The 72,089-nt window shown below is 42.1% G+C and overlaps 2 protein-coding genes across 2 annotated transcripts; one reads left to right on the forward strand and one right to left on the reverse strand.

Annotated features, from left to right (window-relative positions):
- The first annotated feature begins 23,967 nt into the window (after positions 1-23,967).
- PATE1 (prostate and testis expressed 1) lies at positions 23,968-26,615 on the forward strand. Its single transcript, XM_062197650.1, has 3 exons — positions 23,968-24,019; positions 25,254-25,376; positions 26,482-26,615. Exons 1-3 carry the CDS (start codon positions 23,968-23,970, stop codon positions 26,613-26,615), a joined length of 309 nt encoding a protein of 102 aa, XP_062053634.1.
- A 35,629-nt stretch (positions 26,616-62,244) lies between these two features.
- On the reverse strand, positions 62,245-64,309 carry PATE2 (prostate and testis expressed 2). Its single transcript, XM_062197651.1, has 5 exons — positions 64,277-64,309; positions 63,457-63,577; positions 63,289-63,312; positions 62,728-62,856; positions 62,245-62,381 (listed from the first exon to the last, which is right to left on the reverse strand). The coding sequence occupies exons 1-5, from the start codon at positions 64,307-64,309 to the stop codon at positions 62,245-62,247; spliced, it is 444 nt and encodes a 147-aa protein (XP_062053635.1).
- Between the last annotated feature and the right edge of the window lie 7,780 nt (positions 64,310-72,089).

A 72,089-nucleotide genomic window follows, 5' to 3' on the forward strand; every position in this document is an offset into this window, starting at 1 on the left:
TTAAAAAAAAAAGGACTGTGGTCTTCATCTGGGCAAGGAGATCTCTATCTAATAAAGGGATCTGGACTCTCTGGTATGATCAAAAAGGAGTGAGTAAATATTAGATCATTCCAGGCACAGCACAAAGGTTTGGTGAAATATCTAACTTGGGGGGTGGTTCCTGAGACACCCTTACCATAGCTATATTAAAGGGGAGGGGGGCAAAACTAGAGCAAAGAACAGAAAAAGTTGATCTTCTGTGTCCAGTATGAGAGCAGTCTTGGACTCCTGGGTGCTGATCTGATGTGTCATTGGAACCTGTAAGGAGACCCCCAGGCACTGTCATTCCCATATGGGAGGTCTACTGGAAATGCCAGACCCTGGAGCTCTTGACCTTCAGCAGCAGTAAAATCTCCAATGATCTCTGCACGTAGAACATGGCCCTGGGGGTCCTTTTTAACAATCCTTGGCGAAGTGTCCCCTGCCTTTGCAGTGAAAGCACTTGGGAGATCCCTGGGGGTCTTGCTGTACCTGAGATGTCACCATGAGTTCACCCCCCTCTTATCCTTTCTCTCCTGCTGTTGGGTCCTCTCCTGATCTCTGTTATAAACAAAGACCATAGTAGCCACTTTTAAGAGGTTGTCTAGAGTGTTTTCTTGTTCCATTGCCAGTTTCTGGAGTTTTCTCCTAATATCCAGGGCTGACTGTGTTAAGAGTCTGTCTTAAAGCTGTTTGCCCTCCTACAGAGTCAAGATCTAATGGAGCATATTTCTTTAAAGTCTCCCTCAAACATTCTAAGGAGGCAGACTTTCTCATGGCCCCTGATCCATCAGGGATAGTTTAGCACAGAGAAAGCCTGGACATAAGAGACAAGCCACTTAGACTAACTTTCTCCATCCTCTACCTTGTAATCAGACAGGTGGTGGGGCAGAAAAAGATTAGCCACTTTTTCTTTAAGCTCTGAGAGTCGAAGGAATCCCAATGTCTAAGGATGCATCCCAAGAGAAAACCTGCTGCGATGGTTTGCTTCCCATCTGGAATAAGAGGATGAAGACAGAAGCTTCCTTCGGTTCGTATCTCTCCTGAGTTTGAGATGTCTCTCAAAACTCTGTCTCTGCCTGTGGCATCCAGATGTGTGCACTGAAGCCCAAAGGGAAGGCAGGAAGGTGCAGCTGGGCGTAACATTTATGACTCACACTGGCTCGGCCTTCCATGCCTGCAACCGAGGGTATATATTTGTCAGAACAACATTTGCAGGGAGTGATCAGTTCCCTTTACCAGCAGCATGCCAGAACTGGGCCTCTGCCTGGTTACTTTGTTTTCCTACAGGAAGAGAAATAGTTTTACACCTCAACCTTGAAAGCTACCATGTGGGCCTGATTTCAACAATAAGCCCTCATGACAAGAGGCTTAACAAGGGTGTGTTGAGCTACAGTTTGGAGGGAGGGTACCAGTCCTAGCCATCACTTGTGTTGGTTGACTAATCAGGCTAAAGGATAAAGGGATATAGTGGGGAAATAAAAATTCACCCCCAATGTGCTACCTCGGAGGTATGGGCTACATAGGAAGGACCTGACAGGGGTGGACCCAAAAGAGGAAGAGACCAGAGAAGGAAGGAAGAGGAAACCAGAGAACACGCTGGGGTCCTGTCTCCACACGTTCAGGCCACGAGGGGATCTATGCCTAATAGGAGTCTGGATGTAAAAGGCCACTCTTCTACAAAAGGAATACCTAAATTCTGACCCAAAACTAACCAGATGTCTAGGGAAATACTGACTATTGAGACCAGGAATTTAAATATGGAAAAATTGAGAATATTTAGTAGGGCAAAGAGAGCATCTAAATGAGTATGGCAAGCAGAAGAGATGAGATATTTGCCAAGGTCTGGGGTAAAGAAAAGATTCTTGGGGCTTTGGAGCATGGAATCCATGGCTTTGCTCCAAGCCACATCCAGTCTTGCATGGAAAGAACAGAATGCAGTTTTAAGCTTGACACCCTAATGGGCTGCTGGAACCTATTTTCAGTCAGGAAGCTTTTGAAAAACACCAGAGTGTTGCCCTGGCCTAAATTTCACAGTTACTGCAAGACCTTCTCGCAGTCTCATTCAACAGTTTGATCCATGTGAAAGGAAACTAAACCAGACAGAATCAACATTCCCAGAGCTGAGATGAAAAGTGCAAAGTGTGGAGCCTCTAATTTTGTGAAGACTCCGAAAGAGTAGGCAATGGGCACTCAAGTCTGGGTTAACGTGTGAAGTCATTGGGGCATTTGGGTATGGAGCCCATGACCTCACTCTTAACCATGCACAGTGTCAATAGTACTGTTCCCCGCAGGAAGTACACTTCACAGCCAAACACCCACATGGGCTTGTCTGGGACAGGAGTCTAACCAAGAGATTTTTGGAAAACACCAGGGTATGTGCCCTGGTCAGAATTCCTCAGTCATCTCAGAGCCTTTTCCCAGTTCCTTAAGAAGGGCCCACCCACAGGAGAGGGAGGTTAGAACAGAGTCAGCTCCCAGGGGGTTGCTCCAACCTACCCAGCAAGCCTGACCCGCGTCCTAAGACCAGCAGCTACATTAACCACTTTTAACTGGCTGACAGGGACCGGGTGTTTTAGAGAGAGTGAGATAGTCACTGTGAAGGAGAATGAGACCCTCCAAAAAACAAGCAAGAGCAGTCTGCATGCTCACCTACCCAGCAAGGTGCTCCAGTGCTGGCTGGAGTCAAATTTGAACTGGATCCAAGTCACATTTGAGTTATATCCAAGTCATAGCACCAAGCTGTTATGAAGTTAGTTATATCCAAGTCATAGCACCAATGGCAATGAAGGAGGCAACATTGGTTCTTGTCCCACATAGAAGAATTTCCACATGGATAGGACAGTGAGTAAAGCAAGATTTATTGAAGTCAGAAACCTTCCGCCACAGTGTCAGGAGGGGGCTCCAAGAGAGGAAGACCCCAGCAGAGAGCTTTTATGGTAGTTTCTTATGAAGGCAAATCATCATATAAAAAAGCTTTGCCACCTAACACCTCCCAGTACAAATAATGGGGGGAGAGGGGCGGAGGAGAGGTGGTCTTAGAGAGGAATTGGTCAGCAGAACACTGAGAAGAGTAGATGGAAGAAAATATCTCAGTGAAGAGCTAACTCCCCAACAGAACGCAGAGACTTGGAAATTTGTCAACTGGGGGATACCTTGAACAGTCCCCTTTTGTTGAATGACATATGCATCTTATAGCTGGCATTTCTGGAATCTTTTATTGATTTATTTCTACTTTTAGTCCTACAGCAAGATTTAGGGACTTATGTCTATCCTAACCCTAGCTTGCTTTGTTAAAATAATGATGTTTGAGTGACTTCAAAGAGATTTTTCACAACAACATTGAACCAAAAAAATTCCAGAATGCTGTGTGAGACAAGCTGGAAGCCACTCTTTTTCCTCAGCTCTTCTGGCACATTCTAACCTGACCACTCATATGAGAAGCACTAACAGACTGTACCGGAACACTTGCCCACACCTAATATCAAAAAATAATTCCTTTTGTGTAACTTATTTCATTTAATTGTTGGTTAACATATTAAACTTGTACATCTTAATGGGGCACAGGGTTTAAGTTCGGCATAGACATACAGTATAAACCAATCAAAGCAGGCAATTAGCATAATCAATGTTTTTATTTCCTGATTCTTTCCCCATTTCTGGAGCCATACAGTGTATAGTACATCATTGTGAACTATGGTTACTCCACTCAGCCGTGGAACTCTAGAACAATTTATTTCTGGTTTCAATAATCATTACCCAGCTCCCTTTATTCCCCCTCTTCCACCATTCTCAGCCTTCACCGATCACTAAACTAAGTTCAAATTGATTCTTAAAAAAATTTCTGCATATAAGAGAGAACATGCTGTATTTGTCTTTCTGTGTCTGGCTATTTCACCTAATATAATGACCTCCATTCATTTGGTTGAAAATGACAGGTTATCTGTTGAAGTGAAATGGACACTATAAGAAACAATGACCTGATCAGCTCTTGTCCTGACTCTAGATGTACAATGTAATACTTTATCCTTTTTAGTATTTGTTGTTGTTGTTGTTGTTGTTGTTGTTCTAGTACTAGTGGTTGAACTCTGTAATTAACACACAATTATTCTTAGGTGTTTAAATCTTAACTGAAAGGTGATCCCTGTTAAATTTAAGAGTGGAAAAAGAGAGGGAGGAGATGCACAATTTGGGACATGCACAATCAGTCTTGCCCCAAATGATGGAGTTAGAAATGTGCCAGGGGATTCCAATACAATCCCATCAAGGTGGCATGTACCAATGCCATCTCACTAGTCCAAGTGATCAATTTCAGCTCACAATTGATGGCTCTGATAGGTCTAAGAGTCAAAGGGATCACACAAACTAGAGAAGTATCTGCTAATACTAACTGATAGAATCAAAAAGGGAGAGAAAGATCCCACATGGGAAGTGGGATACACAACAGACTCATAGAATGGCAGACGTCCTAAACGACACTCTGGCCTCAGAATCAGCCCTTAAGGCATTCAGATCTGGCTGAAGAGCCCATGAGAGTATTGTAGGCATGGAAAGCCAAGATACCATGGAAAAGAATAAAAGAAGAAGACCTAAATGAAAGATCTCTGTGAGTGAGATCCCAGTGGAAAGAACAGGTCATCCAAGAAGGAGGTACCTTTCTCTGAAGGGAGGAGAGATCTTCCAGTTTGACTATGACCCTATCGGTATAAGATCAAAGTCAGCGAACTCTAAAGGCTTCCATAGCCCTGGCAACTCATGACTAGAGCCTAGGGAGATTACTGACGCCATGAACAGGAGTGTCAAATTGTTAAGTCAGCAACAGAAGTCACTGTGTACTTACATCCCATGTGGGAACTGTCTAATGTGCAGTGATGCTATAACTAGTACTGAAACAGTATTTTTACACTTTGTGTTTCTGCGTGGGTACAAACTGATGTGATCTTTACTAATTATATACTGAATTGATCTTCTGTATATAAAGATAATTGGAAATGAAAAAAAAACCTGGTGTTAAATTGGAAATGGCATAGAAAATTAATTAATTTTTTAAAAAAATATTATGTAGGATCTCTGTCTTTAATGTGCTGTACACTCTTATTTAATGCTATAACTAGTACTCCAACAGTATTTTTTTTTTTCACTTTGTGTTGCTATATGGCGGCAAACTGTTGAAATCGTTACCTAATATATACTAAACTCATCTTCTGTATATAAAGAGAATTGAAAATGAATCATGGTGTGATTGGAAGGGGAGAGGGAGCGGGAAAGGGAAGGGTTGTGGGTGGGAGGGAAGTTTTGGGAGGGGGAAGCCATTGTAACCCATGGGCTGTGCTTTGGAAATTTATATTCATTAAGTAAAAGTTTAATTTAAAAAAAAAGAAAATGACAGGTTATCATCATTTTTATGGCTGAAAAATATTTTGCTGGTGTGCACACCACATTTTCCCTTATCCACTCAGCTGTCAAAGAACAGCTAAGTTTATTCTACTTCTCACCTGTTGTGAATAATGCAGCAATAAACATAGGAGTGCAGGTGTCTCTACAAGTTGATTTCATTTCCTTTAGATATATCCAGAAGTGGGATAGTGTGATAGTTTTTTAAGGAGCATCCATACTGTCCTTCATGAAGGTTGCACTAATTTACATCAGCATTTGATATTTTTGTATGTTGATAATAACCACTCTAACTGGTTGTGGTTTACTCTTGCATTTCCCTGATAACTAATGATATTAAGATTTTTTTTCATATATTTGGAGACCATTTGTATTTTTTCTTTTTTTTTTACATATGAACTGCATGTTTCTGGCAGAAGAAATCAGATGTCTGATGAGGATTTTTGTTTTATTCCTTTCTTTTGATGTTTTATGTTTTCCATTTGTTGTCATCATTTTTATTACTTCAGGATATATTGAGGTCTGAAGAGTATACTACAATTAGTCAGTTTATATGGACTGTGAGTTTTTCTTTTTTCTTTTTTCTTTTTTTTTTTTTTTTTTTTTGACAGGCAGAGTGGATAGTGAAAGAGAGAGACAGAGAGAAAGGTCTTCCTTTTTGCCATTGGTTCACCCTCCAGTGGCCGCTGCGGCCAGCTCATCGCGCTGATCTGAAGCCAGGAGCCAGGTGCTTCTCCTGGTCTCCCATGCGGGTGCAGGGCCCAAGCACTTGGGCCATCCTCCACTGCACTCCCGGACCATAGCAGAGAGCTGGCCTGGAAGAGGGGCAACCGGGACTAGAACCCGGTGTGCCGGCGCCGCAAGGCGGAGGATTAGCCTGTTAAGCCACGGCGCTGGCTGTATTTTTCTTTTGAAAGATGTCTATTTTATCCTTTTCCCATTGTTAACCACACTGTTTTGTTATTTGTTGCTGAAATTTTTTAGTTATTTATATGTACTGGATATAAATCCTTTGTCGGATGAATAGTTGAAAGTATTTTCTCCTATTCTGTCTTGTTTCTTCTCTCTGTTTCCTTTGCTGTGTAGAAGCTTTCTACTTTGATCTAATTCTGTTGGTCTACTTTTACTTTTGTCTGTGCTTTTGGGTTCATTTCCAAAAAATTATTACCTTAATTGGTATCTTTTTCCCTATAATGTTTCCCTATGTATTCCTCTAGCAATTTCATAGTTTCAGGACTTAAACTCTGTTTTGGATCCATTTTATTTTATTTTGGGGGAGGGACGTTCAAAAATCAGCCTTCTGCAGTTGGATAGTCAGTTCCCTCAGCACCATTTGTTGATGAGATTGTCCTTTCTCTAGTGTATATTTTTGTGATTTTGTCCAAGACTGTATTGTGTGGATTCATTTCTGGGATTTCGAATTTGTTCTTTTGGTCTACATGTCTATTTTCATTCTAGTATCATGCTGTTTGGGTTGCAGTCTGTAGTATGTCTTGAAACCTGGTATCATGATGCTCCCAGGTTTCATCATCTTCAAGATTGCTTTGGCCGTTCATTCTGTGTTTTCATATGAATTTTAGGATTAGTTTCCTAGTTGAGTAAGGAATTTCACTACCAGGGCTGCTACAGTGAAACCCATTACCAGACAGGCCCCAAAGCCCCTCCCCCAAGCAGTCTCTGTAGACTGACAGTGACCAAGGAACCACTTCCACCACTCTTACCTCTGGCAGACAGCTTGAGCGACACTCCAGCCACTGGCAACTAGGGTAGGAAATTGAGCTTAGGACTTTGCCTTGAAGCTCAGTGCTGGTCCTGCTGCAGTGAGGTGAAGCACTAGGTAAAGTCTAAAGGCCTATATTTCTAGACCAGTACTTTCAAATGGAGCCTCTAGATTGGCCATGGTCAAAGACCTGCTCCCTGAATGATGGACTCATTTCAGCCTGTATCCTCATCAGCCTTATGCAGGCCTGGCATGCATACCCAAGACTGTGCAGGGCCTGATTACTCTGAGACCCAACTTGGGCAGTCAAGGGACTGCTTCCACCACCCCTCCTTCAACTTTGGGCAAATAGGAAGTAACATCTCAACTGCAGGGGAGTGAGTAAGACAGCGAGAACAGGGCTTTGCCTTGAAGCTCAGTGCCAGCTCCGTTATGGTGAGATCGTGAAGCACATACAGCCTAGAGGCCCTTATATCCAGGCCAGTACTCATAGACAGAGCTCCTCAAATTGTGCCAGGCCTGGTGAGATGGACTCATGTTTTGGCCTAAGTCACCCAAACCTCACAAGAGCTTATGCATGTCTTCAAGACACTACAGAGCTCTGTGACTGTGAGACTCAGTTGCAAGCCAGCTTAGCATCAGCCTTTTGAACTGCATTCATCAACACAGAGCACAGAACTAAATATTTGAACTCAGTGTTGGGCTGAAAAAAACCAAACATTGGGCATACCTTAAGAGTCTGTTTTCCAAGTGAGTACTTATGAATAGAGCCTCTGGATCTGCCCTGGTACCAAGTAGAAACACATTTCTCTAGTCAACTGGACTTGTGTCTCAACCAGCACTCACTTCTAAGTCAGCATGAGGATGTCGAGCAGAGTGAGTAGAGGGAGATTCCTCTGCACCTGCATTCCAACTTTGCACTTACATGATCCGCACACTCACTGAAGTCTATCAGTCTCCCCTACCCACAGTTTCTTCCTCTGAAAATGGAGGAAATAATCTCTTCATTGCATTGGAAGGCTTATGAGATGATGTGAAAAGAGGCCAGCCAGGTATTTGGTACACAATTGATGAAAAACAGCAAACACATTCTGATTAACATGATTCTAATAGACACAAACTCAACCCCTATATGGTATGAAAAAAAGCTAAGTAAGTTGCCCAGGACTCAGACTCATGAAGTATCAATTTGTGTTCTTTAATACTTTAAAGTCCTACAATGACAGAATTTTTTCTTTCCCACTGTCCTCATCACACCTTCCATCCCAACTAGCTTCAAGAGATGATGATCCCCCAGGGGACAGCAAGGACCTCCTAGTCCGGACACATGGTTTCCAGGACCCATCCAGGACTAGCCGGGCAAGAGACTAACAATATTTAGGATACTAGACATTTGAGGAGTGAAATAACACAGGGACTTTTTGCCAGACCATTCTCTGCCTTGTGTCCCTTCCTTCTTATCTCACCCAGGATCTGCATGCTCTATGAACAGTCCATGAGTTTCCCTGAATAGTTATGCTACTCCTTAGAGTTGTTATTCTGAACCTCTTAACCCCTTACCTATGTCCCAGCACAGCCTGCTCCCCCCCCTTCCCACTGCCACTTGGATTTGAGATTTGAAATCAAACTGGAACAACCCAACTGAATATTAGACCTGCAGATCAGAATTGGTTGGATAAGCCAAAATTCTCCTGTCTGGAGGATTGGATGGGAAATATGTATTTTTTACCAACAGGCTGTTGCAGTAGCTTTCGTTACAACAGGAAAATATTGTTTTGGACCATTTGGTGATCTGCACAAATTCCACACATCTTTTGGGACATCTCAGGATGGAATATTGGTACAGGTATTCTGAATATGAAAGGAGAAAAACAGAGAGGCCCTATGTTAGACTTTGGATGTGACAGGGAAGGTGGCTAAGTAAGCAATTCCCCTCTCTCTTCCCATTCCCCTAGGTAGAGCCCGAGACCTAAAGACCCTTTCACCACATAACAATCTCCTCCCAGGGCAATCTACCACTTCCCCAAGACACTCATTTTAAAACAAAAGAGCTGAGCAGTCCCACTCTATTATGGATTTAGTTACTAGATATCAGATGGATGTGAATTTGGAGGCTTGGAGGCTGCCTATTAAAACTCAATGACTATACAGATGAGAATTTTTAACTCAGAGAAGGGAAGTAACATGTCCAAGATCATCGGCTGAATTAATACCATGGCTGGTGCAACTGGAAAATTCTGATACCAGATCAAATGTTCTTATCTTCCCAAGCCAAGTCATAAATGTCAATCTCTCATCCCTCCTCTTAGTCCTGCCCCGCCTCACCTCCAGTGAAATGTTGAATATATATGTCTTTGGCCTGGCATGCAAAGGCAGGAGGTTTGGACATACACACACCAGGATTCTTTCTGCAGGTATTGGCAGAATATTCATCACAGGATGTACAAACAGGATATTTCCTTACAGGATCTGAATCTAATGTTAGAATCACAGGGTGAGACCAAGAGATGTCACTAGGGGTTGGATTGAGACACTGGTGCAGATGTCTAGCTGGGAACTTCTGGGGACCCTCCCTTTCAGGTATATCTTGCCCCAAAGAGGCCAGGTCTGTCACAAAATCTTACTTTAGGAGTCATGGCACTGCCAGGAAGCATTCTCCCCTTCCTCTTCACAGCCTGAGCCTCTGGCTATGGTTTCTAAAGGGAAACTGAGATAGACATTCCAATGCTAGTGGGAAAGGTTGGATGACAGAGAGGACCCAGGATCAAGTAGAAAAAAGGTGAAGGTTCTCCCTTCTGAGTCACTTACCAAGACACTTGAGTCACTGGGCACATTAGCGATAAATGGTGCTAATATTCTGTTTTGCCTATCTATGGACCTCAAATGACTCTTTATAACCCACTCCCATCAAGCCTCCCTTCCAACCCCTTTCCTAGAGTTGGGATTTAGAGGAGGTACTGGTAGAAAAAAGCAGGTTCTTTGGAAGAGCTTCCATCCTGGAGAAGGAAATTTGTGCCAGCCAGAGGTTCAAAAATATGGACACAACAAACACTGAGCTTTTATCTCCTTCCTCTCCTGATCAAGACTTTCAGAAAGTTATTCCCTGGTCCCATCACCCTGCTCCCTTTGCCTCCCTTTGACATGGAACTTACCCTCAACGGGAGTTTGGCACAAAGTCAAGAGGGCTCCTGGGAGCAGGAGGAGCAGGAGCCAGTTCATTTGTGTTGGGGAAAGCAAGAGAGGGGAAGAATGATGATGCAGGCAATTAAGAAGCCAAGAAGGGCTCAGCAAATCTACCCTGGAAAGGATGTGGGATGGGGAGGAAAGTGTGGTTTCTCCCTAATCTCCTGCTCTGTGAATTATGTCCTGGGCTATAAAAGGTACAGTTCATTCACAATGAGAGGCTCTGCCTCTGGGAGAGTGGGTGTTTTGCTTCTTCTCTGTATTCCACAGCCAGCCCACAGCTTTCACCAAGAAATTTGTATAGGGGAGAGGTGACCCTAGGGTCAAGGGAAGACAAGATAGATTTACCTCACGGGCATACAAGTGTATGTTAGATTCTCTGATTCAGCCATGTGATATAGCATTGGGTTGATGAAGCTGAGGAGCTTACTCACCTTGGAGTTTTGGTGTGTCTGATGGGGAATGGAGATGGAGACTAAAAATTCTGCTATCATTCAAAAATAGGTCCAGGACAAGGAACCCAAAATGTAGCCATATCGCATTACAAGCATAGAGTCAATCATAGGATAAGACATCTGAGAATAACACACTTCCGTCCAAGTACTAACCAGGCATGACCCTGCTTGACAAGATTGGGCATGTGACCCACTGGGAAGCTGGATCCCTCAAAGGGTTTGGTTTTGTAGACTTCAATAGTGAGGAAGACACAAGAGCTGCCAAAGGGGCCATGGAAGATGGGGAAATTGATGGCAACAATGTTACCTTGGACTGGGCCAAGCCTAAGGGTGAAGGTGGCTTCAGGGGCTGTGGTGAAGGCAGAGGTGGCTTTGAAGACCGAGGTGGTGGCAGAGGAGGCCATGGTAGATTTAGTGGCAGAGGCCATGAAGCTTTGGAGGATGAGGAGGGTTCCAAGGAGGCAGAAAAAGAGGCAGGGACCACATGCCCCAAGTAAAGAAGACCAAGTTTAAATAGTTTCTTCTGTCCCTACCTTTCCCTCTTCCATTTGAAAGAAAAGACTCTGGGGTGTTTACTCTGTCAATCGTTGAGCTTTCTGAGAACATTCCAAGCCAGTGTGCAGTCTCGTGGACTACCTGGAAATCCATATAGATAACATTTCAAGGGTGATACTCTGTTGCTTTTGACTGGATATTCACATAAACTTTTTGAACAGATGTGTGATAGAACTAACAATTTATGGTGTTTCATCCCATGTACAAAACCTTTTTTTTCCCTACAAGTAGTTTTTGTTCCCACTGGGGGCTTGTAAAGGAAAACAGACTGTTTTATCATGAGTTTTGTTTCAGTGACTTCAAGATGAATCAAAAGTCCTAAACTCTGGAAAAAATAAAGAAGAATATACTCATTAGTTTTTTTTATTTTTTGTGTTTTTTTTAACTTTTATTTAGTAAATATAAATTTCCAAAGTACAGTTTATGGATTACAATGGTCCCCCCAATAATTTCCCTCCCACTCGCACCCCTCCCATCTCCTGCTCCTTCTCCCATTCCCTTCACATCAAGATTCATTTGCAATTACCTTTATATACAGAAGATTGATTTAGTATATATTAAGTAAAGATTACATGAGTTTTCACCCACACAGAAACACAAAGTGTAAAATACTGTCTCAGTACTAGTTATAGCATTACTTCACATTGGACAACACATGGAGGACAGATCCCACATGAGACAAAAGTACAGAGTGACTCCTGTTGTTGACTTAACAATTTGACACTCTTGTTTATGGCATCAGTAATCTCCCTAGGCTCTAGTCATGAGTTGCCAAGGCTATGGAAGCCTTTTGAGTTCACCAACTTCGATCTTATTCTGACAGGGTCATAGTCAAAGTGGAAGTTCTCTCCTCCCTTCAGAGAAAGGTACCTCCTTCTTTGATGGCCCCGTTCTTTCCACTGGGATCTCACTCACAGAGATCTTTCATTTAGGTCTTCTTTTTTTCTTTTCCATGGTATCTCGGCTTTCCATGCCTAAAATACTCTCATGGGCTTTTCAGCCATATCTGAATGCCTTAAGGGCTGATTCTGAGGCCAGAGTGTTATTTAGGACGTCTACCATTCTATGAGTCTGCTGTGTATCCCACTTCCCATGTTGGATCTTTCTCTCCCTTTTTGATTCTATCAGTTAGTATTAGCAGACACTAGTCTTGTTTGTGTGATCCCTTGACTCTTAGACCTATCAGTGTGATCAATTATGAACTGAAATTGATCACTTGGACTAGTGAGATGGCATTGGTACATGCCACCTTGATAGGATTGTATTGGAATCCCCTGGCACGTTTCTAACTCCACCATTTGGGGCAAGTCCGATTGAGCATGTCCCAAATTGTACATCTCCTCCCTCTCTTATTCCTACTCTTATATTTAACAGGGATCACTTTTCAGTTAAAATTTAAACACCTAAGAATAATTGTGTGTTAATTACTGAGTTCAACTACTAGTACTCAACAACAACAACAACAACAACAAAATACTAAAAAGGATAAAGTATTACATTGTACATCAACAGTCAGGACAAGATCTGGTCAAGTCATTGTTTCTTATAGTGTCCGTTTCTCTTCAATAGGTTTCCCCTTTGGTGCTCAGTTAGTTGTCACCGATCAGGGAAAACAAATGATATTTGTCTCTTTGGGACTGGCTTAATTCACTCAGCATGATGTTTTCCAGATTGTTCCATCTTGTTGCAAATGACCGGGTTTCATTGTTTTTGACTGCTGTATAGTATTCTATAGAGTACATGTCCCATAATTTCTTTATCCAGTCTACTGTGGATGGGCATTTGGGTTGGTTCCAGGTCTTAGCTATTGTGAATTGAGCTGCAATAAACATTAATGTACAGATGGCTTTTTTGTTTGCCAATTTAATTTGCTTTGGGTAAATTCCAAGGGTGGTATTGCTGGGTTGTATGGTAGAGTTATATTCAAGTTTCTGAGAAATCTCCAGACTGACTTCCACAGTGGCTTAACCAGTTTGCAGTCCCACCAACAGTGGGTTAGTGTCCCTTTCCCCCCACATCCTCTCCAGCATCTATTGTTGGTAGATTTCTGAATGGGAGCCATTCTAACTGGGGTGAGGTGAAACCTCATTGTGGTTTTGATTTGCATTTCCCTGATTGCTAGTGATCTTGAACATTTTTTCATCTGTCTATTGGCACATATTTAAGTCTTTGAAACTATAACAAAAAAAGAAACTGTAAGAGCTGAGGATTTTTTCTTGAGTGTATTTATATTTTCTAACTGTTCTTTCTTCCTTCTTCCCTACCTACCTCTGAAAGCTGCCAGGAGTTCTAATACTGCATTGTTTGAGTGTGCCATGGTTCCCTTTCTCGCCTGATTAAGATTTTCACCTCTTAGCTACTGTCCCTTTGAGCTTTAGTGATCCTAAACTACGTTGGGTCATGATCCTAAGATGTTCTGTATCTATGACCCTATGGCCTGGATTTCAGGCTGTTCCTGGAAGGATAGTCCCACGCCTATCAGGGTTGCATGACACCAAGCTGCTGTCTCCAGAACCCACCTCCCACCCAGTCTGGAGCTTCATGACCCCTCCACACCCCCAGGAAGACCTTCTGCATTCTTGCCCCTTCTCAAGAACAAAGATTCTTTCTGACTTCCTCTTGCATTTTAGGTAATGACCAAGGGACACATTTTCCTTGGGAACTCTTTTTGGATTTAGTTATACAAAAATCTTCTTTCTTCAGTTGCATCATTTTATTCCTTCCTGTGAGCATTTTGCCAAGTTCCCATGCTTGACTAGTTTTCTCAGTTTCCAGAGCTTTCTTCCATTTTTCTTCTGAGTAGCTCCAATTTCTTTTTATTTTATTTTAATTAATTTATTTGTTTTAACTTTTATTTAATGAATATAAATTTCCAGTGTACAGCTTATGGATTACAATGGCTTCCCCCTCCCATAACTTCCCTCCCACCCGCAACCCTCCCCTCTCCCGCTCCCTCTCCCCTTCCATTTGCATCAAGATTCATTTTCAATTCTCTTTATATACAGAAGATCAATTTAGTATAAAGATTTCAACAGTTTGCACCCACATAGAAACACAAAGTGAAACATACTGTTTGAGTACTAGTTATAGCATTAAATCACAATGAACAGCACATTAAGGACAGAGATCCCACATGAGGAGCAAGTGCACAGTGGCTCCTGTTGTTGACCCAACAAATTGACACTCTAGTTTATGGCGCCAGTAACCATCCTAGGCTGTCGTCATGAGTTGCCAAGGCTATGGAAGCCTTCCAAGTTTGCCGACTCTGATCATATTTAGACAAGGTCATAAAAGACAGAGTGAGGATAGTAACCAATGATCCTAAGAGTGGCATTTACCAGGTCTGAACAATTATACAGCATTAAGTGGGGAAGAGGACCATCAGTACACACAGGTTGGGAGTAGAGCCATTGGTGGTAGAGTAGAGGTTATGATTACAAAGGAATGAGGCCCAAGTGCACTAGACAGGGCCTAGAACAAAGGACAGAGTCATTATTAGAGGAGCTAAGAAAGGTGCTGTCTAAGCTACAAGTAATTTTTCTGATTGAGAGGCAAATAGAACCTGATAGAAGGGGCTTGATAATAATCTGGTGGGCTTTAGGCCTTGTAAATTCAGAGGCCCAGACCTATCTATCTCTTCACATGGGGTATATCTTAAGGGAGGTGTGAACCTCCTAGGGGAAGGCACTCTGTTGACTTTCATTACTTGTCTGGCCTGGGAGGAGAGCTGACCAGGTCAAGGCAGGTGGCATCTCTAACAAGAAATTTACAGTTCTGCCTGCAATGTTGCTGACCCTACTTGACCATCCCCTCAGCTGCAGTGGTCACTTTGGAAGTTGGGCTGAGTGAAGGGCTTTTCAGCTTAGAGCCAATAAGATCTGTGGCTCTGACCTGGGCATCCTTCGACTCCAGGGCAGGTCCATTTCCAGTGATCCAACTCTTGGCAGAGCTGCCAGGGCTCTTCACAAGCTGACTTCTGCTGAAGCCCAGGCTTACCACATTGAAAGCCACTGCAGTGGACTGGCCTGTTGGGTCTCCTTGAGGGCAGATCACTGTACAGATCAGCCATTAATAGGCCTGCCACCCATTGCTTCTGATGCCGAGCTTTCTTTTCCTTCTGGTTTGTGTTAAAGCAGACCAGAGGATGCAAGTCAAGGGAGTGCCCGTTTCCCATCTCTAATCTTCGGTGGCCTGAACTACAAGTCTATAGTCACAGGCATGTTCTGTAGTAGTTTTTCTAAGGTAGACAATGCCCATGAGGAAAATTATATTCTCACTTTAAAACTTTCTTTCCCTTTTGTCTGAAAGGGAGGTTTTTTCTACTTACTGTATACTTCGCTGATGGCGAAGTGAATCTAGCTATGAGATTATTATTTAAGTTCTTATTTTGGCTATGCTATTGCAGAAAAATGTTAGCCATCTCTTTCATAAGGTCCAAAGATTAAATTGTGCATCCTACAGATTCCTTCATAATAAAATTAGTTTCCTACCTTGAAGAGAATAGAGAAATGAAAGAACAAGTTGGGCTTAGAATAGAGAAATGAGGGAGCAAGTCCTAGATCGCTTGCTGACAATAGCAATATCACATGAATACTTAGCAAACCGTTTCAACCCTTAGATAAGAACTTAATAAAACATTTACCGAAAGGTCCAATGCCTTCTATAAATTTTAAGAATCATGTATTTGAAAACACCTCTTAAATATCTAACATGGTGTAGTTTGTTTAGCCAGTAAACTTAAGCACAACCATCTAAAATGTTTTTAGTTTCTTTCTACCAACAAGTCTAAAACATATGATACACAGATTAAGGTCCCACAAATTAAAATGTATCTTTGATTGATTTTAGCAGCTTAAATTTATGGACAATCTTATCTATAAGCCATTTAAAATAAAACTCTTAATAAAATTTCCCCATGTGGACATACAATATGTACACACATATTATATAGCATAATAGACCAATATAGCAATTTTAATAATAGCTTTTAAAATCTTTAACTCTTTTTGTAGATTGCCAATTGATTTGAATTGCTTTTTCTTTTTAGTAACCTCAGTTAACCATACTTTCTCTCAGTTGGTACTGTTAATACATTATTGGCTTCATCTGTTTACAGAGCCATCCCAAAGTACTGAATACAATAAAAGTGGCTGGAAAAAGTCCATAGGAACCTATAGGAGGACAGCTAAACACAGAACCAACAACGCTTTAGTTTTATGAGCAGCAGATCATATATAACTGTGGATGACAAAAGACTTTAAGTCACCATGTTTAAAATTATAAACTCATCAACCAACAAGAGGCACTTGCTTACTTCACAGTATTTTTGAAAGCACCTGTAGGATTTTACAAGTATTTAACCTTTTAGGCCTCTGGGGCTTTCTCATTAAGATAACTATCATGTCTAGTAACACAAGATCATTAGACTTTTTAATTCTCAAACATTTGTATTAATAGCATTTTCCATTATAGAAACTTAAAGTCTGGTACCACATCACATCTTGACAGTCCTTCTAATATACTCCAAATAGACTGATTAGTTGGTGTCTCTATAAGATGAGAGACATAGGTCCTTCGATTTTTTCAGTTGGGCCCAAACTGGAAAACCAAAGTCCAGGATTTACTGGAAATTTTAGAGACCAGATTGTTTGAAACTTTGATTTTTTGAATGCCTGTCAAGAATGCCAAGAAGGCTCAAAATCCAAAATATCTGGTTGAAATAAGATTTCTTAAAATCATGACATAACATAGACCAAATTTGATCATTGTTACAAGGTGATTATTCAAATCTTTGGAAATAAGCACATATTTAAATAACCCATAGCTCTTAATAAAAATTCAGCTGTTTTTGAACAATTAGAATTTAACAGACATCAAGAGAACATAATAGATTACTTTAACACATTGCTTTAACAGAGCATCAGAGTTTAATTCTATGTCAAAGGGAAATTGAGCTTCCTGTGATCTTTTGCTGTGAGGTTTCCTTCCTTTACCTTCTTTCATATTGGTGACCATCTTTCTGTGTTTCTGTGTGTAACACATCTTTAAGCATCTTTTGCAGGGCAGGATGAGTGGCAACAAATTCTTTCAGTTTCTGTTTGCTATGAAAAGTCTTAATTTCACCTTCATTCACAAATGAGAGCTTTGCAGGATATAGTATTCTGGGCTGGCAGTTTTTCTCTCTTAGTACCTGGGCTATGTCTCGCCATTCCCTTCTAGCTTGTAGGGTTTCTGATGAGAAGTCTGCTGTGAGTCTAATTGGAGATCCTCTAAGAGTGATCTGACGTTTCTCTCTTGCACCTTTTAGGATCTTTTCTTTATGTTTCACTGTGGTGAGTTTGATTACATCATGTCGTGGTGAGGATCTCTTTTGGTCATGTTTATTAGGGGTTCTATAAGCTTCCTGTACTAAGATGCCTCTGTCCTTCTCCAAACCTGGGAAATTTTCTGCTAGTATCTCACTGAAAATGCCTTCTAATCCTTTCTCCCTCTCCATGCCTTCAGGAACTCCTAGAACCCGAATGTTGGGTTTTTTAATAGTATCCTGTAGATTCCCGACAATATTTTTTAGATTTCTAATTTCTTCTTCTTTTCTTTGGTTTGCCTGTTTCCTTTCCTGTTCTCTGTCTTCTAAGTCTGATATTCTCTCTTCTGCTTCGCCCATTCTGTTTTTAAGGCTCTCTAATGTGTTTGTCATTTGATCTATTGAATTCTTCATTTCATTATGATTTCTAGTCACTATCACAGTTTCTTGTTCCACTAGTTGTTTCATTTCATTTTGATTCCTCCTTAATATTTCACTTTCACAAGAGAGATTTTCTATCTTGTCCATGAAGGATTTCTGTAGTTCAAGAATTTGTTTTTGAGAACTTCTTAATGTTCTTATCAATTTTTTGAGATCTGCTTCTTGCATTTCTTCGATCTCATCATCTTCATAATCTTGAATTGGGGTGTCTTTTTCATTTGGGGGCGTCATAGTGTCTTCCTTGTTCTTGTTAGCTTGGTTTTTGCGTTTGTTGTTTGGCATGTTGGAGATATTTGGTTTCTTCACTGTGGTGTTTTTTCTTGTTACACTATGGCTCTAGATTAAGTGGACTGTCTGCTTTCAGTGGAGCCTTAGAGGCTTGAGATGAGTGTGGACTGAGAGCTGTGTTTGGTTCCTCAGTGTTGAGGGTGTGTCAAAGATGACACTCCCAGGTTAGGTGTGGTAAATCTCTCTTTCTTTTTTTGATTTAAAAGGGAAGTAATTCCGCACAGCTGAACGTAATTGGAGGTAGTTAGCAGGCAAATGATATACCCACAGGAGCCAGAGATCGGAAGCTCTTTCCCAAGGACCACACAGGGAATCTCTGCTGCCCTCAGTGTGGGCTCCAATTCTCCTGCAGTCTCCCACTGGGTTGCCAAGTTAGATGCTAATCTCCTGTTATTTCACCCCTCCCCACAGAGTCAGGTTTTTCTGCTAGGCTCAGGGCCAGTGCAGACCTGAGGTCGCCCTGCTTATGACGTATGTCCAAAATGTTGCCTGTTCTGTCTTGCTCGCCTTTGAGAGGTGAGCAGAGAGAGAGAAACTTGTGTCTGTATCGGTCACTTTTTTTATTTTTTTCCTCTCTCTCTTCTAGTTAGCCTGGTGAACTTTTCCCCACGGAGTTTCAAGCCTCGTTCCCTCTAGCCTCCTCTTTCCACTTGCCCGCTGGTGTCTCGGGCTATTGAGGTTCGGCTCACCTCGCGTTCCAGCGCTGGTGCGTTGAGTCTGCCGCTGGTGTCCCGAACTTGGGCTCCCACGCTCTCCATGCAGGTCCACTGTGAATCACTAGTTCCGGAAGAGTTTCCTCTGCTGTTTCATCCCCTACTCTTCCTTGACCCTGCAGTATCTCCACTTATATTAAACTTTCTCTCCCCCCGGACTAATAGTGTGCTCCCTGCCTATTCCGCCACCTTGCCGCCAGCTCTGAGTAGCTCCAATTTCTCATCCCTCTTTCCTGAACTCAGGGGAAGGGAAACAGATTTCATCTCTATTTCCTCCCCTGCCCCAACCCAAGGCTTAAAAGACTCCATTTCAAAGGATTTAATTACTGAAACAATAATGGTGAGCAACATGGAGGATACAATAAAAAGCAAGAGTGGAAATGGAGAGAATGAGACTAGTGATACAATGAGGGCAGGACAGACTGGTCTCTGTAACTGGTTGAATGCAGAATGAGGGAGCAGTAGGAGTCAAAGTTAATGCTGTCTATATTGATATCACAGCTTGTGGATATGCTGTGGGCATACACAAAAGCAACTTCATCAGAGGAGAGGTTCCTGAAGAATGAACCTTTTAGCAAGAATAGGGCTTCCTCTTCCAACTGAGAAAGAGTCTTCATTGTTAAAGTATAAGGTGCAAGCTGAGTGGGGCTAAATACACAGGAAGAAAGCAGGAGAGAGCAATTCCCTACCTAGAGAGACTTCCCAGGATCCATAGGCCTTTCCACAATGACCCAGGGACCCAACTGTCTTTTTCTCCTTCCCAGATTATCACTGTCCACTATATCTTTTCAAGCCTTTTTCCAGTTACACCTTGCCATGGAATAAGCCACTACATTCCATATCTGGATTTGTACTTTTTGGTTTCAGGGTTGTCCTACAATTACTTCAAACAAAGAATCTGACAAGGAGTTTTTAAATATTACCAGGTTCGTGCAATCCCTATTCTATGGAAAACAGTTACCTTCTTTCCAGAGAGGGCCATTTGATCATCATGTTTAGAAGTTAAACTCCACTTTGCTTAATACTGGATTCTCCACTTGTTAGTTGTGTTACATTTATATGTCCTTTAACTTCTGTGTTTCAGGTTTTTTTTCAGCAGAAACAAAAGAAAGTACACATCAAACAGAATTGTGAGGACTAAATGAGTACAAGCAAGCTCTTTAATTGATTTAAAATATTAAATTACCTGGAGCTAATAATTGTGGAAATGACAAAGGAATGACTGAATACCAGTCTTTCCACAGAAACACATACACACACACACCACAAAAAAAGCAAAGCAAAAACTCTCAAAATCAACTGTGTCAGAAATCTGAAAAATATTCAAAGATTAATACTAACTAAGGCAATACCAGAATAAGATGACTTAAACATTGTAGGAAAGTTTTGTGGCACTTTTAATTCTGTCCCAGCGAGAGATACTCTTAAAGACAGAAGTCCTCATTCCTGGTGTGGGATGGACACACCTGCTCCAGGGGGATCCAAGTTGACTTTTTTTTTTTTGATAGGCAGAGTGGACAGTGAGAGAGAGAGAGAGAGAGACAGAGAGAAAGGTCTTCCTTTTCCGTTGGTTCACCCCCCAATGGCCGCCTCAGCCGGTGCACCATGCTGATCCAAAGCCAGGAGCCAGGTGCTTCTCCTGGTCTCCCATGTGGGTGCAGGGCCCAAGCACTTGGGCCATCCTCCACTGCCTTCCCGGGCCACAGCAGAGAGCTGGACTGGAAGAGGAGCAATTGGGACAAAATCCGGTGCCCTGACCGGGACTAGAACCCAGGGTGCTGGCACCGCAGGCAGAGGATTAGCCTATTGAGCCGCGGCGCTGGCCTAAAGGTGACTTTCTTCACAAAGAATGGCACAGAGACATAATTAAATGCTGTTTCCTTGGTGGTTGAAATGTTTTCACAAAACGATATGCCTTAGGTTAATAGGCTGGAGGGGATGCCAGGGCTTGAGGAAAGAATCTCAGCATGAGCAGATTCCCTGGTGAGGAAGAAGTTAACCAAGGTGAAGAAGGACAGTTGCTATTCCAATAAGCGCCAATGGCCTTAGGCTACTGGAGTCTCCCTAGTACTTGTAAAACTAACATTAATGGCCCAGGAGGGGAAGAACAGTTTCTTCTCTGCTAGGGTCCAGAGGAATGGTCATGAGAACAGCCTGTTTCCCTCCGACAGAACAGCTCATCTCTGGGGAGAAGGACAGAGGAAGTATCCAGATAATATATGCAGATCTGAGAAAGAACACAAAAGAAGAGTCTCTAGGGAGTCTTAATTGTGTGTTCTTTCCTCCCAGGAGACTTGCCACCCCTGGGATTTTCTGGGAAAGTCAGAATCATTCAATATATCCACAGTTCCCGAGATAGTTTCTTCTCATTGTGCTCAGAGTTGGAGAAGCTGGCATGGAAACTGCTGTGACTGGGCCAATTTCTCAGCACATTTTCTTATAACCTTAGTGAGAGCTGTGTTGTTTTTTACAATAATAATAAATAGCATTGAACAGAAAATTTCCACTTAAAAATTCTTCTTATTGACTTGTATGAAATTACTGAAGATTCAAACTAAAAGCCCTATCCTGTGATCCAAACATTTTCTAATCACACACACACACACAGAGAGAGAGAGAGAGAGAGAGAGAGAGAGAGAGAGAGGGAGGGAGAGACATGACTAAGTGCCTAGTCATTCCCAGAGTGGAGGTACAATCCAGAGCTCACTCTTCTGCACCAATTGCACCTTCAGAACTGATCTGGAAAAGGTAAGCATCATGAACAGAGGGCCTTGGAGACCTAAATAGGATTCAGAGAAACAGGGAAAAAATGAGTTCCTGAATATCTCTAAGTCATGAGTCTGGAACTTATGACATACAAAGAAATATTTTTGGAGTGCCTTTAAGAGATGAGAAAAAAGAATTAGAGGCTCTCAGAAAAGGAACAGAGTGAGGCCAATAAGAACGGCAGGTATGAGAACTACTGAGACAAGGAGTAGGAACTTGGGGAAGATTTAAAAACCAATTCGGTAAAAGGGGGTTGGAACAAGCTGGGCATCAAGTGGTTCAGTGCAGCTGGGAGGAGAAAAGTTCTGCTGTGGGAGAAGTGGTGCAGTGCATTCGTAGACGGGCAGCTAGGTGAGCAGACAGTTCTCCATAGTCTTCCGTTAGGCAGAGAATTAAATATGGAATAATTGGAAGGAAAGGAGCGGGGAATCTCAAAAGGTAGGATAAAGGAATATCAAGACCCAAAAAAAGATGCTAAATTTTGGGCCAGTGAAAGGATGGGAATGGAGAAATCCTCCAGTGAATAAGAATATAAACGTAAGTGCTGCCATATGTGTACATATACATGTGCAAATGCCTCCACATGTACATATATAACGTGAATATTCAAAGCTTCACCAGGCATGCTCCCAGGCAAGCAGTTAACTAATATATACCTCTCTTCCTCCATACATGGAAATACAGTTTGCTCTAACATGTGATAATAATCCCCAAAATATCACTGATATGAGAATCTTGCCAATTCGTCACTCCTGCTGTCCCATCACTTCAGCCAGCACCTAGCTTAGACCACTCCCTCACTTTCTTTACACTGCACTGTGCCTGGTTGCAACCTGTTTCCTTCTGGTTGCAATTTTTCTCCCCAAATCTGATTTGCCCTAAGCATGGCACAGACCCTTTCCTCAATGCTCTGGAAGGACAACAACTGGGCTGTAACTTTGGCAACACTTTAGTTAGAGCAAGGCGGTAACTGAAGGAAACGAACAGAGAGCTTAGAATGATCCAGCTTTTCTTAAAATGCACAGGCTCAATCCCCTGCCCATGCAGCCAGCAGCCACCTCCTGCCTGCTACCCTGATCTGACCTCAAGTGAGGATATGCTAACCTCCCTCAGGAGAGGTCACCTTAAACTTCCATCTCCTAACTGAAGTGTAGGCATCAGCCACCAGGAAATTTCAAAGAGAGAAAGCACTGCTTTTCTTGTCTTTCATCTTCTATCCCAGGGTCTCTTCTTTCCTTTTCCCTTTTTATTTTGTACAGGCAGAGTGGACAGTGGGAAAGAGAGAGAGACAGAGAGAAAGGTCTTCCTTTTTGCCGTTGGTTCACCCTCCAACGGCCACTGCGGCTGGCGCACCATGCTGATCCGAAGCCTGGAGCCAGGTGCTTCTCCTGGTCTCCCATGGGGTGCAGGGCCCAAGCACTTGGGCCATCCTCCACTGCACTCCCGGGCCACAGCAGAGAGCTGGACTGGAAGAGGGGCAACCGGGACAGAATCCGGTGCCCCGACCGGGACTAGAACCCGGTGTGCCAGTGCCACAAGGCAGAGGATTAGCCTATTGAGCCGCGGCGCCGGCAGTCTCTTCTTTCCAAGATGATAGACAGTGGGAAAAAAAAAATCTTACGCCCCTCATGGGAATTCTCTGTCAAGGTCTCTGAGCCCTACCCGTTATGTCTCCTCTCTTTTCTACTTTCTAGTGATACGTGTTCTTTTAAGGTTCGGTGCTCAGCCTTCTCTTTGCCCTTCTGCATCCCAGTTATTTATACTCATATATTCACTCAGCCTTAATGGGAACCTTGGTGTACATGACTCTGATCCCTACTACCCAGCCCTAGCTCATCCTGGTGTCCTTCCACAGTGTGGTATAGTGAAGTGGCCGTAGAACTTGGCATCAGATATCCAGGGTGGTAGGACTGCAATCCACTGGGTCTCAGACCTTCTTGGCCGGTTTTTTTTTCCACAAGTGGCCAAGAGGAGAAATAACAGAGTCACCGATTTCCCCAGGAGCAGAGCGCACCTTTCACAGACTGCCACAGTGTCCCCACCCCCAATCTTTCTGAGGAGCCAGGCTTGCAGGTATATAAGTATCTATTGATGCTGTCCTGCCCTGACTTGGTCTTCTCTCCCTTCAAAATGGACAAATACCCTCTCCTGGAACTCCTCACGCTGCTCTGCTGCTTTAGGGGTGAGTCCCTAGGGCTGACAGGTGGAAGGACGTGTCCAGATCCAAGAATGGGTCAGAGCCCGTGACAGAGCCTCGAACCACATGGTTACAGAAGGATGGTGAGCCGTCACTCTGGTGTCGTGCCTCCCATCCACAGCACACCATCTCTGGGGCCTTAACCAAAGCCCCTATCCCTCCACTTACAGGAAGAATTGGGTGGATTAGAGGAATCGGGAGCTGTGAGGTGGGGTTTGGAAAATGAGGTCTTCAGAGAGTGTATCTTTTTTATTCAACAGTACTATCTGGGTCGTTTTCAGACAGAGTTGACCAAGGTGAGTAGAAACAGATAGAGGTATAAGAGGGGGAAGACGAGAGGGGGGATGAGTGGACCTGGGTGAGGGTTGGGGGCAGAAAAGAATGCAGAATTGAGCCTTGAATGTCAACATTCAATAACCTCCTTCAGCAGGATGGGGCTGGCTTGGGAGCTGATTTTAGTGCTGAAACATAGCATTAGCAGAGGCTGACAAGGGTAGAGGTGAATGTCGTGAACACCAAGAAAAGCAGCAGAGAGAAAGAACTATGGCTTTACAGGCAGCAGCTGGCCAAATCCAAAGTGTGGCAACTCCATGAATTTCAGATGCTGATCCTTGGTGTCAGATTTTGGGCACATGTGAATAAGAATGTCACATAGCGTCATTTATAAAAAGAATGAGGCCCAACTCAAAGGAAATGCACACTTATCTTCCTCCTTCTGGCCTGTGCTTCACCCTGTAGGGATGATTGGGGAGTATGGGAACCCCTAAGGAGGTGAAGAGCAAGAGAGCAGGGATACCCTAAGCAGGTGACAGGAAGGGTAGGTGCAGGGGCCCCTGAGGGGGTGGGTCACAAGGGCCCAGTGCAGGAGTAAATCTCAAGCAAAATTGCAGCTTTATTTTATTTTATTTCTTTTTGCCATCACAGAAAATGAAATAATTTTTGATGAAGATCAATATTCTGGTGAGTGTGAAGAGGATGAAGTCTGAGCATCTCAGTCTTGATAATATTCCTCTTTTCTTTCAGCCTCCACTTTTCTTTCTTCTCCTAGATCATAAATTCCAGTCACTCCCTTGGTGTAACCTATCTTAATAGAGGCAGATTTTCATGCTCCATGGAGCTCTGGCAAACCCCTCCAACCTGAGTTTCAACCTGGAAGGGGAGGTACTCCTTCCCTGGAAGTGTCATCATATCTCACTTGTATTTCCATTCTCTGGCTGAGTTCGGAGATTTATTCAATGTAGGATGTGTCACCTCCAGTTCCCAGGAGAAAAGTGCTCCAGAGGAAGGGGCTTATGTACTGCAACCACAGAGGAGGCCTGCACAGTTGCCAGGATGTTCGATAGTAAGTTGTGTGTTGGGAAAAGGAGGAAGGGGATGGGGCGTACTGACCATGATGAAAAGGGGGGACCTTGGCCAGCGCCGTGGCTTAACAGGCTAATCATCCGCCTTGCGGCGCCGGCACACCGGGTTCTAGTCCCGGTTGGGGCACCGGATTCTATCCCGGTTGCCCCTCTTCCAGGCCAGCTCTCTGCTATGGCCTGGGAAGGCAGTGGAGGATGGCCCAAGAGCTTGGGCCTTGCACCCGCATGGGAGACCAGGAGAAGCACCTGGCTCCTGGCTTCGGATCAGCGAGATGCGCCGGCCGCAGTGGCCATTGGAGGGTGAACCAACGGCAAAAAGGAAGACCTTTCTCTCTGTCTCTCTCTCTCTCTCTCTGTCCACTCTGCCTGTCAAAAAAGAAAAAAAAGAAAAGGGAGGACCTTGCTTTACCACAGGCAGTCCCATGCCTGGGATGACTGATATCTCGATTTCCACACATACTATAATGAAAAACATGTGGAGATGGTTACTGAGGGGGAAGCAGGGTATGTAGCTAAGAGCACAATGAAGCCTGAAAAAAATAGAGGAGACTGAGTTGGGGTGAGAGGAGAGGCATGATGTATACCTAACAGGGAACAGCCGTTTGCCGGGGTGAGAAGAGCAGGTCTTGGTCCTTGCGCCTGCTTGGCCTTCCTCACGGGTGGTGCTAAACTATGGAAATAGAAAGGTCAGCAGCAGCAATAGACAACTGGCTAAGTGAACGTTGATGGGTAAGACTAGACCTCATGATTGCTCTGTTTTCTCATCTTTGTGCTTCATCCCTTGGCCTTTGTAACCTTCAATTAAACCAGTGTAAAGATTCTCAATTAAAAACTAGCCCAGCTGTGATATTCCCTGACTTGCTGCTGTCATTATCTCCCTACATCCAATAAATTTTTTAAACTGCTCTGTCTTTGTTTTGCTTTTGAGAACCCCCCAACTGGGAACATGTTCTAATTCTTCACATCTGACTAAGAATTGGACTTGAATGGTACAAGGTTGGCTTTATAGGGCTGTGGGCTGGAGAGAAGTTCCCTTGCAGAAGCCTCAGGGCCAGGTTTGTTGATCCATTTCTCCTCTTTCTGCAGAGAATGGAGCTCTCTGGTTAACCTTCATGGGCTGCCTAAAGAACTGTGCTGATGTGAAAAACATAAAATGGAGTGTCTATTCGGTGAACTTCAGGTGTTGCAGGAGCTACGACTTGTGCAATGAAAACCTGTAGAAGTTGCTGGTCCTTCTGTGGAACCAGTCACCGGGTGACACTGAGGCCTCAGTCTCTTCACAAGAACTTCTTTAAGAGGAAAAGAACCACGCTTCAGACAATGATTACGAAGACATGGCTCTGCCTCAGGCAGATGAAATAAAAAGCCCTCTCCTTTTATAGAGTCCTTATCTTGCACCTTAGAAAACATCTCAAGAGCAAGATCATTGTTGTTCTGCCCCTAACTTCGCTGGAGAACTCACAGGGAGGCGCCAACTCCTAGTTAGGGAACAGCTGCAGAATGCTTCCAAAGACAAGGGAGCATGGGCAGCAACACAAAGATTCCCATACCTGAAGCAGGGCAGGATGGAAGCCAAGAGCTGTGGGAGCTGAGCAAGCAGAGCCCCAGCCACAGACATCTCACTAGAAGTGTCTGTGGGGAGGTACATACCCCGGGACCCAACACCTCCCACAACCACCTCTATATCACACACTCTTGTGTTTTCCACTGTGTATAATTCTGGTACCCTGGGGTAAGGAATGACTGTGCCCACAGGGCTGAGGCTGATTCCTAATGATCTGCCAGAATAGGCCTAGAAAGAATGATCAATTGCTATTATAAAAACATAAAGCCACATTTCTTCCAGACTCTTCTTTCTTTCCCTTCCAAACCCTTCCACGATTCCTTAAACATACATCTACTCCAAACATACAATGTTCCAGGATGTAATAATTATGATCTCCAATCTCATGGGAGGGACAGACTTAACTAGTGATGATAACACCTACCTGACAATCATGATGTGGGAGGCATTGCTGCAAATGATTCATATCTTCAGATTCATTCACTCTTCACACCAGAAGAGTCCTACTGTCGGTATCTTCACTTGGGTCAGTCAGGAAATGGAAACAGCACTGGCTATTTGCAGAGGGACTTTGAAATAAACCACTGTTGGGGCCAATGTTGTGGTGTGGTAGGTAAGCCCACTGCTTGTGATGCTAGCATCCCATGTAGGGCCCAATTCATGTTCTGGCTGCTCCATTTACAACCATCTCCCTGATAATCGCCTGGGAAAACAGCAGAAGATGGCCTAAATGCTTGTGCCCCTGCCATCCATGTGGGAGACTCTGAGGAAGCTCCTGGCTCCTGACTTCAGCCTGGCCCAGTCCTGGCCATTGTAGCCATCTGGAGAGTGAACCAACAGATGGAAGATCTCTCTCTCTCTCTTTGTATATATATATATACATGTATATATAACTATATAACTATACATATACACATATATACATATATACCTTTCAAATATAATAAATAAATATATTACAAATATAATAAATAAATAAATAAATAAATAAATCTTTTTAAGAATGAATCATTGTTAACCAGGTGTTGAGAGTGAGAAAAGGCCAAAGGGAAACTTGAGTTGACAGATAAAGAAATTGCAGGAAAGCCAAAATCTGTAGTCCTAGGGGATCACAGGGAAGAGGCTGGAGTTATTCTACCTTAGAAGCTTGGGGAAGAGACCCCTTGGTACTGGGACCAAGTTATCTCAGCAGGGAGAAGCCCTATTGTTCCTAGTATCCAAGAGCTCCAAGGAAGGATGCCCAAGAAGATAAAATTCACACCTAGGGGAAAGGACACTTTGAGTCGGTGCTGGTGTCTCTGTGCGAGCACCAGGAAACCAGTTCTGGAAAGCTGGAAAGAGGAACCACAAAGCAGAATCAATTGTAACTCTGAAACCAAATGCCTCTGCCAGGATGAAGAACCATTGAGAGGAACAAGAAATAAAACTATTTTTCTCTTCCTCCTCCAGACTTCCATTCTCTCTCCAACACTCCCTGTTGGCAGAGTTTTACGGAGACCTGGCTGCAAACGTTGGCATTCTAAAGAATCCTAAAGCTGAGAGACAGTAGTGTAGCCACCCTTCTTTGTCCATGAAACATCTGTACACATCCTTCTACTTGTATTCAAACTCTATTTAACAATAAAGACAACTTTTCTCCTCCAACCAAATATTCCTGCTCTTTCTCTAAATAAGAAAACAGTCTAAACAAATATCTGTATCTCATAGTGTAGCCTAGATATTCGTTTCTGCACAATGTTGAATACTCAGATCCAACCAATTACATCTGTCAGTTACCACCACAATAATTCTTATGTAAAATAATAAAGAGATGGAGAAGAAAGGATGAAGACACACACATTGGCCAGTGATTGTTTTTAATAACTGGTGGTGAGGCTACAAGTGACATTTATAACTTACCTCTATCAAATCTACATTTTATATTCTTTTTTAAAATTTTTAAACTTTTATTTAATGAATATAAATTTCCAGTGTACAGCTTATGGATTACAATGGCTTCCCCCTCCCATAACTTCCCTCCCACCCGCAAACCTCCCCTCTCCCACTCCCTCTCCCATTCACATCAAGATTCATTTTCAATTCTCTTTATATACAGAAGATCAATTTAGTATATATTAAGTAAAGATTTCAACAGTTTGCACCCACATAGAAACACAAAGTGAAACATACTGTTGGAGTACTAGTTATAGCATTAAATCACAATGAACAGCACATTAAGGACAGAGATTCCACATGAGGAGCAAGTGCACAGTGACTCCTGTTGTTGACCCAACAAATTGACACTCTAGTTTATGGTGCCAGTAACCACCATAGGCTCTCATCATGAGTTACCAAGGCTATGGAAGCCTTTTGAGTTCGCCGACTCTGATCATATTTAGACAGGGTCATAAAAGACAGGGTGAGGATAGTAACCAATGATCCTAAGAGAGGCATTAACCAGGTCTGAACAATTATACAGCATTAAGTGGGGAAGAGGACCATCAGTACACACAGGTTGGGAGTAGAGCCATTGGTGGTAGAGTAGGGGTTATGATACAAAGGAATGAGGCCCAAGTGCACTAGACAGGGCCTAGAACAAAGGATAGAGTCATTATTAGAGGAGCTAAGAAAGGTGCTGTCTAAGCTACAAGTAATTTTTCTGATTGAGAGGCAAATAGAACCTGATAGAAGGGGCTTGATAATAATCTGGTGGGCTTTAGGCCTTGTAAATTCAGAGGCCCAGACCTATCTATCTCTTCACATGGGGTATATCCTAAGGGAGGTGTGAACCTCCTGGGGGAAGGCACCCTGTTTACTTAGCTGGCCTGGGAGGAGAGCTGGCCAGGTAAAGGCAGGGGGCATTTCTAACAAGAAATTTACAGTTCTGCCTGCAATGTTGCTGACCCTGCTTGGCCATCCCCTCAGCTGCAGTGGTCACTTTGGAAGTTGGGCTGAGTGAAGGGCTTGTCAGCTTAGAGACAATAAGATCTGTGGCTCTGACCTGGGCATCCTTCGACTCCAGGGCAGGTCCATTTCCAGTGATCCAACTCTTGGCAGAGCTGCCAGGGCTCTTCACAAGCTGACTTCTGCTGAAGCCCAGGCTTACCACATTGAAAGCCACTGCAGTGGACTGGCCTGTTGGGTCTCCTTGAGGGCAGATCACTGTACAGATCAGCCATTAATAGGCCTGCCACCCATTACTTCTGATGCCTAGCTTTCTTTTCCTCCTGGTTTGTGTTAAAGCAGACCAGAGGATGCAAGTCAAGGGAGTGCCCAAGTCCCATCTCTAATCTTCGGTGGCCTGAACTACAAATCTATAGTCACAGGCATGTTCTGTAGTAGTTTTTCTAAGGTAGACAATGCCCATGAGGAAAATTATATTCTCACTTTAAAACTTTCTTTCCCTTTGGTCTGAAAGGGAGGTTTTTTCTACTTACTGTATACTTCGCTGATGGCGAAGTAAATCTAGCTATGAGATTATTATTTAAGCTCTTATTTTGGCTATGCTATTACAGAAAAATGTTAGCCATCTCTTTTATAAGGTCTAAAGATTAAATTGTGCATCCTACAGATTCCTTCATAATAGAATTAGTTCCCTACCTTGAAGAGAATAGAGAAATGAAACAACAAGTTGGGCTTAGAATAGAGAAATGAGGGAGCAAGTCCTAGATCGCTTGCTGACAATAGCAATATCACATGAATACTTAGCAAACCGTTTCAACCATTAGATAACAACTTAAGAAAACATTTACCAGAAGGTCCAATGCCTTCTATAAATTTTAAGAATCATGTATTTGAAAACACCTCTTAAATATCTAACATGGTGTAGTTTGTTTAACCAGTAAACTTAAGCACAACCATATAAAATGTTTTTAGTTTCTTTCTACCAACAAGTATAAAACATATGATACAGAGATTTAGGTCACATGAATTAAAATGTATCTTTGATTAATTTTAGCAGCTTAAATTTATGGACAATCTTATCTATAAGCCAATTAAAATTAAATTCTTAATAAAAATTTCCCATGTGGACATACAGTATGTACACACATATAACATAACAAAACAGACCAATATAGCAATTTTAATAATAGCTTTCAAAATCTTTAACTCTTTTTGTAAATTGCCAACTGATTTGAATTGCTTTTTGTTTTTAGTAACCTCAGTTAACCATACTTTCTCTCAGTTGGTACTGTTAATACATTATTGGCTTCATCTGTTTACAGAGCCATCCCAAAGTACTGAATACAATAGAAGTGGGTGGAAAAAGTCCATAGGAACCTATAGGAGGACAGCTAAACACAGAACCAACAACGCTTTAGTTTTATGAGCAGCAAATCATATATAACTGTGGATGACAAAAGACTTTAAGTTGCCATGTTTAAAATTATAAACTCATCAACCAACAAGAGGCACTTGCTTACTTCACAGTATTTTTGAAAGCACCTGTAGGATTTTACAAGTATTTAACCCTTTAGGCCTCTGGGGCTTTCTTATTAAGATAACTATCATGTCTAGTAACACAAGATCATTAGACTTTTTAATTCTCAAACATTTGTATTAATAGCATTTTCCATTATAGAAACTTAAAATTTAGTACCACGTCACATCTTGACAGTACTTCTAATATAATCTTGCTATGAATTAATACAGTATACAGAATAATTGCTACTTAATAATCCAGGTGTCTTTACTCAAGAACTCTTACTTTTAAAAACATTTTATTTAACTTATATAAGTTTCAGGTATTTCATATGTAGTAGTTTAGGAATAGAGTGATATTTCCCACCTTACCCTCCCACCTGCCCACACTACAACCCTTCTTCCTCCTCCCTCTCACATTACTAATCTTTTGTTTTTATAAAGATCTACTTCCAGTTTACTTAATGATTGTAAAGTTAACCCTACATTAAGTAAAACAGCTCAACAGATAGTATGGAGAAAAAAAAATTGTTCCTCAACAGTAGAGACAAGGGCTGTGAATGATCATTGAATCTCAAAATGTCCATTTCACTTCAATATATTACATTTTAGGAACTCTATTAGTTATCTAGGATCAGGGAAAACATACGGCATCTGTTTTATTGGGACTGGCTTATTTCACTAAGTATAATGGCTTTCAGTTGTATCTTAATTGTTGCAAAAGACAGGATTCCAACTGTACTACTACAGCTGAATAGTGCCCCAACCAAAAGAAATCAGCATATACAAGAATTATCTGTAGCCCTATGTTCATTTGCAGCTCAATTCACAATAGCTAAAATATGGAATGAAGCCAGATGTCCATCAACTGTTGACTGGATAAAGAAATTAAGGAAAATACATTTGTAAAAAAACAACTGCAAGAAAAATACAGAGCAATTTTTGAAAAAATGGAAGGCATTGAAAACTAGGTTTTCTTCCTAAGAAAGTTACATGTAAATGTAGTACTAACCTGTTTGGTTGATACAATGGGGAAATGATAGGGCAAAGCCTTGTGATTGGAGTGCTTAGGTGTGGTGCTTGACTCCAACTTCCTGCTAATGTGGAACCTCAAGTAGCTTTCTGCCACCCACTTGGAAGACCTCGATGCAGTGCCCAGTGCCCAGCTCTGGGCCATCTAATCCCAGCCACTGAGGGTAATTGAGAAGTAAACCGATGGGTGGAAGGTCTCTCTCTCTCTCTCCCAGCTTTGATGTTCAGTAACTTAAAAGAAAGACCTTTGGTAAGGAAACAGACATAACCAAAAGATGCATTTTCACACATTTCCCCACCTGGATAGAGAGGAAAAATGGTACTTTATGAATCTTCCCAAAATGCTTATTTTGTTGGAACCTACTCTATGACAGAAAATACTGTGTGTTAGTGCAGCCACAGAATAATTTCTCATTCTTATCTTTCTCAGACTCTTTTGGATAAATCTAATATTCTTTATTTCATTGTATCTCCTCTATCAATTTTTAAAATTTAAATTTTCTTAAAAATTATGCTTATTTAACATTTTGCAGTATTCTTTTTTGTTTGTTTGTTTTTTTACAGGCAGAGTGGACACTGAGAGAGAAAGAGAGAGAAAGGTCTTCCTTTACCGTTGGTTCACCCTCCAATGGCTGCTATGGCCGGCGCGCTGTGCTGATCCGAAGCCAGGAGCCAGGTGCTTCTCCTGGTCTCCCATGTGGGTGCAGGGCCCAAGCACTTGGGCCATCCTCCACTGCACTCCCGGGCCACAGCAGAGAGCTGGCCTGGAAGAGAAGCAACCGGGACAGAATCCGGTGCCCCGACTGGGACTAGAACCCGGTGTGCCGGCGCCGCAAGGCGGAGGATTAGCCTATTGAGCCGCTACCTTGATCATTTTTTGAAGTACAGGCTTGCTGCTGATAAATTTGATAGTTTTTTGTTTGTCTTGAACATCATTACAGCATTTTCCTTTCCGAATGATTGTTTTCCAGTGTACAATCTCTTGGTCAGCAGAGTTTTTGTTTTCACATCAACACTCTAAATATATCACCGGACCTCATCCTGGCCCGTAAGGTTTCTGTTGAGAGCTGTGCTGCTAGACAGATTGGAAAACTGTATGAATTTGTTTGTTTTTCTATTATTGCTTTCATAATCTTCTCTTTGTCTTCAATTCTGTTACTGATGATTTCTATTACATTTTTAATTTCATTTTTTTTATTTGACAGGTAGAGTTATAGACAGAGAGAGACAGAGAGAAAGGTTTCCTTCTGTTGGTTCACTCCCCAAATGGTCGCCACGGCCGGTACTGCACTGATCCGAAGCCAGGAGCCAGGTGCTTCCTCCTGGTCTCCTGCATGAATGCAGGGGCCCAAGAACTTGGGCCAACCTCCACTGCCCTCCCGGGCCACAGCAGAGAGCTGGACTGGAAGAGGAGCAACAGGGACTAGAACATGGAGCCCATATAGGATGCCGGCACAGCAGGTGGAGGATTAACCAAGTGAGCCATGATGCCAGCACCTAATTTTATTTATTTTTTGAAGATTTATTTATTTGTTTGAAATCCAGAGTTACACAGAGAGTGAAGGAGAGGCAGAGAGAAGTGGGGGGGGGGAGCGAGGGAGAGGTCTTCCATCATCTGGTTCACTCTCCAATTGGCCACAATGGCCAGAGCTGCACCAATCCAAAGTCAGGAGCCAGGAGCTTCTTCTGGATCTCCCATGAAGGTTCAGGAGCCCAAGAACTTAGGCCATCTTCCACTGCTTTCCCAGGCCATAGCAAAGAGTTGGATTGGAAGTGGAGCAGCCGGGACTTGAACCATCCCCTAAAGGATGCTGGCACTGCAGGTAGAGGCTTTACTCACTATGCCACTGAACCCCATTTATTGTTGTAGAAGTTTTATTTATTTTATTTGAAAGATAGAGTGAGAGAGAGAGGGAGAGAGAGGTCTTCCATCTGCTGGGTCACATTCTTTTTTTATTTTATTTTTATTTTTTAAAGATTTTATTTATTTGAGAGGTAGAGTTATAGAGAGTGGGAAGGAGAGACAGAGAGAAAAGTCTTCCATCCGCTGGTTAACTCCCCAAACGACCACAATGGCCAGAGCTGTGCTGATCCGAAGCCAGGAGCCAGGTGCTACTCCAGTCTCCCAAGTGGGTGCAGTAACCCAAGCACCTGAGCCATCTTCTATTGCTTTCCCAGGCCACAGCAGAGAGCTGGATTGGAAGAGGAGCAGCTGAGACTAGAACCAGTGCCCATATGGGATGCCAGTGCTGCAGGCAGAGGATTAACTTATTGCACCACAGTGCTGGCCCTGGGTCACTTTCTAAATGGCTACAATGGACAAGTCTGCTTCACACTGGAGACACGAGTCCAGAGCTTCATCAAGGTCTCCCACGTGGGTGGGAGGAGCACAAGCACCTGGTCCATTCTCCACTGACTTCCCAGGCATATTATTAGTGAGTTGAATTAGAAGCAGAGTATCCAGGACTTGAACTTGTGCTCTGATGCAGAATGCCAGTATCACAGACAGCAGCTTAGTTCCTTGTGTCACAACACTGGCCCCCATTTATTACATGTTTAAGTAATAGTATTTGATTTTTAAAAAAAATTATTTCAGCCTCTCTGTTAAGTTTCTCTGATAGAGGTATCTGTCTGATTCTGGCAGAAGCATTGCTCTGAATTGAAAGAGAGAGAGAGGGAAGGGAGGGAGGGGGAGGAAGGAAGGAAGGAAGGAAGGAAGGAAGGAAGGAAGGAAGGAAGGAAGGGGGAGGGAGGGGGAGGAAAGAAGAAAGGAAGGAAGGAAGGTAGGAAGGAAGGAAGGAAGGAAGGAAGGAAGGAAAGAAAGAAGGAAGGAAGGGGGAGGGAGGGAGGGAGGGAGAACTAAGACAATGACAACCAGGGGTTCTTAGAGTTAAGTGTTCCACCAGAATAACAATGCAGAGACGTGTCTGATTCAAGTGGCAGGCAAATAATAATGTTCCCATGATATGACGGAGATTACAGTCTGGAGAAGTGTTCTCAGGGCTGGAGACCCATGTTGGCTCAACCCTAGAATTATCATGACCACTGGGAAAGAGGGGCGGGCAAAGCATAAGAAAAGGCTTTCCTCAAGCATCATGCTAAGTGAATTAAGCCAGTCCCAAAGAAACAAATATCGTTTGTTTCCCCTGATCGGCGACAACTAACTGAGCACCAAAGGGTAACCTGTGGAAGTGTAATGGACACTATGAGAAATAGTGACTTGATCAGCTATGGTGCTGACTGTCGATGTACAATGTAACACTTTATCCATTTTAGTATTTTTTGTAAACTCTGTAATTAACACACAATTATTACTGAGGTGTCTAAATCTTAACTGAAAAGCGATCCCAGTTAAATATAAGAATGGGAAAAGGAGAGGGAGGAGAGGTATAATAGGGGACATGCTCAATTGGATTTGCCCCAAATGATGGAGTTAGAAAAGTGCCAGGGGATTCCAATACAATCCCATCAAGGTGGCATGTACCAATGCCATCTCACCAGCCCAGGTGATCAATTTCAGTTCACAACTGATCACACTGATAGGCCTAAGAGTCAAAGGGATCACACAAGCAAGATTAATGTCTGTTAATACTAACTGATTAAAAAAAAGGGAGAGAAGGATCCAACATGGGAAGGGGGAGACACAGCAGATTCATAGAATGACAGATGTCCTAAATAGCACTCTGGCCTCAGAATCAGCCCTTAAGGCAATTGGATCTGGCTGAAGAACCTATGAGAGTATTTTAGGCATGGAAAGCCAAGACACACTGGAGAAAAAAATATGAAGAAGAAGAAGAAGAAGAAGACCTAAATGAAGGATCTCAGCGAGTGTGACCCCAGTGGAAAGAACGGGGCCATCAAAGTAGGAGGTGCCTTTCTCTGAAGGGAGGAGAGAACTTCCACTTTGACTATGGCCTTGTCGGAATGGGATCGAAGACGGCGAACCCTAAAGGCTTCCATAGCCTCGGCAACTCATGGCTAGAGCCTAGGGAGATTACTGATGCCATAAACAAGAGTGTTAAATTGTTAAAACAACATCAGGAGTCACTGTGTACTTACGTCCCATGAGGGATCTGTCCTTAATAGGTTGTTGAAGGTGAAGTAATGATATAGCTAGTACTGAAACAATATTCTTACACTTTGTGGTTATGTATGGGTGCAAACTGATGAAATCTTTACTTAGTATATACTGAAGCGATCTCCTGTATATAAAGATAATTGAAAATTAAATTGGAAATTACATAGAAAAATAATCAATCTTTAAAAAAAAAAAGAAAAGGCTTTCCTCTTCATCAAAGAAGGATGAGTCTCTCTCTTGCCTGGGAGGTACAACTTTGACTAGCAAAATCTCACTGAATGTAAGGGGTCCCCAAGACCAGTATTTTCATGCCATTGTCAGGGAAGCACTTGTCATGGGCCATCTCCATGGGTCTTGTGTTTGGTATATGTGAGTCCCCTGGCAAAATCTCAGATGATTTGAGCTAAAAGCATCAATTTCATACTTCCAGAAAAGCACCTTTTTGTCAGCCAAAGAAGATATCCTTGCACCATGTCCTGGACTCCAAGTAATTAAATATGTGAGTGAGAATCCCAAACTCAGTCAACTCAAATTTCTCTCATGATTCGGCCAGGCTTTTTGAATAATGTATTTTCCAGAGTAAAAGTAACACAGACTTGATATATATACATAAAAAATCTCTAATTGTGATGCTAATTCTAACAATTTGACTATTTGGCCACACTTCAATAGTATTCTTGCACATATATAACAACTTGATATAAATGAGCTCTGTCATGACTGACATTGTGTGGTATTCTGAATTTGGCACTTGATATTTTATTGTGGAATGTGTCCTCACAAGTCACTGTCCCTCTTGGAATGTGAGACCCAGGGCAGGGCAGACGATTCAGGCGCCTGTAACCCAAGAAACCTCTGTGGAGAGGCTGATGTCCTGGACCTGCCTTCCTAATTCAGTTACAACTTTACCAGCTGCTGAGCTTGTCAACAATCCATGCTCCAGAAGCTTTGCCAGACAGACTTGTGCCATCTAAGGTAAATCCCCCTCCCAGAGAGAAGAGAGGAAAATGTCCTTTCCAATCTATCCTTACTTCCTTGTCTCCCATATATGAGCCTCCTAGATTTTCTTTTTTTCTTTTTTTTTATTTATTTGATAGGTAAAGTTATAGACAGTGAGAGACAGAGAGAAAGGTCTTCCTTCTGTTGGTTCACCCCCCAAATGACCGCTACAGATGGAACTGCATCGATCTGAAGCCAGGAGCCAGGCGCTTCTTCCTGGTCTCCCATGTGGGTGCAGGGGCCCAAGCACCTGAGCCATCCTCCACTGCACTCCTGGGCCACAGCAGAGGGCTGGACTGGAAGAGGAGCAACAGGGACTAGAACCCGGCGCCCATATGGGATGCCAGCGCCGCAGGTGGAGGGTTAACCAAGCGAGCCCGGGCGCCAGTCCCAGAGCCTCCTAGACTTTCTGAGCCCTCTCCTGAGATTTCTCCTGGGGTTCAGAGCCTGTAACTTCACCTTCAGAGCTGGCTCCCGCCCAAACCTCTTCACTCCTCACTGCTCTTTCTGGACCAGGGATTGAAGGACATACTGTCCTGCCCTGCCTTGCTACCGTCCTGCCCAGAGGCACAAGTTGCACCCATACCCTATCTCTGCAGCAGGAGGAAGGGGTTGTATTTGAGGTCAAAATGGGCTCCTTTGTAATCAGCCCAAAGTTGTGCTTACGTTGCCTCTTCAGGGAGGCAGTGCTACATGAGATAGACTGAGAATAAAAACAATGAAAAGAAAGTGTCCTGCACTCAGCAAAATCCTCTTCAACTTCTTCCACCACCTCACCTGGGCAGTTCTTGGGTCCTGCCCAGCAGAGAGGAGATTTGAACAGTAGAACTATTGACAAGGATCCATTAGAAGCTCCACACAGGCAGGAAAAGGGAAACACTCTGTCTGAGGGAAGCTCAGGTTTCTTCTCTGTGGCTTCTAACTCATCTTACTCTGCAGGAGAAACTGGGCCTGAACAACTAGATGTCCTGGAGCTCAGCCCTTAATCAGACCTGAGATCCCTCAGGCAGCCCAGTGCCAAGACATTGCCCTGTAGGCCTGAATCACACTTCTGGAACTCTTGGCTTTCTATCACTTCCTACAAGGCCAACTCAAATAAATATCTGACCAAGCTCCATTTCCCACTTTTTCATTGCCCTCCAAGTTTTCTAGTATAGGGTAGACTTGAAGGTGCTGTAGAGTGTAACCTTGACTACGTGTGAAAATAAAGGTCTTTGGCAATAAAACCATTATAGTCCAAAGTCCATTTTTCAGCTAAGAAGGAGGACTCAACATAGAGAATGTAAAAAGGCCAATAACCAAGAAAGAGATTAAGTCAGTAATAAAGACCCTCTCAACAGAGAAAAGCCCAGGACTAGACGGCTTCATTACTGAATTCTACCAAACTTTTAAAGAAAAATTAATTCCAATTCTTCTCAAATTATAGAAAACAATTGAAAGGGAGGGAATCCTCCAAAACTTCTTCTGTGAGGCCAGTATCACCTTAATTCCAAAATCAGCAAAAGATGCAACAAAGAAAGGGAACTATAGACCAATACCCTTGATGAACATAGATGCAAAAATCTTCAACAAAATATTAGCTAATCGAATACAAGTGCATCAAAAAGATCATACACCCAGAACAAGTGGAATTTATCCCTTGTATGCAGGGAAGTTTCAACATACACAAATCAATAAATGTAATATATCACATTAACAAATTGAAGAACAAAAATCATAAGATTATCTCAATAAATGCAGAAAAAGAATTTGGTCAAATACAACATAGCTTCATGTGAAAATCTGAAGCAAATGGGTATAGAAGAAATATTCTTCAACACAATCAAGGCAATATATGACAAACCCACACCAGCATCATATTGAATGTGGAAAAGTTGAAAGCATTTCCATTAATATCTGGAACCAGGCAAGGATGCCATTTCACTATTGCTGTTCAATATAGTCCTGGAAGTTTTAACTAGAGCCATTAGGCAGGAAAAAGAAATCAAAGGGATACAAATTGAAAAGGAGAAAGTGAAATTACCCTTGTTTGCAGATGACATGAGTCTATATATAGGGGAACCAAAAGATCCCCCTAAGAGACTACTAGAATTCATGAAAGAATTTGGCAAAGTTGCAGGATATAAAATCAATATACAAGGGCCAGCACTGTGGCATAGCAGGTAAAACTGCCACCTGCAGTGCCAGCATCCCATATGGGCGCTGGTTGGAGTCCCAGTTGCTCAATTCCAAGCCAGCTCTCTGCTATGGCCTGGAAAAGCAATAGAAGATGGCCCAAGTCCTTGGACCTCTGCACCTGCATGGGAGACCCAGAAGAAGTGCTTGGCTCCTGGCTTCAGATTAGCATTTCTCTGGCCATTGCAGTCAACTGGGAAGTGTACCAGCAGATGGAAGCTCGCTTGCTCTCTCTCTCTCTCGCTCTCTCTCACTCTTTCTCTCTCTTTCTGCCTCTCCTTCTCTCTCTGTGTAACTCTGACTTTCAAATAAATAAATAAATCTTAAAAATCAACATACACTCTGGCCTCAGAATCAGCCCTTAAGGCATTCGGATCTGGCTGAAGAGCCCATGAGAGTATTTTAGGCATGGAAAGCCAAGACACTCTGGAAAAAAAAGACCTAAATGAAAGATCTCTGTGAGTGAGATACCAGTGGAAAGAACAGGTCATCCAAGAAGGAGGTACCTTTCTCTGAAGGGAGGAGAGAACTTCCACTTTGACCATGACCTTGTCTAAATAAGATCAGAGTTGGTGAACTCAAAAGGCTTCCATAGCCTTGGCAACTCATGACTAGAGCCTAGGGAGATTACTGGCGCCATAAACAAGAGTGTCAATTTGCTAAGTCATCAACAGGAGTCACTGTGCACTTACTCCCCATGTAGTATCTCTGTCCTTAATGTGTTGTACAATGTGAATTAATGCTATAACTAGCACTCAAACAGTACTTTACACTTTATGTTCTGTGTGGGTGCAAACTGTTGAAATCTTTACTTAATATATACTAAATTTATCTTCTGTATATAAAGAGTATTGAAAATGAATCGATGTGAATGGAATGGGAGAGGGAGGAGAAAGGAGGGTTGTGGGTGGGAGGAAAGTTTGGGGGGGAAAAAGCCACTGAAATCCATAAGCTGTACTTTGGAAATTTATATTTATTAAATAAAAGTTAAAAATAAATAAATAAACAAATAAATGGGAAAAAATCAACATACAAAAATTAATAGCCTTTGTGCAAACAATGTCATGGCTGAGGAAGAACTTGTAAGATCAGTTCCATTCACAATACCTATAAAAATTAAATACCATGGGATGAATTTAAACAAGAACGTGAAAGATTTCTACAATTAAAATCACAAAACATTAAAGAAAGAAATAGAAGAAGACACAAAAATGTGGGAAAAAAATCTTCTATGTTCATATATTGGAAGAATTAATATAATCAAAGTGTCCATACTACCAAAAACAATTTACAGATTCAATGCGATCCGAATCAGAACACCAATGACATTCTTCACAGATCTAGAAAAAAGCTACGATGAAATTTGTATGGATACAAAGAGATCCTAAATAGCTAAAGCAATCTTAAACAACAAAAGTAAACTTAGAGCATCATACAAACAGATGAAGACATACAACAGGGAAGTTAAAGTCAAAAAAGTCTGGTACTGGCACTAAAATAGATGTGTAGACAAATGAAACAAAATACAAACCCCAGGAATTAATCCATGCAACTACAACCAACCAATCTTTGACAAACAAGAGGAAAACATTGGGGGACTCTGCAAGATATTAGCATAAGCAAAGACTTCTTGCAAAAGAAGAAAATGAGATTGTATCAAACTAAGACCTACACAGCAAAGGAAACACTCAACAAAGTGAAGAAGCAACCAACAGAATGGGAGAAAATATTTGTGAAATATGTAACTGGTAAAGGATAAGTATCCAGGATCTATAAAGAGCTCAAGAAATTCAGTAACAAAAAAACAAGCCAGTTAAGAAATGTGCAAAGAACATGGACAGAGATTTTTCAAAGTATTCAATTAAATGGCCAACAGACACATGAGAAGATGCTCAGGAAACTAGCTGTACTTGTCTGTTGGAGTGTGCAGGCAAGAACAGTTCCTTCTAGATGGCCTTTGAAGTCAGGGAGTCAGCTTCAGACAAAATTGTCTGGTTTTCCCTGGTGGGTGGGCAATTATTAGCTATGTTGTTGAGACTGAATGAAACCAAATCCTGTTTTACAATTCTAGGTTGTCCCAGACTAAGAAACATACAGAGAATATGTAGTGATTGCAAAAAGAGCAAGCGAAATGTGTCGTCTCTCTATTTTTAGAGTAGGACTTAATAACACTGGTCAGGATGCTGGCATTGTAGTGTAACAGGTAAAGTCAGTGCCTGTGACAATGGCAACCTATATGGGTGCCAGTTTCTGTCCTGGCTTCTCCACTTCTGATCCAGCTCCTTGGTAAATGGCCTGGGCAAACAGTGGAAGACGGGCCTCTGCCACCTACTTGAGAGAACCAACTGAGGTTTCAGGCTCCTGGCCTTGGCCTGGCCCAGTCCTGACCGCGGCAGCCATCTAGGAAGTAACCAATGGATGGAAGACTTTTTTCTCTCTCTCCCCCTCCCTCCTTCACTCCCTCTCTCTCTCTGCAACTCTTCTTCAAATAAATAAATAAATTTTTCTAAAAAATCGGTCATGGTAATACAAATTTTATCCTTGTGGTTGATGGCAGTTCATGTAACTACATTGTACTTGGTGAAATATTTATCTCTGTAAAATAATGCTTACATTTGGAAAACTATCAAACTTCCAGTGGGATATCATATGTTGAAATGCATCGCTTCACTTTATACTGCTGGAAAAATCTTAAAAGGAATAGAATCTCAAGAGCTAAAAACATCTTGTGCCCTTTGTGGGACTTGAGAGCTAAAGTTCATTCCGTACTGTCCCCCCCAAAAAAAATGTCCCCAAGCCTTCAACAATGTCAACCAATCCATGGCTCTGGAAACAAAATTCAAACTGCTGGGGGGCAGACTTAACTCTACTCCTCTGCAAGTATGTTTCGGATGGCTGCCATCTGTAAGGTATTGAAAAGTTTGTTGTGAGGGGCCAGCGCCGTGGTTCACTTGGTTAATCCTCCGCCTGCGCCACCGGCATCCCACATGGGCACCAGGTTCTAGTCCTGGTTGCTCCTCTTCCAGGCCAGCTCTCTGCTGTGGCCAGGGAGTGCATGGAGGATGGCCCAAGTGCTTGGGCCCTGCATCCACATGGGAGACCAGGATAAACACCTGGCTCCTGGCTTCGGATCAGCGTGATGCTGGCCATAGCGGCCATTTGGGGGGTGAACTAATGGAAGGAAGACCTTTCTCTCTGTCTCTCTCTCACTATCTATATCTCTACCCGTCAAATAAATAAAAAATAAATTTAAAAAAAGTTTGTTGTGGTGCTGAGGCTACTATTCAGAAGAAGAGACAGGGGAAAACAATGGTGCTTGAAGAAAGACTCAGAACCTTGGGAAAAAAAAACAAAACTGTTATAGAACATCTCCAAAACTGGTAGGAGGAATTGCTACCCCCAAGTAGAACCCCCAAAACTGGACCCACTCTCCCAACACACAGACCCTGGAAAGGTAGAATAAAGTTATTTATTTGCAATGTGCAGAGCAAGGAGTCAGACAGCTGTTGTTCAATTCTTGGACTCTGAGAGGTTAAAAGCAGTGAATCTTGCAACATGGGAACTGAGCAGCGCATTATACACTTATGTGTGTGCTTCTGGCTGGACCAGTGTGCAAGTGACTTTCCTGTCACTGTTGGTCAGTGATAAGGGCCAGGGTACTCCTTTTGAAATGGCAAAGATGGGCTCTGGTCAGCCTACGGTCTATGGACAGATTGGGCATGGCTTTCATCAGGACTTGTGAGTTCCTACAAGACTCTCAAAGCAGATGCCAGCAGTGAACGGTGAACTATAGGGGTATTTTGAATCTTTGTGATTCAGGGTGTGGGCTCTGGTTAATTTACTTTTATGTCATTCTCTTAATTTAATGAGTTACTCTTTCCAGAGGAACTGCAAATTGAGGGAGAGATACTGGGACCTGATACAGTCTACATCAAAGGCATTGGGGGTAGGGCTCGGTTTTGAAGCTTGGTTATATCAAAGCTTGGGTTATGTCCATGAAAGGAACACCTGGCATATATTCACTTTCCTTCTCTTTCCACCGGGCTATAGAAAGCCAGGGGTCTCCTCTTATCTGGGGGATATGTTCCAAGACCCCAGGAGATGTCTCAAACTCAAAGATAGTACTGAACTCTCTGTTAGTATATACTAAGTATTTTCCTATACATACAGATTATAAAGATTAATTTATAACTCAGACACAATAAGAGGTTAGCAACAGTAACTGATAAGATAGGACAGTTATAAATAAAATGCTATAATAAAAGTTATTTAAAACTTAATGGATTGCTTATTTCCAAAACATTCCATTTTTTTTAAATTTTTGAACCAGGATAGTTCACCAGGGTAACTAAAGCTACAGAAAGTACAACCTTGGTTCAGGGATATTACTGTCCCCATATATGATATGGGGGAGCTAGGCAGGAAGTCAGTTACAAATAAATTAATAGCAGATTTTACCTCAAATTTTTTAAAAAAATTATTTTATTTATTTGAAAGACAGAGTTAGAGAGACATAGAGCCAGAGAGAGAGGGAGAGAGGTCTTCCATTCTGCTGGTTCACACCCCAAATGACTGCAACAGGTGGAGCTGAGCAGATCCAAAGCCAGGAGCCAGGAGCTTCTTCCAGGTCTCCCACGTGGGTGCAGGGGCCCAAGGAGCTGGGTCATCTTCAACTGCTTTCCCAGGCCATAGTAGAGAGCTGGATCGGAAGTAGAGCAGCTGGGACTCGAACCATCACCCACATGGGATACCGGCACTGCAGGTGACGGCTTGACCCGCTACACCACAGTGCCAGCCCCTACTACAACTTTTGACCTATAGCCCTGCAGTAAAACTCCATCTCCTAGCATATCAGTCCTGTATGCCCACTTTCCCATGATGCAACTGCATCTCATCTGGGACTGGCACCATGAAACTTCCAGAAAATCACACACTAATCCTCAAACTCCATCTCATTTATCCAGTGAGGGAGTCATGCTCACCCAACAAAGGGAACTGTTGCACATGAGGCTGGCTTTTTTTTTTTTTTTTTTGCTTTTTGCTTTTTTTCCTCTTCTGGCTTTTGGTCCATCTCTTTCCTTCTCCTGCATGCTCTCTGTGGGCACCTCTCGGGCCCTCTCATGGAGGATATCTCTCCTTGTGGGGTCACTCTCTCCCTTTAAATAAAGCCTGCTGTCATTTGTGCGCCTTTCTTATGCCTCTGCCTTGAAATGCTATATCACTTGAGAAAAAGAACTTAGGATTAGTGATGTTTGTCCTCCCTTGGCCGGCAGTGAGTCAGCCACGAGGAAGAGCAGCTTGTCCTAGAGGAGACATGACCCAGGATTTCCAAGCTGCCAATGCCTAGAGGCAGATGGCCAATGTTTAACAGCCCTAGAATAGAAACTTGATGTGATAGATAGCATAAGAGAACACTTTTAAATTCTGACCACTTAGAAGAGATGCCTTATCCTTGTTGTGTACTGAAGCAAGGTTAATTATTGCAGAAGCAGTGTAAACAACACAAAGCAGCACATTTAGGAGATTCGGGGCTCGCTGGAGATGTCCCAGCCTTTTAACACATTGCTATAGGAGCCTAAATTTTTAAGCTACAAGAGAAGCTCCTAGAAAGTTCTCAAGAGTAGCGAGAAGGGCATGCATTTGGCCTGGTGGTTAGGACACCAGGTAGGATGCCTGCATTCCATGTCAGAGTACCTGGGTTCGGTACTCTGTGCCACCTCCTGACTCCAGCTTCCAGATAATGCAGATCCTGGGAACATCAGATGATGGCTCAAGTTGTTGGGTTCCTGCCATGCACCAGGGAGACCTGGCTTGAATTCCTGGTCCATGGCCTAGACTGGGGTCATTGCATTCTGTTCTTCTGTCTGCCTCCTACCACTCAAATAAGTGTATAAAAATAAATAAATAAATAAATAAATAAATAAGAAAAGAAACACTATGTTGATCTGTAGGAAAAATAGGAAGGATCTCTAGCTAATTTTTCAAGCTCAGCCTTGTCAGGAGGTATTGAAGTAGACATGGAAGATTTGGCCAGGCAACTGGGTCCTGTGCGCAGGTGCAGAGGCTTCCGAGCCTGGAAGTTTTTTGACTTTTTTTTTTTTTTGACAGGCAGTGTGGATAGTGAGAGAGAGAGAGAGACAGAGAGAAAGGTCTTCCTTTACCGTTGGTTCACCCTCCAATGGCCGTTGCAGCCGGTGCGCTGCAGCCAGCGCATCACGCTGATCCGAAGCCAGGAGCCAGGTGCTTCCCCTGGTCTGCCATGCGGGTGCAGGGCCCAAGGACTTGGGCCATCCTCCACTGTACTCCCTGGCCACAGCAGAGAGCTGGACTGGAAGAGGAGCGACCGGGACAGAATCCGGTGCTCAGCCCGGGACTAGAACCCAGGGTGCCAGTGCTGCAGGTGGAGGATTAGCCTATAGAGCCACGGCGCCGGCCCTTTGACTTTCAATGAGATTTTTCTTTTACCTCCTGCAGTAAGTAATCTGGCTCTCCATACACTAGGTACCTCAATTCCCATGGGTGAAATAAAATTTGCTACAGAGAAAGAAAAGCTAAAATAGCATAGTAAAATGCAGAGTTTAACATTTAAAATCAGATGATGCAAATTGAAAGTAGCCTCATAAGTCGGAATAATTTTGAGAAGGGATTTCTCCAGTTCCTTTACCTTTCATTTATTATGTCAACAATTTAACACAAGGGACACGGATCCCAAAATCCTCTCATTGAGCACAGGGTATACCTGCAGCTTACCAGCCAATGATTCCTGGGCAATGCGATGACAGAGAGGAAGAGGAAGCACAGAGAGGTGAAGCAAGATAAGAGAAGACAGCAAAAGAGTAGCATCTCAATTGCTGAATCCAATATTGGAGCAAAAGATCACTGTAAAGGGGCCGGTGCCATGGCTTACTTGGTTAATCCTCTGCCTGCAGTGCGGGCATCCCATATGGACACCGGGTTCTAGTCCCGGTTGCTCCTCTTCTAGTCCAGCTCTCTGCTGTGGCCTGGGAAGGCAGTGGAGGATGGCCCAAGTGATTGGGCCCTGCACCCTCATGGGAGACCAGGAGGAAGCACCTGGCTCCTGGCTTCGGATCGGCGCAGTGCACCAGCCATAGCGGTCATTTGGGGGGTGAACCAATGGAAGGAAGACCTTTCTCTCTGTCTCTCTCTCTCTCTCTCACTGTCTAACTCTGCCTGCCCCCCCCCCAAAAAAAGGATCACTGTACTGATGGGGGGACTTATTTTGATTATAAGAGTAATCTAAGCCCCTGTTGTATAATAGGGGAAGAAAGCTGATAATTTTCACTCAGGGGGTTCCCTGGATAACTTTTGCTTCTCACTTGCTTAATTTTCCTGTTCAATAGAAAACTGAAACAACGCCATGAGGACAAAACCACCAAGCATCTGTATCCCATAGGAATAAGGGCTGGGATGTGCCACCAGGTCAAAAACTCTGCCAGCTGAGATACTGGCAGAAGCAAGAGAGCCTGGAGTAAGCAGTATGGGATACACCTGTGTCTGCCATCTTGGGCCTGATCACCAGTTACAGAAGCAGAGCCTACATCAAATATTTTTATATTGCTTAAGCCCTGCGTTTATCTATCTAGTGCCCCACAGTCTTACAGAAAGAGCTCTCATGGTGGCTGTTCCATGTTTTTCGGTGGTCATACAGCTGAATTCTTATCACCTCTCAAAGGTAACCCTGTAATGGGAATTTGTTTATGCCCTGCCATGGGAGTATAAACTTCTCACCAAGATAATGGAGAAGAGAAGGCGCTAGGAAAAAAGGCTGCGGTGTGCTGGTTTTCCTCCATTTGCCCAGTTTTCTGTTTTTCTTCAAAGACTTCAGCTGAGGAGAGGAGGCAGTGGGGTTTAACCCTTCAGACCTTTATACTAGCACAACATAAGTTCGGCCCCAAAACCTGACAATTGGTTTTTAGGTTATGAAAAAATGATGTCAATTCCATGCCATGTTTGAGCCTAATTGCTTGAGAGTCCCAGGGGTTCAGCTGGAAGTCCCAAGATCAGAGACTCAGTTCAGAATTAAGACAGTTCTTTTAACATTCTAGAGGTAATTTCCTCAAGACTCGATTCTCCTAGCATCTCCCTAGGTTGATTTTTAGATCAAGATCTGAGGGTCAAAAGAATTCTCGATCGTTGGCTCATTATGGACACCTTCTCCTTATGGAAATATTCAAGCCCTGGGCTGTGGGAGCATCACTTCACTGCACACACAGTGAGGGAGAGGTCAGCAGGCAGGAGTAGACGAGCTTACCAACTTACCTATGCTCAGCCACCTCTCTAAGGATTGCAGGGATTTAGGGAAGACAGTGGGCTCAGTTAATTGTCAAGTAAATTTCTAAGAGCAGCTTGAAACTAGCTGGGTGCTGATCCCTTTGACATAAGGCTTGATTGTTTACAAGCAGTGGTCTCAGTTCTGGGTCAGGTACTGTGATTCTAACCAATTCCCTGTAGTCAGTTCCTGGAATTCTTAAGCAAGCATTCTCTGCCTGTTGAGTTAATCAAGAATTCTGATCAGGCCTAACATCAGCAGGAAGCTTGTTCATCAGAATGTGAAATGAGGAAAGAGATGTATTCTCCTGCAGCTACAGGTGTATGTTCATTCACAAGGCCAGAATGTGAAAAGATGCATTCATTACAGTTATTGTCAAAGTGTTTCAAGCCTACAGTTAATTTACAGAGTTTGAGAAAGCTACTTTTGACTATCTTTTCTTTTTTTCTTTTTTTATTTTTGACAGGCAGAGTGGACAGTGAGAGAGAGACAGAGAGAAAGGTCTTCCTTTTGCCGTTGGTTCACCCTCCAATGGCCGCCGCGGTAGCGCGCTGCGGCCGGCGCACCGCGCTGATCCGATGGCAGGAGCCAGGTGCTTCTCCTGGTCTCCCATGGGGTGCAGGGCCCAAGCACTTGGGCCATCCTCCACTGCACTCCCTGGCCACAGCAGAGAGCTGGCCTGGAAGAGGGGCAACCGGGACAGGATCGGTGCCCCGACCGGGACTAGAACCCGGTGTGCCGGCGCCGCAAGGCAGAGGATTAGCCTAGTGAGCCGCGGCACCGGTTGACTATCTTTTCTTGCATTCTCACTACTTATGGAGAAGAAGACTCTTGGAGGTCTTATGTTGGGGTCCAATAGAACTGGGTTCTTGTTTCTGATGTACAAAACAATTGGAAGACAAGATATAGTTAAAAATTCAGCAGAACGATAAGATTTATTATCAAAACAAAACGACAAACACAGAGTACAAGCATGCTGTAGAGTGAACTGCAAATGATGAATATAGGGGCCATTACTTTACATGGGCTGGAGGTATTGGGGGGGTGCTTTGGGAGGAAATTTCCAGGAATTTGGTGACTGCCATTTTTTGGCCTTTTTAGGAAGTCCTGGAAGTGTCATAGCATCAAGTGCATGATGGGAGTGGGGGTGGGAATCATGGTAATTATCATATAATTATTTATAGATTATCATGGAGAGCTAGTCAGCAGCCATGTTGCATATTTTTATCCAGCATCAGTGCCGGGCAGCAGCTATGCCAAAATAGCAATTTTGGGTTACAAGCCTTAGAGGGGTTTTAGAGACAGTCCCAGGGGAGGGTGTGGTGACATATTTCCTCCATTCTGAGTCTTACTCTCATGACACATTCTTGGAAAGAGGAAGAATAAAACTTTTTTTTGCCAATTCAGTTAACTTTACAGTTTTGTTGGTGAGAGGATAATACACTCAATATAAAGATATTGTTTTTATTAATAACTCTGTGGGAAAATTAAATAGTTTTCATTGACAGCTGAAGAAACTGGACTGTATGATTTTTTTAAAAGATTGATTGATTGATTGAATTGAAAGCCCAGAGTTACAGAGAAAGAGAGGGAGAGACACAGAAAGAGACAGAGATCTTCCATCTTACTTTTCACTCCCCAGATTACTGCAATGTCCATGGCTGAGCTGAGGTGAAACCCGGAGCCAGGAACTTCATCCAGGTCTCCCCATGGACGCCAGGGTCCCAAACACTTGGGCTGTCTTCTGATGCTTTTCTTAGAACATGCACAGAAAGCTAGATCCAAAGTAGAGCTATTGGAACACGAACAGGCACCTGTATGGGATGCCAGCACCACATGCAATGGCTTCACCCGCTAGACCTCAACACCTGCCATTAGACTGTGTTTTAATTACAATATAAACCCAAGTTCCAGCAAGTTCTAGTGTGTGGTTAAATTTTATTCATGTGCTCAGTAAGCATTTTTTGAAACAATTCTAATTAATATTATTATTTAGAGAATAACAATTTGTTTTCCTGGTAACTTCCACCTTTTCTCTCACTAAACTCATTCCTGAATTGTAATAACTGAACGTTTTCATCTTTGACAATTCAATAATCCAGAGTTAAGTGGTTCATTGTTTTCTTCATTTGCATTCCTGAAATTACAAATAATAGAAGATGAACCGTTACTAAAACCTAAATTTTCCTGTGTTAATTTTAAGAACATCCCAAGATGAGGTAAAGCAAAAGAATATATTCTCCAGGGACCAGTACAATTTTATCTAAACTGGAAGGGAACCTAATAAGAAAGAATTTCCTTATGCACAAGGAGTTAATTTTGGCACTACACACTTTTTCACTCTGAAATGCCAAAATGTAAATTCATTTCCTACCCAAACCTCATCTTTTTCAGTTCTGTATTCTCAATGAAACAAAATTTTTATCTTATCAACTTGAAATATTGAGTAGGAATAAAGGAAGCAAGAGAATGGGAATGAGGAAGGAATGCTAGTAAAACTGTGATCCCAAAGATTCCAAGATGGCTGAATAAGGAAAAGAGGTACTGATTCTGACTAAGGGGATATTTCAGAAGAAAAGCACAGGAAGCGTACTCCCAAGGGAGACTTGGGGAGAACTTTCCAGTAGAAACTCTACAAAAAGAAAAGGAGGGGGCCAGTGTCGTGGCTCACTTGGTTAATCCTCCGCCTGTGGTGCCAGCATCCCATATGGGCACCAATTCTAGTCCCGGATGCTTTTCTTCCAGTCCAGCTCTCTGCTGTGGCCCGGGAAGGCAGTGGGGGATGGCCCAAGTGCTTGGGCTCTTGCACCCGCTTGGGAGACCAGGAGAAGCACCTGGCTCCTGGTTTGGATCGGCACAGCACGCTGGCCGTAGCAGCCATTTGGGGGGTGAACCAACGGAAGGAAGACCTTTTTCTCTGTCTCCCTCTCTCTCACTGTCTAACTCTATCTGTCAAATTAAAAAGAAAAAAGAAAAGGAACGCCATGGGGCAGCTTGGAAAGTACAGATGCGCAGCAGTGAGCAGGGACACCACCCACAACTCCCACAGCCCAGGGCTGAAGGAGACACCAGGTTCAGAGAGTGAGGTGAGGGCAGACTGAGACAGCCCATGCTACTGGTGATATTGCATAAGGGAGAAGCTAATCAGACCTCACTGTCTTTGAGGTCTAGAGCCCTTGTCTGGGGCAGGGTACTGACCTAATTTAGTGGAGGAAAAGCACATTTTGTTCTCTCCATCCTCCCACAAGGAAGCCTGGCAACCAGTGGGGAGAAGGCACCATCCTGACAGCAGTAGAGGCTGTAGTGACTTTCACGCACAACCAGGGTGGTTTACCAGAGGGAAAATCTGTGTTTCCCATTGACTTGAGTTGTCCTGGGAAGGCTGGAGAGGAGCTAACACCCACTTAAGATTGCGAGGGCCCCATAATCTCAACCCATCACAGGCTCCAGGGCTCAGACTGCCCAGGAAGAGCACCCCCAGGCAGCTGGCTCTGGAAACAGCTCTGCTCTCTCTGTAGATGGGGAAGGCTTATGGCAGGTGCAGCAATTTTAATATATGCCAAGACAGACGTTAACAAAAAACTATTTTTTTTTCTTTTTTTTTTTTCTTTTTTTTTTTATTAAACTTTTATTTAATGAATATAAATTTCCAAAGTATAGCTTATGGGTTACAATGGCTTCCCCCCTCCCATAACTTCCCTCCCGCCTGCAGCCCTCCCCCCTCCCGCTCCCTCTCCCCTTCCATTCATGTAAAGATTCATTTTCAATTCTCTTTGTATACAGAAGATCAGTTTAGTATATACTAGGTAAAGATTTCAACATTTTGCCCATATAGCAACATCAAGTGAAAAAACTACCATTGGATTACTAATTATAGCATTAAATAGCAATGTACAGCACATTAAAGACAGAGATCCTACATAATTTTTTTTTCAAAATAATTAATTTTCTATGCCATTTCCATTTTAACACCAGGTTGTTTTTTTTTTTTTCATTTCCAATTCTCTTTATATACAGAAGATCACTTCAGTATATAATTAGCAAAGACCTCATCAGTCTGCGCCCACACAGAAACGCAAAGTATAAAAATACTGTTTCAGTACCAGTCCTAGCATCACTTGGCTTTAGACGACACATTAGGGACAGATCCCGCATGGGGTGTAAGTACACAGTGACTCCTGTTGCTGACTTAACAATTTCCACTGGGATCTCACTCACAGAGATCATTCATTTAGGTCTTTTTTTTTTTTCCATGATATCTTGGCTTTCCATGCCTGCTATACTCTCATGGGCTCTTCAGCCGGATCTGAATGCCTTGAGGGCTGATTCTGAGGCCGGAGTGCTGTCTAGGACATCTGCCATCCTATGAGTCTGCTGTGTATCCCACTTCCCATGTTGGATCTTTCTCTCCCTTTTTGATTCTATCAGTTAGTATTAGCAGATACTTGTCTTGTTTGTGTGATCTCTTTGACTCTTAGACCTATCGGAGCTATCAATTGTGAGCTGAAATTGATTACTTGGACTAGTGCGATGGCATTGGTACATGCCATCTTGATGGAATTGTGTTGGAATCCCCTGCACATTTCTGACTCCACCATTTGCGGCCAGTCCGATTGAGCATGTTCCTAATTGTTCATTTCCTCCCTCTCTTTTTCCACTCTTAGATTTAACAGGGATCACTTTTCAGTTAAAATTTAAACACCTGAGAATAATTGTGTGTTAATTACTGAGTTCAACCGATAGTACTAGAACAACAACAACAACAACAAATACTAAAAAGGATAGAGTATTACATTGTACATCTAAAGTCAGGACAGGAGCTGATCAGTTCATTGTTGCTTATAGAGTCCATTTCACTTAACAGGTTTTCTCTTTGGCGCTCAGTTGTCACCGATCAGGGAAAACAAATGATATTTCTCTCTTTGGGACTGGCTCAATTCACTCAGCATGATGTTTTCCAGATTGCTCCATCTTGTTGCAAATGACTGGGTTTCATTGTTTCTTACTGCTGTATAGTATTCTATGGAGTACATGTCCCACAATTTCTTTATCCAGTCTACTGTTGATGGGCATTTGGGTTGGTTCCAGGTCTTAGCTATTGTGAATTGAGCTGCAATAAACATTAATGTGCAGATGGCTTTTTTATTTGCCAAATTAATTTCCTTTGGGTAAATTCCAAGGAGTGGGATGGCTGGGTTGTATGGTAGGGTTATGTTCAGGTTTCTGAGGAATCTCCAGACTGACTTCCATAGTGGCTTAACCAGTTTGCATTCCCACCAACAGTGGGTTAGTGTCCCTTTTTCCCCACATCCTCTCCAGCATCTGTTGTTGGTAGATTTCTGAATGTGAGCCATTCTCACCGGGGTGAGATGGAACCTCATTGTGGTTTTGATTTGCATTTCTCTGATTGCTAGTGATCTTGAACATTTTTTCATGTGTTTGTTGGCCATTTGGATTTCCTCTTTCGAAAAATGTCTATTGAGGTCCTTGGCCCATCTCTTAAGTGGGTTGTTTGTTTTGTTGTTGTGGGTTTTCTTGATTTCTTTGTAGATTCTGGTTATCAATCCTTTATCTGTAGTATAGTTTGCGAATATTTTTTCCCATTCTGTTGGTTGCCTCTTCACTTTCCTGACTGTTTTTTTGAAGTACAGAAACTTCTCAATTTGATGCAATCCCAAATGTTAATTTTGGTTTTGACTGCCTGTGCTGTTGGAGTATTTTCCAGGAAGTCTTTGCCTGTGCCTATATCTTGCAGGGTTTCTCCAATGCTCTCTAATAATTTGATGGTTTCGGGTCGTAGATTTAAGTCTTTAATCCATGTTGAGTGAATTTTTGTGTAAGGTGAAAGGTATGGGTCTTGCTTTAAGCTTCTGCACATGGAAATCCAATTTTCCCAGCACCATTTATTGAATAGACTGTCCTTATTCCAGGGATTAGATTTGGATCTTTGGTCAAATATAAGTTGGCTGTAGATGTTTGGATTGATTTCTGGTGTTTCTATTCTGTTCCATTGGTCTATCCATCTGTTTCTGTACCAGTACCATGCTGTTTTGATAACAACTGCCCTGTAGTATGTCCTGAAATCAGGTATTGTGATGCCTCCGGCTTTGTTTTTGTTGTACAGGATTGCTTTGGCTATTCGAGGTCTTCTGTGTCTCCATATGAATTTCAGCATCATTTTTTCTAGATCTGAGAAGAAGGTCTTCGGGATCTTGATGGGTATTGCATTGAATGTATAAATTGCTTTTGGGAGGATAGACATTTTGATGATATTGATTCTTCCAATCCATGAGCATGGAAGATTTCTCCATTTTTTGGTATCCTCTTCTATTTCTTTCTGTAAGGTTTTGTAGTTTTCATCGTAGAGATCTTTAACGTCCTTGGTTAAGTTTATTCCAAGGTATTTGATTGTTTTTGTAGCTATTGTGAATGGGATTGATTTTAGAAGTTCTTCCTCTGCCGTGGCATTGCCTGTGTATACAAAGGCTGTTGATTTTTGTGCATTGATTTTGTATCCTGCTACTTTGCCAAACTCTTCGATGAGTTCCAGCAGTCTCTTAGTAGAGTTCTTTGGGTCCCCTAAATAAAGAATCATATCATCTGCAAAGAGGGATAGTTTGAGTTCGTCCTTCCCGATTTGTATCCCTTTGATTTCTTTTTCTTGCCTAATAGCTCTGGCCAAAACTTCCAGAACTATATTGAATAGCAGTGGTGAGAGAGGGCATCCCTGTCTGGTACCAGATTTCAGTGGAAATGCTTCCAACTTTTCCCCATTCAATAGGATGTTGGCCGTGGGTTTTTCATATATTGCTTTGATTGTATTAAGGAATGTTCCTTCCATACCCAGTTTGCTTAGAGTTTTCATCATGAAAGGGTGTTGTATTTTATCAAATGCTTTCTCTGCGTCTATTGAGAGAATCATATGGTTTTTCTTCTGCAGTCTGTTAATGTAGTGTATTACGTTGATTGTTTTGCGAATGTTGAACCATCCCTGCATACCGGGGATGAATCCCACTTGGTCTGGGTGGATGATCTTTCTGATGTGTTGTTGCATTCTATTGGCCAGAATTTTATTGAGAATTTTTGCATCTATGTTCATCAGGGATATTGGTCTGTAATTCTCTTTCAATGTTGCGTCTCTTTCTGGCTTAGGAATTAAGGTGATGGTGGCTTCATAGAAAGAATTTGGGAGGATTCCCTCTTTTTCGATTGCTCTGAATAGTTTGAGAAGAATTGGAGTTAGTTCTTCTCTAAATGTCTGGTAGAACTCAGCAGTGAATCCGTCTGGCCCTGGGCTTTTCTTTGTTGGGAGGGCCTTTATTACTGTTTCAATTTCTGTGTCAGTTATTGGTCTGTTTAGGTTTTCTATGTCTTCCTGGCTCAATTTAGGGAGGTTGTATGTGTCCAAGAATCTGTTCATTTCTGATAGATTTCCCTGTTTGCTGGCATACAAGTCCTTGTAGTAATTTCTGATGATTCTTTTTATTTCTGTGGCGTCTGTTGTTACGTTTCCCATTTCATCTCTGATCCTATTGATTTGGGTCTTTTCTCTTCTTTTTTTAGTTAGTTGGGCCAATGGGGTGTCAATTTTGTTTATTTTTTCAAAAAACCAGCTCCTCGTTTGGCTGATTTTTTGTAATGTTTTTTTGGATTCAATCCTGTTGATTTCTTCTCTGATTTTAATTATTTCTCTTCTCCTACTGGGTTTGGGTTTGGTTTGCTGCAGATTTTCTAGATCCTTGAGATGGCTTGAAAGCTCATCTATTTGGTGCCTTTCCAATTTCTTGATGTAGGCACCTATTGATATAAACTTTCCTCTTAACACTGCTTTTGTTGTATCCCATAGGTTTTGGTATGTTGTGCTGTTATCCTCATTTACTTCCAGAAAATTTTTGATTTCTCTTTTAATTTCTTCTATGACCCATTGTTCATTCAGGAGCATGTTGTTCAATCTCCATGTGTTTGCACGTGCTCTAGGGATTCCTGAGTTGCCTATTTCCAATTTCATTCCTTTGTGGTCTGAGAAGCTGCATGGTATGATTCTAATTCTTTTGAATTTGCTGAGACTTGCTTTATGGCCTAGTATGTGGTCAATCCTAGAGAGGGTTCCATGTACTGCTGAGAAGAATGTAAAGTCCTTAGATGTAGGATGAAATGTTCTGTAGATGTCTGTTAGATCCATTTGGGCTATAGTGTCATTTAAATCTACTGTCTCCTTGTTGATCTTCTGTCCTGTTGATCTGTCTATCTCTGAGAGTGGAGTATTGAAGTCCCCCAGTACTATTGTATTGGGGTCTAAGTCTCCCTTTAAGTCCCTTAACAAGTCTTTTAAATAAGCTGGTGCCCTGTAATTAGGTGCATATACGTTGAGAATCGTTATATCTTCCTGTTGAATGGATCCCTTAATCATTATATAGTGCCCCTCTTTGTCTCTCCTAACAGTTTTTGTGGTAAAGTTTATGTTGTCCGATATTAAGATGGCTACGCCCGCTCTCTTTTCATTTCTGTTGGCGTGGTATATCTTTTTCCAGCCTTTCACTCTCAGCTTGTATGGATCATTGTTGGATAGATGGGTTTCTTGTAAGCAGCAAAAGGATGGGTTTTGTTCCTTAACCCAATCGGCCAATCGGTGTCTTTTAACTGGACAGTTCAAGCCATTAACATTCAATGTGACTATTGAGAAGGAGTAACTTTGCCCTGCCATTTGCCAAAGATATTTTCTAATATATGGTTTGAGATTCCTGTGATCTTTTGCTGTGAGGTTTCCTTCCTTTACCTTCTTTCATATTGGTGACCGTGTTTCTGTGTTTCTGTATGTAACACATCTTTAAGCATCGTTTGCAGGGCTGGACGAGTGGCGACAAATTCTTTCAATTTCTGTTTGCTGTGAAAGGTCTTAATTTCACCTTCATTCACAAATGAGAGCTTTGCAGGATATAATATTCTGGGCTGGCAGTTTTTCTCTCTTAGTACCTGGGCTATATCTCGCCATTCTCTCCTGGCTTGTAGGGTTTCTGATGAGAAATCAGCTGTAAGTCTAATTGGAGATCCTCTGAGAGTAATCTGGCGTTTCTCTCTTGCACATTTTAGGATCTTTTCTTTGTGTTTCACTGTGGTGAGTTTGATTACGACGTGTCGTGGTGAGGATCTCTTTTGATCATGTTTATTAGGAGTTCTCTGAGCTTCCTGTACTAGGATGTCTCTGTCCTTCTCCAAACCTGGGAAATTTTCTGCTAGTATCTCACTAAAAAGGCCTTCTAATCCTTTCTCCCTTTCCATGCCTTCAGGAACACCTAGAACCCGAATGTTGGGTTTTTTAATAGTATCCTGTAGATTCCTGACAGTATTTTTTAAATTTCTGATTTCTTCTTCTTTTCTTTGATTTGACTGTTTCCTTTCCTGTTCTCTGTCTTCTAATTCCGATATTCTCTCTTCTGCTTCATCCATTCTGTTTTTAAGGCTCTCTAATGTGTTTGCCATTTGATCTATTGAGTTCTTCATTTCATTGATGTTTTTTGCCAGTATCGCAGTTTCCTGTTCCACTAATTTTTTCATTTCATTTTGATTCCTCCTTAATATTTCATTTTCACGGGAGAGATTTTCTATCTTGTCCATTAAGGATTTCTGTAGTTCAAGAATTTGTTTTTGAGAACTTCTTAATGTTCTTGTGAATTTTTTAAAATCTGCTTCTTGCATTTGCTCTATCTCTTCATCTGCATAATCTTGCATTGGCGTGTCTTGATCACCTGGGGGCGTCATAGTGCTTTCGTTGTTCTTGGTACCTCCGCTTCTATGTTTCTTGCTTGGCATGTTGGAGATAATTTGTGGTGTTTTTGTTTTTGTTTTTGTTTTTTTTTTCTCTCGTTATACTATGCCTCTAAGTGAGCTGTCTGTTTAGTTGGAGCCTTAGGGGCTGTGATGGGTGTGGCCAGAGAGCTATGCTTGTTTCTTGAGGTTTAAGGCTGTGTAAAGAGCGACTCTCCCAGAATACTTGCTCCTTGCTGGGATACTCTCTCTCTCTCTCTCTCTCTCTTTTTTTTTTTTTCTTTTGACTCAGTTGGGAGTGGCGTTGAGGGTAGTTGAAATCTAGCCTCTGTGAGTATTCGTTTGATCTACCCCTAGGACCACACAAAGAGTTTATGCAGCCCTCAATGTGTTCTCCAGTTTCGCTAAAGATACTGAGTTTGGCTGAGCTTTACATATGTAAAATCGCGGTGCTCTTTGTTTTGCTTGGTGAGTGAAGGGAGAGGCCTCTGTTCCCCCTCCCCCCAATGTCTCGGACTTCTCAGGTCTTTGTCTTACCCTCCTGGGTTCCCGCGCTGGCGAGATTCTGTGGCTCTGGCTCCGCTCCCGCAGCTGCCGCTCGGCTTGTCTCGGTTGGTTTTCCACGCGGTGGGTTCCCTGTAAGTCCTCTGTGTCTCATCCACAAGATCCGGAAGCGTTTCCTCTGCAGTTTTTTTTCTTGAGTCTTTTCCTGAGGCTACAGTAGTTCCACTTTTATGAAAGTTTATTTTCCCAAAGTAAGGCACACGTCCTCACTATCCGCCATCTTGGCTCCGCCACAAAAAACTATTAAAAAGACAAAGAAGGGCATTATGTAATGGTTAAGTGAACAATTCAACAGGAAGATGTAATTCTTTTTTTTAAACTTTTATTTAATGAATATAAATTTCCAAAGTACAGCTTATGGATTACAATGGCTTCCCCCCTCCCATAACTTCCCTCCCACCTGCAACCCTCCCCTTTCCAGCTCCCTCTCCCCTTCCATTCACATCAAGATTCATTTTCAATTCTCTTTATGTACAGAAGATCAGTTCAGTATATATTAAGTAAATATTTCAACAGTTTACCCCCACATAGCAACACAAAGTGAAAAACTACCGTTGGAGTACTAGTTATAGCATTAAATAACAGTGTGCAGCACATTAAAGACAGAGATCCTACATGATATTTTTTAAAAATTAATTAACTTTCTATGCCATTTCCAATTTAACACCAGGTTTGGGTTTTTTTTTTTTTCATTTCCAATTATCTTTATATACAGAAGATCGATTCTGGCCGGCGCCGCGGCTCACTAGGCTAATCCTCCGCCTTACGGCGCTGGCACACCGGGTTCTAGTCCCAGTCGGGGCACCGATCCTGTCCTGGTTGCCCCTCTTCCAGGCCAGCTCTCTGCTGTGGCCAGGGAGTGCAGTGGAGGATGGCCCAAATTCTTGGGCCCTGCACCCCATGGGAGACCAGGAGAAGCACCTGGCTCCTGACATCGGAACAGCGCGGTGCACCGGCTGCAGCGCGCCTACCGTGGCTGCCATTGGAGGGTGAATCAACGGCAAAAAGGAAGACCTTTCTCTCTGTCTCCCTCTACTGTCCACTCTGCCTGTCAAAAATTAAAAAAAAAAAAAAAGATCGATTCTGCATATACTTAGTAAAGATTTCATCAGTTTGCACCCACACAGAAACACAAAGTGTAAAAATACTGTTTCAGTACTAGTTATAGCATCACTTCACATTAGACAACACATTAAGGACAGATCCCACATGAGACAAAAATACACAGTGACTGCTATTGTTGATTTAACAATTTGACACTCTTGTTTATGGCGTCAGTAATCTCCCTAGGCTCTTGTCATGAGTTGCCAAGGCTATGGAAGCCCTTAGAGTTCGCCGACTTTGATCTTATTCCAACAGGGTCATAGTCAAAGTGGAAGTTCTCTCCTCCCGTCAGAGAAAGGTACCTCCTTCTTTGATGGCCCCGTTCTTTCCACTGTAATTCTAATAAATGTATATGCACCCAATGCCAGGGTGCAAGACTATTTAATACAAATGTTAATGGATCTAAAGGGAGACATAGACCCTAATACAATAATAAAAGGGGACTTCAACACCCCACTTTCATCAATGGACAGATTGACTAGACAGGAAATCAACAAAGAAACAACAGAGCTAATCTACACTCTGGACCAAATGGACCCAACTGATGCTAACAGAACTTTCATACCACTGTTGCAGAATACACATTCTTCTCATCAGTTCATGGAACTCTCTTTAGCATAGACTAAATGTTAAGCCATAAAGTAAGTTTCAACAATTTCAAAAAAATAGAAATCATACCATGTATCTTTTCTGACCATAATGGGATAAAGCTGGAAATTAACAACCTAAGAAACTCCAGAAAATGTACAAACACATGGAGACCAAAAAAAAAAAAATTCTCCTAATTGAACAGTGTGTCATAGAAGAAACCAAAAAAGAAATTTAAAAAAATTCCTCTAAATGAAGGAAGATGACAATATAATACAATATCAAAACTTAGGGAATACAGGAAAAGCAGTGTTAAGATGGAAAGTTATAATAATTTATGCCTACCTCAAGAAATTGGAAAGGCCTCAAATAAATGAAATATCAATTCATCTCAAGGAATTCAAACATCAAAAACAAACCAATACCAAAAATTAGTGGGAGAAAATAAATAATTAAAATTAGAGAAGAAATAAAATCGAAACAAAAATATTACAAAACATTAGTGAAAAGAAGAGCTGTCATTTTTAAAATAAACAAAATTGATGTACCATTGGCACAATTAACCAAAAAAAGAGGGAGAAGACCCAAGTCAATAAAATTAGAGATGAAAAAAAGGAGATGTAACAATGAATACCAGAAAAATAAAAAGAATCATCAGGAATTATTATAAACAACTATATGCCAAAAGACTGGAAAATCTAGAAGTAATGGATAGCATTCTGGATACTTACAGTCTACCAACTTGAGGCACAAAGACATTGAAAACATAGACAAGCCAATAACCAAGATGGAGATTGAATCAGTAATGAAGATCATCCCAAAAAAGAAAAGTCTAGGACCAGATGGCTTAACTGCTGAATTCTGCCAGACTTTTAAAGAAGATCTAACTCAAATATTTCTTAAACTATTCAAAGCATTGAAAGGGAAGGAATCCTCCCAAACTCCTTCCACAGGGCCAGCATCACTTTAATTCCAAAACCAGAAAAAGATAACAAAGAAAGAGAACTATAACTTCATATTTTTTGAAAGATTTATTTCATTTATTTGAAAGACAGAGTTACAGAGAGAGGTAGAGACAAAGAGAGAGGTCTTCCCTCCACTGGTTCACTCCCCAGAGAGCCACAATGGCTGGAGCTGCACAATGGCTGGAGCTGGCCAATCTGAAGCCAGGAACCAGGAGCCTCTTCGGGTCTCCCACATGGGTGCAGGGGTCCAAGCACTGGGGCAATCTTCTACTGCTTTCCCAGGCCGTACCAGATAGCTGGATAGGCAGAGGAGCAGCTGGGACTCGAACCAGCGCCCATATTGTGGGATGCTTGCACTTCAGGCCAGGGCTTTAACCCTCTGCACCACAACGCCGGCCCCTATAACTTCGTCTTATACGAGGTAGTTTGTTAACTATAAGTTCATCTTGCACAGGGTAGTCTGTTACTCGAACACAACTTCATAGAATCTGTGTACATCCTGTTGTCTTCAATAGCCATGCTGCTTGCCTCACTATTGACATTTTATCTTTCACTCCCATGAGAACAAACTGACAAGCCATCCTTGAGGAAGGTCTCCATTCCAAGTCCAACCAGCTAGTTCAATTATGTGCTTGCTCAAGGCTACCTGGCCATGGTCATTTAAGCCATGATAACTTAAAACCAATTCCACTCACACCAAATTTCCTTTCAAAGCTAAAATTCCCCTAAAAGTTTCCTCGATGTCACATTATTGTGTCTGTCCAGTATTTTGTGTCCTGAGATCCTCCTCAAGAGCTCTACCAGAGAAAGATTTTTCTCATGTTGTCAACAAACTGGAAAGCTGGGGGTGAACCTTCTTCTACCTCCAGAACTTATTGGCAAAAAGGTAGTGCCAGGAAATATCAGAGTTAAAGAGCATCTCAACCCACATAATATGAGTATAAATAAGAATAGAATATGATTTCAGAATTATCAGTACAAACTTGGTATTACTATGGTCCCAATTCTTTGTGTTTTCATAAAAACAATAATAAAAAGGACTAGGCTTAAGCTTCTTCGTGGTAACAGCATCATGAGAAAACCAAAAACTCCCTGTCAAATGTAACCAACAGGGATTTTCAAAGATCAGTCTAGTGCTCCATCGTTAGTGAAACTCAGCCACCCTTCCCTGTGTCTACATGTGATTTCTTCTCTTTTTACAATGGCCAGCTTTCTCACTTTCTAACACTGGCTAGAATGGGAAATCAAAATGCAAGTTTTGGGGGAGGAAGTGAAAGATGTAGCGTGTAGAACAATGACCCCCAAATTCAGGGAAGATGTGGAGCTAGAGTCCCTCAGGGAGATTGCAATAGTTACTATGTTTGCAACAAATGAGCTCTGTCCTCTTTTCAAAATCCAAGAAGTTGATGTCCTCACAGTTGGACATACATGATAGTTTTGAATAATGGTACATACTTCGTCCTAAGGAGGGAAAAAAGGGAAATACAACTTTAGTGACTTCACTTACTCCTACGTTCCTAGGAATAACCTGTCTTCGGGTGCTCACTAACCTTTCTCTAGGTCCTAATGAGCAACAAGGCTGGAGTCTATTAATTCCTGACCCAGAGACTGGATTTTATTCTGTGACTGATAAGGGACATTGGCTTCTTCTCCACCCAATAATGTCTTAAATCCATCTTTGCCATCCCCTCTACATGACCACCCATCCTCTCCCAGCCTATTTACTCCACGTACTCTAAAGGCGAAACACCACTGTTTCTAAGAGAAAGAGGTAGTTATTTCTCGGTCACTCTATATTCCATGTTACCTTTTGGGGTAAGTATGTAAAAGTTCTCAATAGCACAGGACTGCTGATACTTCAGGCTGCAGGTCTTCATAGATTCATAACATAGTCCCAGATGGTATCTTTTACATTTGAAGCACATTAGTCTAGTCTCTGTAAGACACAAACAGGTACTTAGAGGAGAAGGTTCTCTGAGCATTGGAGCTTCTCTATAGGAAAGTAGTATTGCCAAGTGATTGCTAACTTTCCTTTGGGACAGAGACTCCTTTGATAATCTCGTAAAAGAACTTGTACACACATAAATTGAATGTTGTCTATGACTTCGGGAGGTTATGATTCCTATAAAATTGATCTATAGACCTCAAGTAATGAACCCCATATCTAGCCTGATGATTTTGTCCAGCAATAGGTAAAAGAAATTTTTAAAAAGGATATTTAACCTGCTTATTCCAAGAAAGGGACTACACATCTTGGTAGTAGGCAAAGGTCCTAGTAATCTATGTTAATAGTGAATGGAGGGGAGGTTTACTCCAAAATGCCACAAATGATCTATTTACAAGGACTGTAGCCCTGCCATGGTCATACCTTTTAGATGGTCTTGAAGTTCACCTATGAGGAAAAGAAAAACCTTCCTTAGAACAATCACACAGACATCTGCCACAACCCGAAGAGCTAATCTGGAAACGTTCCTTTTCCAAGAAACTGTCCATTTATTAACAAACTACCAGCTACCACCTTATTTCTAGGACTTACTGCAATATGGACAGAATAGAGAAGCTATGCCCAGCAGAAGTGGAACAAGCATCCTGCAGCTTCCGTCACGCGTAGCTTCTTGCAGAAGCTGCTGATTGTTCTCCTGCCATCTGTTTCTGAGCTATTCATCCAAATCATTTCATCATAAAACTTCAGGGACATGGAGTACTTCAACGTTCCCAGAGCCAAGCCACCATATCCAGTTCCCTCACAGCAGTTTAAAACGGTGTCCAATCTGAAATTGTATAAATTCTCTAATAAAAAAGAAATCATGGTCTTATTAATTGACCAAATCTGTTCCTGCTTCACTGTTGCAGATCAGCGCAGCTCCCACTGTTGCGGCCAGTTGGAGAGTTAGCTACCGGATGGAAGACCTCTCTCTCTGTGCCTCCTCTCTCTCTGTGTTAACTCTGTGTTAACTTTCAAATAAATAAATAAATCTTAAAAAAAAAGAAAAGGGGAAAATAAATGATGAAGGAATGAAAGATAGTAATAGAACAAATAAAGGGATGAAAAGAGAAGATACAAGAAGGGAAAATCATTTATGATAATACCAAGTGCTTATATGTTTCCTAACAATGTGAGATATTGTATTCGTAAAGGTAATGTGAAGGATTTAAATCAATACATGCATTCAATTTGAAACTTCACTAAGTTATGCACAGAATCCCACTAAGAAATTCCAAGTTATATAAAATCATGACAATAAATAATGTAATACAACACTTAGCCTGCTATAAATAAATTTGCAATAAAATATTAGTATTGTAAAAAAAATCTGAAAGAGACAAATTGTGGGACAGATTAGTAACTGTCTCACCACATCCATAGATTCATTCTTCCTCTCGTCCATTCTACACAGAGCAACCAAGTGGATCTGAGTGATAGTTTTTCCCAGCTAAGATTCCAAGACAGAAGGTGGCAAGTATTTTAAATTTCAAAGTGAAGTGTTCTACTTATCCAGTTTTATGGAGATAAGGTATAAAAACCTTGTGCTCCCGCAGAGGGTGCAGATACACAGTAAAGCGTCAGAAACTCACACGGAATTTTCTATAATCTAGGATAGGGACCCACTTTTACATAGGGCTCAAAATACAAAATCGCTTAAAAAGATTGAAATGATTTACTGCATTAAAAAGAAACTTTTCGGGGGCGGAGCCAAGATGGCGGATAGTGAGGATGTGTGCCGTAGTTTGGGAAAATAAAGTTTCATAAAAGTGGAATTACTGTAGCCTCAGGAAAAGACTCAAGAAAAAAACTGCAGAGGAAACGCTTCCGGATCTAGTGGATGTGACACAGAGGACCTACAGGGAGCCCACCGCGTGGAAACCCAACCGCGGGAGACGAGCCGCAGAATCTCGCCAGCGCGGGAACGAACGGAAGGTAAGACAAAGACGTCAGAAACCCGAGACATTGAGGGGGAAAAGCAGAGGCCTCTCTCTTCACTCACAGAGCAAAACAAAGAGCTTTACATATGTAAAGCGCCGCCAACAAGTTCACAAACTCAGTAACTTTGGAACTTTGGTGAAACTTGAGAACACATTGAGGGCTGCATAAACTCTTTGTGTGGTCCCAGGGGTAGATCAAACAAATACTCACAGAGGCCAGATTTCAACTACCCCCAGTTCCACTCACCTGTGCCGAATTACTTCCCAACTGAGTCAAAAAAAAAAAAAAAGAGAGAGAGAGAGAGAGAGTGATCCAGCAAGGAGCAAGGGAGAGAACAATCTGGGTGAGTCACTTTTTGCACAGCCTTAAACCTGAAGAATCAAGCACAGTTCTCTGGCCACACCCATCACAGCCTCTAAGGATCCATCAAAGCAGACAGCCCACTTAGAGGTATAGTATAACGAGAAAAAAACACCACAGCCAAAAAAAATAAATAAATAAATTATCTCCAACATGCCAAACAACAAACGTAGAAACCTAGGTAACAAGAGCAAGGAAGACACTATGATGCCCCCAAATGAACAAGACACCCCAATCCAAGATTATGAAGACAAAGAGATAGAGGAAATGCAAGAAGCGGATCTCAAAAAATTGATAAGAACATTAAGAAGTTCTCAAAAACAAATTCTTGAACTACAGAAATCCTTAATGGACAAGATAGAAAATCTCTCTCATGAAAATGAAATATTAAGGAGGAATCAAAATGAAATGAAACAACTAGTAGAACATGAAAATGTGATAGTGACAAGAAACCATAATGAAATGAAGAACTCAATAGATCAAATGACAAACACATTAGAGAGCCTTAAAAACAGAATGGGTGAAGCAGAAGAGAGAATATCGGAATTAGAAGACAGAGAACAGGAAAGGAAACAATCAAATCAAAGAAAAGAAGAAGAAATCAGAAATCTAAAAAATACTGTCAGGAATCTACAGGATACTATTAAAAAACCCAACATTCGGGTTCTAGGAGTTCCTGAAGGCATGGAGAGGGAGAAAGGATTAGAAGGCCTTTTTAGTGAGATACTAGCAGAAAATTTCCCAGGTTTGGAGAAGGACAGAGACATCCTAGTACAGGAAGCTCATAGATCCCCTAATAAACATGACCAAAAGAGATCCTCACCACGACACATAGTAATCAAACTCACCACAATGAAACATAAATAAAAGATCCTAAAATGTGCAAGAGAGAAACGCCAGATTACTCTCAGAGGATCTCCAATTAGACTCACAGCTGACTTCTCATCAGAAACCCTACAAGCCAGGAGAGAATGGCGAGATATAGCCCAGGTACTAAGAGAGAAAAACTGCCAGCCCAGAATACTATATCCTGCAAAGCTCTCATTTGTGAATGAAGGTGAAATAAAGACCTTTCACAGCAAACAGAAATTGAAAGAATTTGTCACCACTCGTCCAGCCCTGCAAAAGATGCTTAAAGATGTGTTACATACAGAAACACAGAAACACGGTCACCAATATGAAAGAAGGTAAAGGAAGGAAACCTCACAGCAAAAGATCACAGGAATCTCAAACCAGATATTAGAAAATATCTTTGGCAAATGGCAGGGCAAAGTTAATCCTTCTCATAGTCACATTGAATGTTAATGGCTTGAACTGTCCAGTTAAAAGACACCGATTGGCTGATTGGGTTAAGGAACAAAACCCATCTTTTTGCTGCTTACAAGAAACTCATCTATCCAACAATGATCCATACAGGCTGAAAGTGAAAGGCTGGAAAAAGATATACCATGCCAACAGAAATGAAAAAATAGCGGGCGTAGCCATCTTAATATCCGACAACATAAACTTTACCACAAAAACTGTTAGGAGAGACAAAGAGGGGCACTATATAATGATTAAGGGATCCATTCAACAGGAAGATATAACGAGTATGAATGCACATGCACCTAATTACAGGGAACCAGTTTATTTAAAAGACTTGTTAAGGGACTTAAAGGGAGACTTAGACCCCAATACAATAGTACTGGGGGACTTCAATACTCCACTCTCAGAGATAGACAAATCAACAGGACAGAAGATCAACAAGGAGACAGCAGATTTAAATGGCACTATAGCCCAAATGGATCTAACAGATATCTACAGAACATTTCATCCTACATCTAAGGACTTTACATTCTTCTCAGCCGTACATGGAACCCTCTCTAGGATTGACCACATTCTAGGCCATAAAGCAAGTCTCATCAAATTCAAAAGAATTAGAATCATACCATGCAGCTTCTCAGACCACAAAGGAATGAAATTGGAAATTAGCAACTCGGGAATCCCCAGAGCACGTGCAAACACATGGAGATTGAACAACATGCTCCTGAATGAACAACGGGTCATAGAAGAAATTAAAAGAGAAATCAAAAATTTTCTGGAAGTAAATGAGGATAACAGCACAACATACCAAAACCTATGGGATACAACAAAAGCAGTGTTAAGAGGCAAGTTTATATCAATAGGTGCCTACATCAAGAAATTGGAAAGGCACCAAATAGATGAGCTTTCAAGTCATCTCAAGGATCTAGAAAATCTGCAGCAAACCAAACCAAACCCAGTAGGAGAGGAGAAATAATTAAAATCAGAGAAGAAATCAACAGGATTGAATCAAAAAACATTAAAAAGATCAGCAAAATGAAGAGCTGGTTTTTTGAAAAAATAAACAAAATTGACACCCCATTGGCCCAACTCACTAAAAAAAAGAAGAGAAAAGACCCAAATCAATAGGATCAGAGATGAAGATGGAAACATAACAACAGACACCACAGAAATAAAAAGAATCATCAGAAATTACTACAAGGACTTGGATGACAGCAAACAGGGAAATCTATCAGAAATGGACAGATTCTTGGACACATACAACCTACCTAAATTGAGCCAGGAAGACATAGAAAACCTAAACAGACCCATAACTGACACAGAAATTGAAACAGTAATAAAGGCCCTCCCAACAAAGAAAAGCCCAGGACCAGATGGATTCACTGCTGAGTTCTACCAGACATTTAGAGAAGAACTAACTCCAATTCTTCTCAAACTATTCAGAACAATCGAAAGAGAGGGAATCCTCCCAAATTCTTTCTATGAAGCCAGCATCACCTTAATTCCTAAGCCAGAAAAAGATGCAGCATTGAAAGAGAATTACAGACCAATATCCCTGATGAACATAGATGCAAAAATCCTCAATAAAATTCTGGCCAATAGAATGCAACAACACATCAGAAAGATCATCCACCCAGACCAAGTGGGATTTATCCCTGGTATGCAGGGATGGTTCAACGTTCGCAAAACAATCAACGTAATACACTACATTAACAGGCTGCAGAAGAAAAACCATATGATTCTCTCAATAGACGCAGAGAAAGCATTTGATAAAATACAACACCCTTTCATGATGAAAACTCTAAGCAAACTGGGTATGGAAGGAACATTCCTCAATACAATCAAAGCAATATATGAAAAACCCACGGCCAACATCCTATTGAATGGGGAAAAGTTGGAAGCATTTCCACTGAGATCTGGTACCAGACAGGGATGCCCACTCTCACCACTGCTATTCAATATAGTTCTGGAAGTTTTAGCCAGAGCTATTAGGCAAGAAAAAGAAATCAAAGGGATACAAATTGGGAAGGAAGAACTCAAATTGAGCTTTTCTGATCTGGAAGAAAATCCACATCCTGAGATGCATTGTTCTTTCATGTTGTGTGGTTTCACACTGTCATTCACACTCATATTTCCACATAAATAAAACCAGGGTGACCTTTAAGACCTAGAAAGTTAAAACTCAAACCATTTAATTCATTATCTTTCACAAATTGCCTTGCGGAACAAGCTCTCAAGATCTGTTATATTTTTGTAGCTTGCCACCAACACTGAGCAGGGAAAGAAGTGATTCATATCAGTTAGAACTTAATAAAAAAACCAGAGATACAAATTTTTATATCAATGTTCATGGGTCATGTGAAACTAATAGGACACTATATCAGTACCACTTGCTCAGGATTGGAAGTAAGGTGCCAAGAAAAATCTGATGTTCACAAGCACAAAAATCATAAGCAGCTCTAAAATGATTTTTGTAGTTGTTTTATTATTCATTGTGACTTTTAATCTGAAGTAGCATATTAAGAGCAATATGGTGAATGTAGTTTGAATTTTAGTGACATTAATCTAGGCTTCAATCTCAGCTTTGCTCTTGCCAATTAAAGAAACCGCTAGGTTTCTGCGAGGTCTCCATGAGATGATGCATATGGAAGTGGCTAGTCTCATGAATTGCCTATAGTAATTCTCTAATTGTAAGACCCCTGCTAAAAGTAAATATTAAAATAATTTTAGCAAGGGTTAAAAAGTTTGGCTGCTGACAGTAGCCATTCCTTAAGATAACTGTGTCTCCACCTGCCTGCAGAATATCCTTGGGAAACTGCCTTGTGAAACTGCTCTGTGTAACTGTCTCACGCGATAACACTTGCAGGAGTCCGGAAAAGAGTTGCAATAAGGTTCTGTGACCATTGTATAAACTTACCCCTTCCCTCGCTAAAATCGCAACAAGAGTTTGCCCTTCAAAATAGCCAATCACCAAACACCCCACATACATATGTTAATCAGGTGGCTATTGTCTTTAAAAACTGCTGTAACCCCTGCTCAGGGCTCTCTAGCTCTCTGGACTGCCTGAGGTGCTGGGGAGCCCGTTTGCGCAAACGTATTAATAAATATCCTCTTGCTTTTGCATCTACTGGGCTGGAGTTTTGGGTCTTTGGGCGACCACCCGAGCGCGTTGGATTCCCAGATTTGGGGTCCTTCATAATAATAGTAGTTTTGTTCTTTTTTGCTTCACCTCTTTCCCCACCAGCAATTAGAAGTGAGAAGAGCTAGATGTGTACTCCAGGTTTTTTGCCCTGGTTCTCTTGCTCTAGCTTGAGTGTGTGTGTATTCTAGAAAACCAATGCTATCCCTAGAAGCCCAAGAACAAGGCCACTGATCCGTTCCAAAGCCAGAATCCATTCCCTCAAAACAAGGACATGTGAAAACACAAACTGAAAGGACTGTTCACCTATGATATCACGACGACCTCAGCTACTCATCCTCGAGCCAAGAGAGACCAAGAACATGAGGACACAATGTTCTGCCTTCTCCTCAGAGCAGGGCACACAGTAACTGTGCTGAGAGGCGGGCCTTCTTGGCAGAGAATACATTCATGGATTGCTGTGCCTAGTGAGTCACAGGCATCATGTATAGTGGTGTCAGATGCCAGACAGACCATCGGGTGCTTCAGGAAAACAGAACCTGGCACTCATCCTCATGAGTTATGTGATGGAACCATAGGATGTTGGAGTTGGAAAGGACTAAAAGAATGGTTAAGATCTAACATCACAGATATGTGACTGGCTGAAGATACAAAGAGTTACACAGTGATCACCCACAGGTCTCCAGACTCCCAGGAACAGGTTCTTTGCATTACACCACACCACTTCCATTAGTAAGTTCTAGCACGCATCCTCTCCTATCTCATGGTGAATGAACAAAGTAATCATTTTCAAAATAAAATTGGTGAGTGAGATGTTGAAATTAGGAGTAGGTCAACATTTATTTGGAGTTGGAAAATTCTGGAATCCTAACTGGAAATAGTAGACTGGAGATTCAAAACTCAGCTATCCTTTCAGACAACACCTGCCAAGGAGAATCCTGAAGGAAGAATAGAAACTGAAAACCCATTGATGTTTCACTAGACTGCTTCTTTGATTCTAGTGTCACTCTTTATCAACAAACAGAGCCTAAAGCAGATAAAATAAGTGACAAATGAAATGCCCAGAGATACAGCCAAACCACAGCTCCAAAGTCTCAGGGTTTGCCTTCTTGGTAAACCCAAGGCTGTTCCGAAAAATTCCATCTGGTTTCAAAAAGCCTATCTGGAAATATGGCAGAATATAAATAGAATAAATTCAAAGACTTCACAATTTGACTTTCTATGGAGAATATAATTCTTTTCCTTTTACTTACTTATTTCCATTTACTTACTTATTTTTCTTTTTTTCTTTTTTGAAATGCAGAGAGACAGCTGGAGGTCTTCTGTCTCCCTAAATGCCCACAAAAACCAGGGATGGGCCAGGTTGAAGCCAGGAGCCTAGAACTCCATCCAAGTCTCCTCTTTGGGTGGGAGGGACTAAGTACTTGAGCCATCAACCTGCTATCTCCTAGTGTGTGTTTTAACAGGAAGCTGGACTGAAGCAGAGGACTGGAACTTAAACCAGGCACTGGAACTTAAACCCAAGTGGCAACTGAAATACTACACCAAATACCCTCCAAAAATTAATTCTTTTCAAAGGAACAAACTGTCTCATGTTTAAGTCTAAGACTTTTGGCCCTCAGCAAAAATGGGCTCCAAATTCTGACTGATCACAAAAAAAAATTGCCTATTTTATGGCATTTGACCTAAGAGGTTATTTCATCCAAAGTTCTTCTGATGTCTAAAAATCTCAGGTCCAGGCCGGCGCCACGGCTCACTAGGCTAATCCTCCACCTGCAGCACCGGCACCCCAGGTTCTAGTCCCGGTTGGGGCGCCAGTTCTGTCCCGGTTGCTCCTCTTCCAGTCTAGCTCTCTGCTGTGGCCCGGGAGTGCAGTGGAGGATGGCCCAGGTCCTTGGGCCCTGCACCCACATGGGAGATCAGGAGGAAGCACCTGGCTCCTGGCTTCAGATCGGCGCAGCACGCCGGCCACAACGCACCAGCTGTAGCAGCCACTTGGGGGGTGAACCAATGGAAAAAGACCTTTCTCTCTGTCTCTCTCTCTCACTGTCTAACTCTGCCTGTCAATAAATAAATAAATATAAAAATCTCAGGTCCAATATTTTAATGAACATATTGCTCCTATAATTAAAGGACATGTGGTTCAATGAGGTTTTACCTCACCCCAGTTAGAATGGCTTTCATACAGAAATCAACATCTAACCCATGAAAAAAATTAAGCAGATACAAAATGTGCAGTTGTTTCAGATCAAGTTGTGAAATAATTGCAGGGGAGATTTCACAACTCCACAAAGTCAAATAATCTGTGGTCTTGTAGGACAGATTTCTGGTAGGAGAAAGAGTTCTGAGCTGAGAATAGGAAGTTGTAAGTGGAAGGCTGACCATGTCTCTTCATCTTTCCTTCTGTTTTTCATATATAAGTAAGGTAAGTAAGGGGCTACAT

This window comes from Lepus europaeus, chromosome 7 (genome assembly GCF_033115175.1).
Source record: "Lepus europaeus isolate LE1 chromosome 7, mLepTim1.pri, whole genome shotgun sequence".
NCBI lineage: Eukaryota > Metazoa > Chordata > Mammalia > Lagomorpha > Leporidae > Lepus > Lepus europaeus.

Coding starts and splice junctions, on each gene's coding strand:
- PATE1 (XM_062197650.1), top strand. CDS start 23,968: ATGGACAAATACCCTCTCCTGGAACTCCTCACGCTGCTCTGCTGCTTT. Junction 24,020..25,253: donor GCTGCTCTGCTGCTTTAGGG/GTGAGTCCCTAG, acceptor TCTCTGGCTGAG/TTCGGAGATTTATTCAATGT. Junction 25,377..26,481: donor AGTTGCCAGGATGTTCGATA/GTAAGTTGTGTG, acceptor CTCTTTCTGCAG/AGAATGGAGCTCTCTGGTTA.
- PATE2 (XM_062197651.1), bottom strand. CDS start 64,309: ATGGACGAGAGGAAGAATGAATCTATGGATGTG. Junction 63,313..63,456: donor TCTATTCTGTCCATATTGCA/GTAAGTCCTAGA, acceptor TTTTCCTCATAG/GTGAACTTCAAGACCATCTA. Junction 62,382..62,727: donor TTACATACTTACCCCAAAAG/GTAACATGGAAT, acceptor TTCCCTCCTTAG/GACGAAGTATGTACCATTAT.